General features: G+C 58.3%; 4 protein-coding genes across 4 annotated transcripts; 3 read left to right on the top strand and 1 right to left on the bottom strand.

The window, feature by feature from the left end:
- Nucleotides 1-386: 386 nt before the first annotated feature.
- On the top strand, nt 387-11,443 carry PLCD3 (phospholipase C delta 3). The gene is given in 17 exon segments (XM_062508028.1): nt 387-460; nt 462-724; nt 2,725-2,886; nt 4,089-4,317; nt 4,404-4,533; nt 5,040-5,265; nt 6,073-6,274; nt 6,361-6,505; nt 6,633-6,785; nt 6,861-7,016; nt 7,187-7,222; nt 7,761-7,920; nt 8,751-8,867; nt 8,950-9,098; nt 9,991-10,126; nt 11,125-11,274; nt 11,355-11,443. Coding segments are annotated over 17 exon segments (2,577 nt in total).
- Nucleotides 11,444-11,916: 473 nt separating this feature from the next.
- NMT1 (N-myristoyltransferase 1) lies at nt 11,917-29,642 on the bottom strand. The gene is made up of 12 exons (XM_062507953.1): nt 29,510-29,642; nt 23,445-23,559; nt 22,089-22,233; nt 19,856-19,974; nt 19,290-19,381; nt 18,572-18,688; nt 17,677-17,847; nt 17,210-17,318; nt 16,033-16,203; nt 15,617-15,784; nt 15,072-15,209; nt 11,917-13,447 (listed from the first exon to the last, which is right to left on the bottom strand). Exons 1-12 carry the CDS (start codon nt 29,635-29,637, stop codon nt 13,427-13,429), a joined length of 1,494 nt encoding a protein of 497 aa, XP_062363937.1. The 5' UTR covers nt 29,638-29,642; the 3' UTR covers nt 11,917-13,426.
- Nucleotides 29,643-33,214: 3,572 nt separating this feature from the next.
- DCAKD (dephospho-CoA kinase domain containing) lies at nt 33,215-38,188 on the top strand. The gene is made up of 4 exons (XM_062508160.1): nt 33,215-33,332; nt 35,357-35,560; nt 37,365-37,452; nt 37,903-38,188. Exons 1-4 carry the CDS (start codon nt 33,221-33,223, stop codon nt 38,186-38,188), a joined length of 690 nt encoding a protein of 229 aa, XP_062364144.1. The 5' UTR covers nt 33,215-33,220.
- A 7,495-nt stretch (nt 38,189-45,683) lies between these two features.
- On the top strand, nt 45,684-51,327 carry C1QL1 (complement C1q like 1). The gene is made up of 2 exons (XM_062508145.1): nt 45,684-46,244; nt 51,148-51,327. The coding sequence occupies exons 1-2, from the start codon at nt 45,684-45,686 to the stop codon at nt 51,325-51,327; spliced, it is 741 nt and encodes a 246-aa protein (XP_062364129.1).
- Nucleotides 51,328-52,012: the final 685 nt, after the last annotated feature.

The raw sequence follows: 52,012 nt of genomic DNA on the forward strand, positions 1-52,012 counted from the left end.
GGGCTGGCACGGCAGGACTGGTTCCCCCAGGCATGATGACAAAGGGGTCCCCACTGGGGACCCACAGGGTGGCCCCGGCAACCGTGGCCCCCGGGCATACTGGGGTTCCCTGGTGGTGACCAGTGTGTCCCTCGGGCCGGTCCCCGGCGCGGACGGACCCACGGGGGGCAGTGCGGACTCCCGGTCTGTCCCGGGACGGGCCGGCCCTTCGGACAGAGCGGGACCCAGTGCACAGAACGAACACCTGGCTGCACTCGGGATCCTCGGTGCTGAAGTAGCCCCGGTGCAGCAGGAGCCCCCTGCAGCCCTGGCCCGGGGCGGTCCCATCCCGAGCAGCCCCGCTCGCCCCGGGCCGGCACAAACAGTTAAACAGCGCTGGGGCTGCGATGTGGCTCCTCCCGGTCCCTCCCCGCGGCCGGCCCCGGTCACGGCCCGGCCGCCCAGCCCCAGTCCAGCCCCAGCACCGACCTCCGCCACCGCCCAGCCCGGTTACACCGGCCGGGGGCACCGGGAGCAACAGAACTACCCGGGGCACCGGGAGCCCCAAGAGCCCCGGAGTCCCGGCAACACCGGCAACACCGGCAACACCAGGGGTACCGGGGGTACCGGGGATCCCGCGTCATGATCTGCGGCAGGAAGGCGCGTCCCGCCGCCGAGCAGCTCCGCGCCCCGTCTGACGGTGCCGGTGGCTCCCGCCGGCCCGGCAGAGCCCTGAAGAAAATGGGTGAGTTCTGGGGCAACCGAGCAGAAACTGTCAGGGCTGCGCCAAAGGGGTCCGGGAGGGATCTCTGTGGCTGGGAGGGCCCCCGAAATGGGTAGGGACCCCCGTGTCAGGAATAGGTCCCCATGGCAGGGTGGGGGCCCCCGTGGCAGAGGCGGGTCCTCAGGGACAGAAGAGTCCCCGTGGGAGGGAGGGGTCCCCAAGGCCACCCCAAAATAGCTGTGCATCACCCCAGCCATTGGGGGACAGCAGGTTAGGGTTTAGCCATGCCACAGGTGATAGGAGCCCCCTTGCTAAGGGTATTTGTTGTCCCCAGGCCTCAGGTCCCACTCCCTGGGACCTCCCCAACACCCTGCCTCAGTTTCCCCACCCAGGGTGCTGCCCATGGCACAGTGGGCACACGGGGTTCACTAGTCCAGGCAGGGGCAGTGGGTGTCTGGCAAGGTCAAGGTGTGTCCCTGGGAGTGGCCAGGCTGGTCTGGAGTTGGAGCAGTGGGAAGGGCCAGGTCTGGCCTTATGGCCCACGGCTTTGGACACAGGGCCATGTGCCTGGAGCTGCTGCAGCTCCATGTGTCCATGTCCATGTGTCTGCGTGTCTTTGCATCCATCTGTCCTTGTACCTCTCTATCCACACATTCATGAGTCCACCTGTCCCTGCCTCCTGGCACCTGTCTGTCCATACATCCCCTTGGCTGTGTCTTGGAGAACCCACCCTTACCCCCATGCACCAGCATGTGTCTGACTGTCCATGCATCCTGATGCTTGTGCATCCATGTGCCCACACGTCTGTTTGTCCTGGCAGCAGTGCATCCATGCACCTTTGTACCCATGCATCCCTGCACCCATGTCTCCATGCATCCATGTATCAGTGCATCCCTGTGTCCACATGCACCTGCGACTCCACGTGAGCATCTGTGTCCATGCATCCATGTGTGCCTGTATCCATGCATCCATGCACCTGTGCATGGATCTACCTGAATATCTGTGTGTTTGTCTCTCCTTGCATCAGTGGATCCATGAATCCACACATCCCTGCATCTCTCTATCCATGCATCCAAGTTCCCTGTGCAACCACGTGCACAATGCACCCAGGCGTCCATGCATCCACACACCTGTGCCCATGGATCTGACAATCCATGAGCCCAAGGACTTGTATCCATGTGTCCATGTATCCATATGTCCGTACATCCCTGCATCCCTATGCTCCTGCAGCCATGTGTCCATGCCTGCCCTCCATCCTGCACCTTGGGCAGGATGTGACCATGCAGGAGGTGCTGGCAGCTGGTGGCTGTATCCCCAAGGCCATGGCTGGCTCACGATGTCCCTGGGAGGCCCAAAACTGCCCTTTCCCAGCCCAGGAGTGAAATCTCCATCCAGAGCAGGACATGGCCACTGGGGATTTTAGGAATGGCTGCCAAAACAAAAAAGGGAGGAAATAACCACTCCGTGAATAGATGGAAAAGTCCTGGCTGAGGCGTGGGCCCACAAGTCCCCCGAGTCCACCCCATCATTGTTCCCAGCCTGAGCTCCACTGCTGGCATTGTCCTGGCACTCTCCACGCAGGATCCAGACAGCTTTGCTGGGATTTAGCAGCTGGGCTGTGTCACTGCTGTGGGCTGTGTCCTGTCCTGCTTGAACCGCCATGCTGTGCTCCAAAGGGGCCCAAGGGCAGTGGCTTGTCCTGTCTGTCTTCTGCCTGTCCTGTCCCATTCCAACCCATTCCTGTCCTATCCTGCCCTGTCTGCCCTGTCCTATGTTGTTCTATCCCATCCCATCCCATCCCATCCCATCCCATCCCATCCCATCCCATCCCATCCCATCCCATCCCATCCCATCCCATCCCATCCCGTCTGTCCTGTCCCATTTGTCCCATGCCATCCCATCAGATACAGATGTGCACACAGATGTGCACCAGCCCTCCCACTCCCAGCCCATACACCCAGCACACCCATAGAACCTCCAGTGCCCCCAGACCCCCGACAGCCCAGGGCTGGTCCCCGCAGGCCTGACAGAGGATGAGGATGTCCAGCGGATGCTCCAGGGGTCCCTGCTCTGGAAGGTGAAGGCCAAGGGGGGCTGCAGGGAGCGGCTGTTCTGCCTGCAGGAGGATGGGGTCACCGTCTGCTTCGAGGGACGCTTTGGACGTGCCCGCTCCCCCCAGAGCTGTGAGTGCTGGGACTGTCACCTGGGGGCTTGGGGACACCGAGACATCCTGCACTGCCATGAGCTGCAGGGAGGGCCAGGACCTGGGCAGTGCCCCAACCCCACCCCTAGACCCCCACCAAGGACCTAGACCTTTACTCAGACCCCCACCTGGGACCCCCGATCCCAATCCAAGACCTAGTCCACAGCCTTGGACCTGGACTTCCACACAGAATCCAGCTACCATATGAGACCCAGATCCCAGTCCAGGACCCCCACCTGGGACACAGACCCTAGGACCTAGACTCCACCCAGGACCCAGATCCATTCCCAGCATCCAAAACCGCACCTGGAGGCCCACCTTGAACCCCAACCACAACCCAGTTCTCAGACCCCTTCCCAAGACCTGGATCCCCACTCAGAACCCAGACCCCACCTGAGTTCCAGACCCCAACCCAGGACCCAGATTGCAGCCCAGGACCCAAATCCCCCAGTGAGAACCAGACCCATTCCTGGGACATGGAACTCCACAATCCAGACCCCATCCAGACCTCCACCTGTGACCCAGCTGCCCCCTGGGACCCAGGTCCACACCTGTGACCTGGACCCCTGATCCCCACGCAGGACCCAGGCAATCCCCTCACTCAGACCCCAGTCCAGGACCGGCACCTCAAACCTGGAATTCAGACCCTCACCCGAGATACTAATCCATCCTGAGTATGGACCCCCAGCCATTACCTGAACTCCAACCCACTTCACGCAGCGGCTCCCAGAGCCTTCCAACACTTCCCAGCGCCTCCCAGTATACCTCATGCAGAGCTGTAAGAGCCCCCACCCTTCCCCATCCCCCCTGGGGTCAGCACAAGGTCCTGTCTCCATCCCAGCCAGACTCTGTCCCCTTCCCCGGCGTCACCCGTCTCTTTCCATCCTCTCGTCTGGGATGGGTGCCTGGAGCTGGCACCGCTGCAAGGCGGCTCCATCCCCTGCCAGCATCCCCGTCCCCATCGCCGCAGGGACAGCGGCCACGGCTCCTGTCTCGCCTGGGATTAACGGGCTAAACCCGGCTGCGGCACCGACGGGAGCCGAGCCCTGTCCCTGGGGCGCCGCGGGGACGCGCGGGGTGTCCTGCAGCAGCCAGGGTGTCTTGCAGGATGCTCACGGGTGGGTGACCCGCCGCGGAACCGCGTCCATCGTCCCTCCCCCACCCCCGCGCGTGTCCCCGCAGTCTCGGTGACGCTCATCGAGGGGGTGCGCGAGGGTCGCCAGTCGGAGGGGCTGCGCAAGCACGGAGCCGCCTTCCCCGAGCGCCACTGCTTCACCCTCGCCTTCAAGGGCCGCCGCAAGAACCTCGACCTGGCTGCCCGCGGCGAGGAGGACGCCCGGCACTGGGTGCAGGGGCTCACTAAGCTGATGGGGAGGCTGCAAGCCATGAGCCAGATGGAGAAGCTTGACCAGTATCCTTTGAGAGAGTTCTGGGGGCCTCGGGACGGGGTGGGGATGGCTGCGGGTGACGCCGGGTGGTTTCCTTACCTTGGTGCAGTTGGATCCATGGGGTCCTGCAGCGAGCAGACAGGAACAAGGACAACAAGATGTCCTTCCGGGAGGTGAAGAGCATGCTGAGGATGCTCAACATTGACATGGATGATATCTACGCCTCCAAGCTCTTCAAGGTACCTGTCCTTCAAGGTACCTGTCCTGTGCTCCACTGCCTGCTGTGCTTGCTGCTGTCTCCGGGAGGGAATTGCTGGCTCTTTTTCTGCCTTCCCCAGCACAGAGAACTGATAAACTTCTCACATCAAAGCCACCCACTGCCACCAGCTGTTGGATCCCACCAGGAGCACTTGGTGGAGATGGATGAGGTGGGGTGAGCTGTCCCAGCCACTGTTCTGTGTGTCCCCAGGGTGGGACATTTCTCCCCTGTGGAGACCTCGCCCTCTGGGTATCTCCCAAGATCCCTTTCCACCTAGGGAAACTGAGGTACAAAGCTCTGCTCCATCCCAGAGCGGAGGGTCAGACGGTTGTGGATGAGGGAACAGAGGGGACAGTAGCTGAGCCCCCCAAACTCATCCCATGCACACTGCCAACTCCAGGGGACAGGCAGAACAAGGCAGAGGGTGGCTGTACCCCATCCACACAGGGAGGGGACAATCCCTGAGGTTGGGCTGTGTCCCATCAGGAGTGTGACCACTCGGGCAATGAGCGGCTGGAGGGCCGGGAGCTGGAGGAGTTTTGTCGGCGGCTGCTGCGGCGGCCAGAGCTGGAGGAGCTTTTTGGGCGCTACTCAGGTGAGGACCGGGTTCTGTCGGCCGAGGAGCTGCAGGATTTCCTGAGGGATCAGGGCGAGGACTCCAGCCTGCACCAGGCCCGCACCATCATCCGCACCTATGAGCTCAATGAGAAGGGTAGGGCTGGGGGTGTGGGATAATGGGATGGGCGCTGCCACGGGAGGTCATGGATATAGGGATGGGGCTCTGATTGGTGCCATCACCCCCCCAAATGGGCATGGGGTCCTCCAAGGTTTCTTTTACTGTCCTGGTGTCCATTTCCAGAGTGCCCCCAGTGTCAGCCATCCAGCACATGGCCTGGCTGGTACCTGGTGGAATGTGACACTGTGGGGACAGAGGATGCGAAGGTGGGGATGGACAGCAGGTGGGTTCCACATCTCATGGGTGATGTGATACCAGCTCTGGTATGAATGTGACACTACTGAGAGACTTCTGTCTTCCTCAGGTCCCACCATGGCAGGTCCAGGGTGAACATAGCGCTAGGAGGACAGGGGACATCATGTTGTTTATGAAGGACACCTCCATGTCACAATAGTACCCTTAAGGCAGATGTGGCACTAGGAGGATGAGGGACATCACATGGGAGATGGAACACAAAGGGGACTTTCCCTGGGTGCCACAGTGCCAGGTGTCGGGTGACATGGCACGGGGGAGGACAGAGGGCATCAGAGTGGGCACAGGGAACCTCTATGCCTCATGGGTGTCACCATGCCACATTCAGAGTGAATGTGGCACCAGCAGGATGAGTGACATCGGGATGGAGATGGGACACTTGAGGGAACCTACATGTCCCCTGGATGCCACAGTGCCAGGTCAAGGGGTGACCATGGCACCGCTGGGACCTCCAAATGGGGAAAGTCCCCAGGATGCCACCCTGCCAGCACCATGCCAGCCCTCTGTGACACCTGCCACCATGTCCCACAGCCAAACAGCAGGACCTGATGATGCTGGATGGCTTCATGATGTACCTGCTCTCAGCTGCTGGTGACATCCTCAACCAGGAGCACACCAAGGTGCACCAAGACATGAGCCAGCCGCTGAGCCACTACTTCATCTCCTCCTCCCACAACACCTACCTGACCCGCAACCAGATTGGCGGCACCAGCAGCACCGAAGCCTACGTCAGGTGTGTGTCCCTGGGCCCCGTGGAGGCTCAGAAGGTCCTGTGGCTCAGAGGTGACAGGGACACACCTGGTGCCGATGTGGTGGCAGGGCGCTGAGGGCAGGGTGCCGCTGTGTGGAGCTGGACTGCTGGGAGGGCTCGGACGGGGAACCTGTGGTGTACCACGGCCACACACTCACCTCCAAAATCCTCTTCCGTGACGTCATCGAGAGCATCCGCGACTCTGCCTTCGAGGTGAGGCTGGGGATGGCAGCCCTGGGGGATGTGGGGTGTGGGGTTCCAGGTGTGGGGTGCCGGGTGCTGAGTGCCTCTGCCCAGTGCTGGGTGCTAGGTGCTGAGTGCTGCCTGTCCCCATGCCCAGAAATCCCCCTACCCTGTCATCCTGTCCCTGGAAAACCACTGCGGGCTGGAGCAGCAGTCCACCATGGCCCGGCACATGAAGGCCATCCTGGGGGACAGGCTGCTGACACAGCCCCTGCAGGAGCAGGACCCCCACCATCTCCCCTCACCAGAGGTAAGACCACCTATGCACCCACCATAGTGTCCCCATGTCCCCTCCGAGCTCTGAGCTCGGATCTGCCTCCTGTAGCAGCTGAAGGAAAAGATCCTGGTGAAGGGCAAGAAGCTGCCAGAGCTCTGGCAGGAGCCCCGGCGTGTCACCTCCCTTCTGGACCCTGAGGAGGAGGAAGAGGAAGAGGAGGAAGATGAAGAGGAGGAGAAGGTGCAAGAGAGAAGCCCCCGGCGGGTAAGAGACTTCCCTAGGACTCTGGTTCTGGGGGACCCCAGCATCCTGGTGGTCCTGATGGATCAGAGCATCCTGGTGGTGCCCGGGGACCATGGCATGCTGGCACTGTCCCAGCTAAGCACTGCCAGCTCTGCCATCCCCCTCTGCAGCCCTGTTCTCTCCTCTTTCAGTCGCTGCAGTCACTGCAGGAGATCAAACCTCTGCAGGTGGGTCATGGAATGGAGCTGGGGTGGCTGAAAGGGCAGGCGCTGTGGGGGCAGTGAGTGGCTGCCACTGCCTGGAAGAGGGGTCCGAACTTGGGGACCCCTCAGCTGTTCTTCCCTTTTCCTCTTGGGTGGCCTCTTTCTGGGGTTTGGGGCTTTGATTTCTTTGTCACCTCACGTTCTCCCTCATGTTGGGCCTCCATCACATCCAGGGTGACCTGTTGGAGTCTGTATCACTTGGGGATCTCTGTCACCTCAAGTATTCCATCATCGTGGGCTGTCCATTCCCTTGGGCTCTCCATGACTTCAGGTTCTCAACCTGCTTGGGTTCCCCATGAACCCCTGGTCCATCATTCCATTGTCTCAGGTTCTGCACCACTTTGGGGTCTCCACTACATCAGGGTCTCCACTGCTTTGAGGGTCTCCATGGCCTTGGGGGTCTCAGCACTCAGCACTGGCAGGGGAGGGGATCTGTACACCCTTTGGCTGGAAGGTGGCCCCCAGGGCCAGGTTGTCCCTGACACCACGGTGGCTCCCACAGGCCAAGGACGCGTCGCAGGTGTCCCCAGAGCTGTCGGCATTGGTGGTTTACTGCCAGGCTGTCCCCTTCCCCGGGCTGGCCCAGGCCCTGCGCCACCCCCAGCCCTGCCAGATGTCCTCCTTCAGCGAGAGGAAGGCACGGAAGCTCATCAAGGAGGCAGGTGAGGGCCACCAGACAGGGACAGGCATGGGGACAGGGATGGGAACAGGGTGGGTCCATACTCTTGAGTCACTGGGATGCAGGATGGGCTGAGAATGATGGGCTCTGTCTCTAGGGCTCCATGGGTGGTGGTCAGGGTCACACTGGCCTCACCCAGGCTGCCCTGGATGGGTGAGACTGGAGTCTGCTGGCAGGGCCTGGGGCCAGAGGCCAGGGTTGGGGTCGCACGATCAGGATCAAGGGCTGGGATCAGGGTTGAGGATGTGGCATCTGGGTCCAGGGCCTGAGGCTGGCAATAAGGTCTGGGTCACAGTCCAGGGACTGAGGTCTGGGGTCAAGAGCTGTGACTGGGGATCAGTGTCAGAATCTGAGGTCAGGGCCTGAGATTAAGATCCAAGTCAGTCTTCAAGATCTGGGGTCCAGGGTCAGTGTCTGGGGCCCGGGTCAATGTCTGGAATCAAGGATTAGGATCTGGGTCAGGGCATATGCTTGGGGGTTTTGGTTTCGAATCTGAGGTCCAGGGATCAGGGTCAATATCTGGGGTCAGGGTCTGGGTTCCATGGTCAAGGTCCAGGGTCAGGGGTCCAAAGTCCAAGTGTGAGGTCAAGATCAGGATCCAGGGTCAGAGGTTTGGGGTCTGGGGTCCGAGGTCAAAGTCTAGGGTTGGGGTCTGAACTTCAGGGTCTGGTTTCAGGGCCTGGGTCACATTTCAGGCTCAGGCCCACCCAGCTGGGTAGGCTCTGTCCACATCCCTGGGCCCATCACCCAGTGTTGGGGCCCCCCAGCAGCCTTGGAGGCTGCAGTGGCCCCGCTGAGCCGTGTCCCCCCCAGGCCCAGCGCTGGTCCGGTACAACGCCTGCCAGCTCAGCCGCGTGTACCCGCTGGGGCTCAAGATGAACTCTGCCAACTACAACCCTCAGGAGATGTGGAATGCTGGCTGCCAGCTGGGTGAGACCCCCAGCCCCCCCTGACCTGGCACCCTCCCCTGGAGCCATCACCCACCCTGACACCCATCCCACTGTCCCCACAGTGGCCCTCAACTTCCAGACGCCGGGGTACGAGATGGACCTGAACGCCGGGCGCTTCCTGCCCAACGGGCGCTGTGGTTACGTCCTGAAGCCCCTGTGCCTGCGCAGCCCCCCCGGGGAGGGGGCCCGGCGCCTGGCGCTGCACATCAGGGTGAGGACACCCCATGAGCCTGTCCCCAGGCCCTCGAGGATGACACCCCGTCCCTGCTGAGTCACACCAGTGACATTCCAATGCCTGGCCAGGTGCCACCCGCCATCTTTTCCCAGATGACACCAACCCTGCTCCCAACCAGGTGCCACCTAACTTCTGGGTGCCACCAACCAGGTGGTTCAGTCAGGTGCCACCCATGTCCCCTCAGGGTGATGCCAACCCCATGTCCTGCCCTGTGCCACTCTCACACCTTCTCCTGGGTGCCACGAACCTCTCTTTTGCTGGGGACACTGACCCACCCCTCACATCTGTTTGGGTACCACCCATGTCTCTACTTCTGGGTGACACCAACCCTTCCCCCAAATCCAGCTGGTATCAGCCATGTCCCTTCTCTAAGATGGCATCAGCCACCTCCCTCCTCCCCAGCCCGTTCCCAGTCCCAGCCAGGTGTCACCCACGTCCCTTCTCCTGAGGACCCAGCTGTATGTCACTCATGTTCCTTCTCCTGGGTGGTACCAGCCCCTCCCTCCTCTTCACCCCATCCCCACTCCTGGCTGGGTGCTATCTGCTTCCTTCTGGAGACACCAACCCTGTCCCCAGCCGTGTGCCACCTACGTCCCTTCTCCTGGATGGCACCAGCCACCTCCCTCCTCCTCATCCCTTGCAGACTACTGACTGACACTTCTGGGTGACACCAACCCTGTCCCCAAATGCAACTGGTGTCAGCCACTGGGTGGCATCAGCCACCTCCCTCCCTTTCACCGTGCCCCCAGCCCCAGCCAAGTGCCATCCACATCCCTTCTCCTGGGGGCAGCAGTCCTTTCCCCATACCCACGCTCCCCCAGGCTCCTCGTGGTCCCTGTACTCTGGTCCCCAGCTCCCTGTGCCACAGGTGATCACAGCACAGCAGCTGCCCAAGCTGAACAGGGACAAGGGCAGCTCCATCGTGGATCCCTTTGTGCGTGTGGAGATCCATGGGATCCCGGCCGACTGTGCCAAACAACAAACCCACCACAAGCTCAACAACGGTGAGTGCTGGCACCTGGGCACCCCCGGGTACACTCCAGCCCCCAGGGACATCCATTACCTCTCACAGCCCTTAAATACCAGGAATGCCCGAAGACAACCTTGTCACCAGGGCCCCTTGGAGAACCCTGATCCCTGCAGACACCCCAGGGAACCTGATCTTCGGGGTGTTCCAGGACACCCTGACCCCAGGGTCCCTCAGGACACCTGGTTCCCAGGGACACCCCAGGGCACCTTGATCCAAGGGACACCTTGATGTCAGGGGTACCCTGATCCCTGTGAGGGACATTGGGTACCTACACCCCAGCACTCACTGCCAGTTGAACCAGCCAGTGCCCAGGACATCCCAGTCCCCTCTGTGCACCACAGTGCCCCCTCCCCAGCACAGCCAGATCCCCACCAGTGGCAGGGTCCATCATGTCCCAGTTCTTCCCAGTGCTGCTCCCTTACGGCCTCCAGTACACCCAGCCCAAGCCCAGTGTGATGCCTATTCTCCCCAGTATCCACAGCCCCAGTATGACCCCCATTCCCCCAGTATACCCCACCACAGCCCCAGTGTTACCCTCATTCTCCCAGTATGGCCCAGCCCAGCTCCAATATAACTTCCATTCCCTCCAGTACACCCCATTGGAGTCCCAGTATGATCCCATCTCTCCAGTATTCTCCACCACAGTCACTGTACAACCCCCGTTCTCCCAGTATAGCCCAGTCCAGTACCAGTATGACGCCCTTTTCCCCAGTATATCCCATCATGGCTCCAGTATGACCCCCATTCCCCCAGTATACTCCACCACAGCCCAAGTATGACCCCCTTTTTCCCAGTACACCCCACTGTGGCCCCAGCATCACCCCCACTGCCCCAGCCTCCTCATCCCCCAGGGCAGGACGGCAGCTCAGCCAAGGCAGGGGCAGTGCACGGGGGCCCTGACGGTCCCTGCGGGGCACTGGGTGGCCCCGGTGGCCCCAGTGGCCACACCCACCGCCCACGCCGGTGCCGCAGGTTTCAACCCGCGCTGGGAGGAGACGCTGCGGTTCCAGGTGCGGGTGCCCGAGCTGGCCCTGGTGCGCTTTGTGGTGGAGGACTATGACAGCACCTCCTGCAACGACTTTGTGGGGCAGTTCACGCTGCCCCTGCCCAGCATGCGCCAAGGTGGGTGCAGGTGCCACCCCACTGCCCTCCGGGGATGGGGACAGCCCCCTGCCACCCGCTGAGCCCCCGTCTGTCCCCAGGGTACCGCCACATCCACCTGCTCTCCAAGGACGGGGCGTCCCTGTCCCCTGCCACGCTTTTCGTGCATGTTCGATGCAAGAGCCTGTGAGGCATCCTCAGGAGGGACATCCTTGTGTCCCCGAGGTGCCCATGGGAGGGACATCGTGTCTCCGTCTGGGGGACAACAGACTCCTCCGTGGGTGGGGACCCTGTGTGGGGACAGTCCGAGGACACTGCTCACCTGTCTGTGGTGACAGCAGGGCTGAGAGTACCCCAAGGGGTCCCTGTTCCTCAGTGCCACCCAACCTGCTCCTCCCCACCTTGAGGGGACAGAGATGCTGTACCAACCCCCCCAACAACAGCCTAGCACAGCCCCACAGGGGTGACAGCAAACAACAAATCTCACCAGTCCTGGCCACACTTGATCCCAGCCCCTCTCTTGGGATGCAAGGACGGTGCCATCACCCTGGAGTCCCTAAGGGGACCCTGCAACCACACACTCCACTGTGCCCAGGTGGGGACACATTCCCAATCTCTGATCTGGCACCAGTGACAGTTACAGATTTACACCCTGGGATCAAGCCAGTCGAATAAAGGTTTTATTTTAACAGATCCTGTCTCAGTGTCCCTGTCACCCCCCGGGGCCCATTGTGGGTGGATCAGGGCTGAGCCCATCCCCAAATCAGCAGTGCCCTCGGGAGCTGCCAAGCACCCATGGGTACTGCACCCATGAAGCTGGGGGAATTCATTGGAGCAGCCCTCAAACCTGCCAGAGGGAGGGTCCCACGGGGTGTCCCCCACCCACACCCAGCCTCCCCTAGCCCAGGACAGCAGGGACACAGGAGGGGACACAGAGGTACTTGCATAGGTGACACAGGACCCCGAGCAGGGGGGATGTGATGGTGCTGCCAGGGGGGATGTGATGGGCTCCTGGTTCCCACTGAGGCCCCACAGGTCCAGGCTGGGATGGACACAGGTTCTCAGGGTCCGTGGTGCCATGGGGTGTGACAGGGACACACAGGGACAGGGAGGCATGAGAGTGCATAGACGGGGTCTTGGCCTTGGTGTGCAGCTTTGGAAACCTTTGGCTGGGCGGGCAGGAGCAACTTTGAGCTCTGGGTGGACAAGGTTCATGGCATGGCAGGAGGCTGTCTGGGCACTCCTTTCCCAAAATATCTCGATGGGATGAAGGCTTTCCATGAAAACGTTTCCTTTCCCTCGGCGGATCCCACAGCACGAGGTGACACCAGAAGCTGGTGCTGGAGGCATCAGGGGGCTGGGGAGGCCGAAGCCCCGGGGTGATGCAAATGGCATGTGTCCATATTTCCATGCTTCCAGAGAAAAGCAGCTGAGCAGAGAGGCTGGAGGTGTGGCAGTGGAGCATCCCCAGGTGCCCGCAGCGCCGTGGGGAACGAGCCCCAGGAGTCTGAGCAGAGCGGGGTGCGCAGGACACGTTCTGAATCCCCCTGGATCTTCGGGCGCTGCTGTCCCTCAGTTCAGCGTCCAGCAGGAAGGGTTGGAGTCTCCGTGGCCAGGCAGGAGGTGGGACAAGGCATCGCTTGCACAAATAGCCCTTTGAAAGGAATCTCGACGTGCTCCCGAGCCCGCGGGGAGGGACCCTGCTTAATGGAGTCAGGAGCAAACCGGGGGCAAAGAGCCGAGCAGGGGAGAGCCTGATGCACCCTCGGGGCAGGCAGGAGGGTTTGGCCAGCAGCCACCACGTCGCCATAGCATCAACCTCAGCTGTCCCCATGGAGAAAAGTCCTGGTCCAGGAGCCCAGTGGTGACCTTCAGCAGCCGAATGCAACTCGTGGCAGTTGGGAACAGGAAAGATTTAAAATATATATAATATATACTTTTATTATTCACCCGTTAAATCCATTATATGCCAATCATGATCTAGTTTCAGCAGTTACATTCCCTTGATCATGTCTTTATGAGATGCAGTTAAATCAAACAAGGAGACGGCTGATGGCAGTGGGGGCGGTGGCTCCAGTCCCCCTCTCCCAGCGTGGGTCTGGCTTTGGCAGAAAGGATGAGGGCAGCACCTCCGCAGGCCTGGCTCCTCCACGCTCTCCTGGCAAGGGCTCCCTTACTGCAGCACCAATCCAACCTGGGAGCAATGGAAATAGAGGTCAGGACGTGTTCTCTGCTCCGTTCCCAGCTCTGCGTGGACACAGCTAGGAGGGCTTGGTGTTGTCTCTGTGGGTTTCCCCACTGGTTTTGGGAATTTGAGCAGCAAAGCCCTGAGTTTGTGGCTGAACTGGCACACAGGCCCTGCCCAGTTCTGATCTGGGGAGGTGACCAATGTTTGGGGTGTGACAAGCTTTATAAAATTATGAGATAGCCTTGATTCATGAGCCAAGGATGTTTTTCAGCTCACAATGACTAGAGGGGGTGGAATACCTCTTCTGTGAGTTGGGGTTGTTCAGCCTGGAGAAGGCTGCAGGGAGGCCTTAGAGCCCCTTCCAGTGCCAAAAGGGGCGCCAAGAGGGACTTTGGACAAGGGCCTGGAGTGACAGGACAAGGGGAAATGGCTTCCCACTGCCTGGAAGTGTCTAAGGCCAGGTGGAACTCCAGGATAGTAGAAGGTGTCCCTGCCTGTGACAGGGTTGTGCTCTTTTAAGGTCCCTTCCAACCCAGACCATTCCATGATTCTGTGACTTAGGAGAAGCTGCTTCCCAAGAGCCTGGTCCCTGGACATGTCCCTCTGCAGGCAGCTGGCACTGCTGGGGACTCTCCAGGGCATGCTGGTGGCTGGTCATGCACTCTGACCCAGTGGACCCAGAGGCAGCCCCACTACAGGAAACACTCCCAGCATCAGGCTCTCCCACACCCCAGCTCTCCCAGCAAAAGAAGGGATTGCTGACACCTCCTGGGTCTTCCTAGGAGGCTCAGCAGGCAAGTGAGGCTGGTTTACGGCACAGGGTTTGTGCTCAGAAACAGACCTGGCTTCACACCAGGGAATCAAAGCCCTGTGACTGCCATCAAGGCACTAATTAGGTGTTAAGGCATTAATTAGCTGTGACTTAGCTGGGCAGATTCTGGTTCTCAAGCACTATCCTCTGCAAGGTGGCTGTGGACTGGCCAGGTGCTGAATCACATCTCTGGTGTGGAGGGTCAGCAGCAACCAGGTGCCTCAGAATGGCCCAGGGCAGGCAGATGGGGCTGCAGCACAGCTCTGGGAGCAGCTCAGTGGGAACAGGCTGCTGGGCCTTGGGACAAATGACATCCTGGGATCCTGTGGCTCAGGCGCCTGCATGTGGTAGCAGAGCTCCTTTGTCACAGGTCCTGCTCCAGCCTGTCTGTTCTCTCCAGCGAGGTGGCTGTTCCTCCCACCCCAGCAGGACATGTTGACACCCAGGGCTGTGCAGTGACACCTAGGTCCTGTGCAGGACCACAGACGACTGTCATAACCCCAATGTCACATCTGTGACCCTGCAGCCCTCTGCTGTCTCTTCTGTGCTTGGTCTCCTTCCTCAGAGGGAAGAGGGTGGTGAGAGGGGAAGGACTGAACCTGAGCTAGTCCAGGAATAAAATTAGCTTTGGAAGATGAGTATGGAGGGGTTTTCCCCAAGGACACGCTCTGTGCAGGCATGGGAGATGGCACAGGGATTCACCCATCACCCTGGGTGACACTGCAAGGACACCAGCTGGACTGGAATGCTGAGGTGTAGCTGATAGCAAACCCATGTCCCCAGGGCTGTGGGGATGAGACCCCTCCTCACACCACTGACCTTCTCTGGTGCCATGCTGGGACACTTCCAATTGTACAGGTAATACTGCAGGTTCCCATCCCCGATCCCAAACTTCAGCTTCTCCAGGAAGGTTTTGTTTTCCATGAGATCCAGTGCATTAAAGACGTCAAATCCTTTCTGCACAGGGAGACACGAAGCCATCAGTTCCTGCTTTTGTGCTGGGGAGTTCCTCCCACCTGTGAGCAGCCTAGCCCCTTTTCCTGCCCTGCTTTGAATCCCAGAAAAAGGGAAGAGCTCAGCCTTGGTGTCCTCACCCTCAATCCAACTGCTACAGGACTGTTTGCTGTAGGACACGAGTAACACCCTGAGCTCAGCTCACAAGCTGGAAGGTTCAAGGTACCCCTGCATCCCTCTCCTGGGTGGCAGATCCTTTCTGATTTGGATTTCTGTCATCCTGGGAACAAGCCCTTTCCACAAACCCAAGGGTGGCCAGCCTGCAGCGAGCTGCCCAATGAGTTTCCTGGTGAGCTCCTGTGAGCTGCCCAGCCTCAGGATGGGTGCCAGCCCACCCCTGCCTCCCTCACCGACTTGGCGAGGATGAGCGCGTCGCTCATGAGGTCGATGAGAGGCGTCTTGGTGTGAACGTTGTAGAAGGAATAAGCAGCTTTCAGGCTCTTGTGAGTCGGGTGGTTCATGATGGTGGAGGGCAGCGTGTAAAAGCTCAGGAAGTCTGTCACCTCTCCCGGAGCACTCTGGAAGGCAGGAGTGACATCACAACATGTCAGGCTGGGATAAAGCCTGACCAGAGCCTTAGAGGGGCTCTCCCAGTTGGAGTGATGGCTGCAGGGAGACTCCAGGTTCCAGGATGCGGGCACCATCCTCCAACAAGTTCTCATCCCGGAGGAGCATGGAGCTCTTCCCTGATCGCTCCCACAGCTCCAGTAGAGGCAAAAGCCCAGGAAAACACCCCTCCCATCCTTCTCCTGCTCCTGCCCCTCACCTCCACCACAAAGGTGTCGATGATGTTCTCCTGAGGTACGAACCAGTGCTCCACCTCCTCTCGGCTCATCACGGGTGTCAGGTGGAACTGCTTCAGGTACTCAGTCAAGAGCTTGTGCACAGCAGGGATGTCCTTGTGCTCCATGGGCCGCAAGCCTGGAGTCTTAGGAGTCTGCAGAAAGTGGGACAAGTTGTTTTGTTGCTTGCACAGTGGTTTTCATCACCCAAGGGCTCTCCAACAAGCAGCACAGAGACGCTCTCTGCTTAGATCAGCCCATTTTCAGCCCCCCAGCCCTACGTGCCCAGCAAAGATGGATGTGATCAGCCATGACACCGCTGGCAAAGATCACAGAGAGCACAGCATGTCCCAAATCCCCAAGTGACAGGTCAGGTCAGGTCCCACTGGAAGTGATCTCCTACCCACTAACAACGTAAACTCTGCTTCCCTCCAGGTTCCTGTTCCCACTCACAGCAAGCACGGGCTGGGAGGCATGTCCCAGGCTCCACAAGAAGTTATTCCCAGTTGGCCTCAATTACTAATCTAGGGTTGGGATGGCTCAGCAAGCCCTGATCTGCTCTGGGGCTGAGTTTCTGTGCAAAAACCAGTAGCTCCAGCCCAGCAACTGCTGTCTGTGTGGCTGTGGGAGGCAGGAGCTGGAAGCATGAAAGCAGCACTTTCCACCCCAAAGGGGCAGCTCTGGCTGACAGAAAGGAGCCAACAGGGTTGGGGAAGGTGGTGGCAATTTTAATGCAGTTTGTTTCTTTCTCTTCCACCTCCAGCTGAGGAACTTCCCCAGCAGGACAACTGCAGTGTCAGAACTGATCAGTGTGACTGAAGAGTGAGGGACTAACCCCATCCAAGGTCATGAGGCTGTGTTTGGACAGATGAAGGCTGTCACATCTGCCTGCTCGTTTTACCAGAACAACAAGGCTATGACTCACCAGCAAACAAAAGCTCACAGGGTCCTCCAACTGCAAGAATTTTCCCTTAAAATGCAGGTACCCAGGCAAAAATACATAAAGATTAAATAAAGCACAACTGCTTGACAGAGTAATTTACTACATGGAACAAACCCTGGGTCTCCAGGCAGAGGACTTGACCTCAATCAGGACACTTGTGCCTCTCCCCTCGCCCAGTGAGGAGTGACTCCTGAGCTCTGCTCCCAGCTCACACCCACCTCGGGCAGCCGGTAAAGCTTCGTGGTCCGTTGCATAGTCATGTTCCTGCTCAGGTGGGAAAATTTCACCTCGATGAGTTTCCGAGGATTCAGGGAGCGGTGCCAATACCTGTGGAGACACACTGGCAGTGGGAGCCTCGTTCTGGGGCAGCAGGGCAGCTGAAGGGGCACGAGGTTCCTGTGGCTGCCATGAGGGCAAGTGAGAACATCAGGCCAGCAGCTCCCCACAGCGAGAAACAAGGTTCTGAAGTATTTGTGCTGCCGAAGCCTCCCCTCCTGTGTTATATGAGCAGCTTTAGCAAAGCCATGCACTTAATCCTGGAAGGACAGTGTGGGAGGAGAAGCCTGGGCTGGGATCATCACTCTCTTCTGTCCTGGAGAATCCCATACTCTCTACTGGCAACAGAGGGGACCACAGGAAGGGAAGGTCTGCAGACAGAAATCTTGGGAGAGCCACAGACACTCACCTACAAGTCCCCACAGGCTTTGGCAGCACCACTCCTGCAGTGTAAACAGCCTGGAAGATTCCCTCCAGATGCACCCTCCGTGTGATCTCACGGATCAGAACCGGAGCCACCCGTTTGGAGCGAAGCTTTTTGTGGACACACAGGAAGTTTATCTCCACCATCTTCTTCTCTCTTGGGGAAGAAACAATGCAGAGCATGAGGCTTGACTGTCCTGACCTGGGAGGATCAGACCAACGCCCCAAGCAATCTACCTCCAAGTTCCCTCAAGGGAACGAGGAGTCAACACCACAGGGAAGGGGCACAGGCTGGGTTTGGAGAACCCTCCCTTAAGCTGTTACCCAGGGAAAACAGTCCGAATCTGTGTCAGGGGAGGGTCAGATTGCATATTAGGAAAGGTTCTTGCCCCAGAGGGTGGCTAGGCGCTGCCCAGGCAATCTCCTGCCCAGGGAATGGTCACAGCCTCAAGGCTGCCAGAGCTCCAGGAGAGTTTGGACAATGCTCTCAGGCACAAAGTGCATTGTTGGGCTCCTCTGTGCAGGGATAGGACCTGGACTGGATGATCCTTGGAGATCCCTTCCAGCTCAGGATATTCTATGGATTCTACATCTCCATCTAGCCCTGGATGACTTCTGTAAGCCAGACCTCTAAGTTAACCTACCTTGTTGAGGAAAACAACCTTCTTAGTGGTTAACTACAAGATGTCCCTGCCCAGAACCTCCCTGCCAGCTCTCAAATATCCCCCATCCGCCCTTCCAAGCAGCAAAACATCTCCAAAGCTGAAGGGTGCAGGTCTGGCTGTGGGCTGGGGAGGACAATGTAGCCAGACTCCCCTCAACATCCCTACAGAGCCCCAGGCGTCAGCAAGGGGCAGGATGAGAAATACAGCAGCACTCACGTGTCATAGATGTGGATGGTGGCTGGAATTGCGCTGATAAATCCTACCAGCTTCTTGCTGGAGACCACTCGGACCCCACAATGCCACTGGGGCAGCCAGCCTGGAGGACGCAGTGCCCTGGGGAGGGGACACACCTTAGCAGTCACCTCCCACCCAAAGTCCCTGGTGTACCTGCTCCTGCTAGCCACCCTGCCCTGGGACACCCTGAGTCCTGCTCACTGGCAAGAGGATGTGAGAGTCACAGTGATGTGACAAGGGCTGCTGGGATGCAGGGCAATTCCTGCACCCCACAGCCAGTCCTCACTTGGGACACAGGAGGAAATCGCTGCTCCTCGATTCAGGAACACCCTGAGGAAACAGCAGCTCTGCTGCAATAGGACTCCAAGGGTAATTGCTGGCAGCTGCCTTCACCCCACAGCTCCAGGGCACTGAGGAATTCCTCAGCTACTGGTACTTTCACAAACACTTGAGGGATCAAACCAAAGGGGAAAAAAAGTCCACTTTTAAGCTCATGTATCTGGAAGGAGCCAGAGGCAGGCAGGGCTGGGTGACAGCCCCTCTCACCATGTCCCTGAGACACTGTACACAGTGACAGATGGAGAAGGGACATTTCAGGAAGAAGGGAGATGGGATAAGCAAAGGCAGCTGCAGCCCTGTCACCGAGATCAGGTTTGTCAGCATCCCACACCCCCTGCTCTGCACTCCTGGTGCTACTCACCACAGCAGGAACTCAGGCGAGTAATCGAACCGGAACATGTTGTCATCATCCTCCACATAGTTCTCGTTGAGCAGTGTGTAGAGCTCCTTCAGCTGCAGCAGAACAGAGCATGGAGGTTAAGGAGGTTACTCAGCCTTCAACTGCCCCCAGGACCTTGAACACTTCATGTGGGGCCACATCACTAGGGCACTGTTTGCAGCCATGTCCCTGCACTGGGGTCCAGTGCTGCACAGAGCAGGGGGAGCAGCAGGACACAGGTAAAACCTGTGTCACCTCCCAGGGAGGTGGGTCATGCTCAAAGGGGTCTTCCTACAGGAGAACTCCAGGCTTCAGATATCCTTATATCCCCTTGAAAAAGCCAGGCCAACCTGCCCAATCTGGGATGGGTAAAAAGGAACTGCAGTGTCAGACCCATCCAAGCCCAAGGAGATGGTGTGAGAGAGCCAGAGAGTCACTTACTGTGGTGAAGGACATGTTTCCATCCCCAAAACCATCTCCAACAGCCCGAGCATTGAACTGCCAACCAAGATGCTCCAACACACGCGTGTTGGACTGCCTGTACTCACCACACCTCTATCCCCCAGGTCCAGGGCATCCCAGGTGAAGCCCTGGGGCAGGGTGTACGGCTCCTGGCGGATATTGTCCTTGTCCGGCTCCACCGGACCGTGGGTGTTCACCACTTCTCCTGTAAGACAGAGCAGGGAGCCATGAAAAAGTTCTCTATTGTGTGAGGCCAAGCCTCCACAACACCTCAGTCTGGTGTCCAATGTTTCTCATGTCTTCCTGCCCTGCAATGGCAGACGGGGATTGTCATTTTACCCAGCCAGTTTGGGATATGACAATAGACAGGGAAACAAAACTCCTTCCAGGGAAAGTCACCTTCAGGTGACCAAACATAGTCACAGCTACATCCTCCAGCTCCACATGTGATTCCTGACCTTTCCCCGTCCCCACAATCCCAGCCCGGGCCAGAACTTTGCTGTGAGCCCCTCTATGGGATGGTGACCTCCTGCCAGCTCTGGCCACTGCCACTTGGCAAGTGTCAGGGTTTCCTGCCCAGTGTGCCTAAAGAAGAACTGCAGTGAACAACACAACTTTTGTTGTAAAACCACTGACTCCTAAAGGCCCTGATTCAGCCAGGCGATGTCAGCTCGAGTGCCGGCTTTCTCAAGGATGTTGGTCCAGCAGCATCACTTCATTGCTGCCAAGAAAATCAAGTTGTGCTAATTAGGAATTCCCTTAAAAAGGCATTGGAAAGGTTTCCAATCAATGAGGAGGTGATGAAAGCCTGGAGCAAAAACTTCCCCCATCACACCCACCCCAGGCAGCTTCCAGAAATGCTCACCCCTGGCCGCCCTCTCTGTTTTGAACAGGTGCTGAACTGTTTTGAGATCTGCCCCCAAAAATCCCACAGCACTTCTGTTATCCAGCCCTAAATAGCCCTGTGCCCATAATGCCATGTGCCAGAGCATGCCAGCACCACGAGGAGTGCTGGGACAAGGCAAGTGGCCAGCAGCCAGGGCACAGCCACCACTGTGGTGTTGAGAAGAACGAGCTGTTTTGTGCCTCCCACTCCCCAGGAGACACCTTCCACCCTTTCCCCAGGGTTTTCCCAAGCAGAAATTATATATTCCATGTCAAGCATCCTTGGAAAAAAGGGCAAATGCAAGATCAGGCTCTGCTGTCTCACATGACCACGTGCCACTTCACTGTGACTTTCCCTACTTAAAGCTGAGATTGTTGCTGCTAGGAAAGTTTTTGAGACCTAAAAAGGCCTCAGAGTAGTGTGGACAACATGGAATGGGAATGAAACACTGGATCTGAAGCAAAAGGGATACAAACCTATGAAGGGAAATACTGAAGAGCAGCAAATTTGAAGCCATGACAAGTTTTGGATAAATCTGTGAACTGTGGGGTTGGACTTACTCTCTAGTTCCCCTGAGCTCTGAGGGAGGCAGATGAGGAGAGACTAAAGTTATCCCAGGCACCCCAGTCAGCCCAGGAATGAGTGCCTTCGAGCCAGGCACCTCTCCTGGCACACCTGCTCTGAGAGCTCCTGCCATGGAGCAGATCATTGCCATAGGCTGCCAGGAGCAAGAGGAAGGGCTGGAGCAAGGACCAGAGCTGGGAAGTACCACTGGGATGTTCATAAGGAGAAAAGAAGACCAAGAAATTGGGCTCCTCATCCTTAAATGCTCATGGCAGCCTGGGTTGGAGATGCTTTGATGTTTGTGTTTTCCCTCTCCTGGCTCAGCTTAGGCTCCTGCCTGTGCCAGAGAGGGATGTGAGCCCAGCAGACCAAGGATGTGGCAGCTCAGCACTGGACTTGCTTCCCAGAGCTGCTCCCAGCACCATCCAGCCCCAACTCACCTTCCCCACCAAGGATCCCTGTCTGGGAAGCTTCAGCCTCCAAGAAGGGGAGAGCTGGACAGCTCCAAGTCCATAGGATGTGGCAGCACCACACATAAAACTTGGATACAGAAGGCTGGGGAAACCCAACTGCAGGGCTAAGGACTTGGATTAAGGGATGCACAAATGCAGAAAGCATCAGGTCAGATGTCAGATTGTCCCTCTGTATCACCTGAGGTGCTTGCACAGCTCTTCAGAACCCCCCCATCCACTTAGCCCATGCTGCTGAATGGTGGTGAAGCGGTTTTGGTGCCTTTGAATCCCAGGCCAGGCAAGGACTCACTTGGCCACAGATCAGCTTCTCCAGGCTTCTCTGAGGGCTTCCTGGAGCAGCCTGGGGACCACAAGGCCTCCCCCAGGGTCCACAGGATGTCGAGGAGCTGCACATACCTAACTTGGGCACTGGCTGTGTGTCCCAGAACTGGTAGCTCCTCTTGCTGGCTTCCTCCATGGTTTTGGCAGGGCCCTGACCCACAGAGAAGAGCTCAATGGCTTTTTGAATCTCCTGGATCCGCTCAGCAGGTAAAGAGTTCACCTAAGGGCAGAAGATGAAAGCAGAAAGACAAAATGAGCAAGCTGAGCCACCAGGTCTGTATGTGTGGGGTGCTGCCAGAAAAGGGAGAGCAGGCAGGAATCTCCCTTCCCATCCTCAATCCTTGACAGGATGGAGGAACCCTTTCACCAGCCACCTGCCACTCACCTACATCTGGTTTTTAGGTACTCCTAGGACAAAGGGAATGGAAGAATTTTCTGAAAATGCTTCAAGGTTGAGTTAAGGGGGTGCTGTAAGCCCCAGGAGCAAACCACCCCACCTGACATCCTGCAGACAAATGGATCAACCCACACCTAGCATTCAGGATTCCTTCAGTGGTTTTTCTCTCTCACTGTTCAGCCTCCTCCCTCTAAGTTGGATCTGCATCCACAAACTGCAGCTTCCAGAGGAGTCCCTGGACACCAGGGACTGGGACAAGGCAGAGAGGTTGAGTCAAGATGAAAGACACTTTCATCCTCCTCTTCCTCAGGGAGGAATTCTGCACTGAATTCCCAGCCCCAGCTCCTCTCTGATCCCCAAGGAATTTAGTTTGAAAAGCATAAAGCCCCAATTTAAAGCTCTGCACAGTCAGATGGACAAAATATTCAAAATATTTGGATGGGAACTGGGCATCAGACAGAAAGGAGCCTCTGCTGAAGTATGTCCTTTGCCACAGCACCAGAGGGGATAAGAGGGCCAGGAGGATCAAACTCTATGTATCCCATACTGCTTCCTGAATCATTGGCTGCTGGAGAGATCAGGCAAAGCCCAGAGGGGTAAGATAGACCCTGCTCTCCCCAGCTGCTGCTCTTGTGATCATCAAGCAAAAAATCAACACCACCAGATGTCACCCCCGTGTTGCTGCAGGCAGGACTCAGAGCTGGCAGGTGGCAGCTCCTGCCTGTGACAGGCAGCTGGTGTCTGGGAAGAATAACTTGGAGGTGCCACTCTGACCCTGGAACTGGCTGGGATATCCAGCCAAGGACTGCATTATCCCCAGACTGCTCTGCAAACACCTTCTGCACCAACAGGAATTCCCACACATGGAGCTAGGCTAGGAAATCACTCTAAATATGAAGGGTTTTTTAGCAACCAAGTGCTTAAAACCAGGGCTGGGAACTCTTTCCTTGGCCTAAGTAACACTGGAGAGGTTTGGGATGGGGTTGGCTGTTGGGGGGGGGGAGGGAGCAGGATTCTGAGAAGAGGTTGGTCACCTTCACTGGCTGGTCCTGAGCCTGGTCGGGTTGGTCTCCTCCTCCCTTTTCTTTCTTCCGTTTGGGTTTCTTTTTCTTCTTTTTGGCTCCGCTGTCATTTGCTGGACTCAAGCCCCTGGGGAACACAAGAAACATCACTGGAGCCTTGGGATTTTCCTTTGGGAGAACATTTGTTTGGGTTCTGAGGCACTCTAAAGAAAATGCAGGCTCCCTGCTGAGTCCAAGTCTCCAGGAAGGGGAAGGAGAAGGGGAATACTCCATGCATGGAGGGTGCAGCCAAGTGCCCACCACAGAGCACAGAACTCCCTGTGAGCTCCAAAAAGGGACCAGCACCAACACCTCCCATCCCACAGGCTTGCTGGGCAGTGGGGACTGTACCCTATGCTGCAGGTGACCACATCCCCACTGTCACATCACCCACTCTGCCACCCATGCCCAATCCACCCTGTGGAGTGGTGGGATGCACAGTTTTGGCACTTCCCTCTTCTCCAAGCGTGAGGATAGATGCCGCAGCAGCAAACACTGGCTCAGCCCCAGAGATAAGGCCCCACAACCAGTTCAGGCACCACAGAGAGGTCACTGGCCAAGGACACGGTGCCAAATGTCACCCCACCTGCAGAGGTGATACTCTAGGGAGATGAGGCTGTTTATTGGGAAATTATTATATTGTTATGCTGGAACTGGAAAATTGAGAGTGAGGAGCAAATCTCCAGTGGGAGTACAGGGCGGGAAGTGCCTATACCAGGGCACAGCTCCTCCTTCCACAGATGTGGGGCAGCCCTGGACATCCAAATCATGATGATCCTGAACAACTGCTGGTGTGAAGCCCCTCACTGAGCCTGGCCTTTGTTCCAGCAGCATCCTGATGCCAAAACACAGGAGAGGTGCCTGCTCCCAGCACAGCACATGGGATCTTGTGACAATGATCTCGTGATCCTGCATGGGATGACCTGACACAGGACAGGCAACAGCCACAGGACAGGGAGAACTGGCTACAGCCTCTGAGACAGTCATGGTTCAGGGGGAAATTCAATCCTGTAGAGGCTGGAGCAAGTCTGAGTGGAGGGATGAGAAGGGAAAAGGAGGACAGGGCCAGGAGAGCTTTGCCAGCTGACAGCACATGAGGAGTCTCCTGCAAAGAAAGCTAGGGGGACAGAGGGTGCCAGCACATGGCTCAGCTCTGTCCTGTCCCTCAGTGCTGCCCAGCAGGGTCAGGATACATTTGTACCCTGCAACAGAGCTGTGCCCATCCTTGCACTCCAAAACAACTCCCACAGCAGGGACAACTCCACAGATCTGACCTGCCCAGAGGCACCAGCCTGGAATCTCCCCACAAAAGCACTGCTCATTTCTGTAGCAGTTTAATGTCTTTACCAAACACAAGATAGTGGTGAAGAGGGTGGAGCAGGAAAAAAAGAAGAAACGTGCTGGAAAATATGTTGGAGCAGCATCCAACTATTTATTTCAGCAAGGCCAGAATGAGGAGGAGCTGGGAAGAGAACAAAGCTTGAAGAAATGCAAGTGGAAGGTGTCCCTGCCCAAGGAGAGGGGGTGGAACTGGATGACCTTCAAGGTACCTTCCAACCCAAGCATTCTATGCAATCCCTCAGCTGAGCACTAAGAAGGTTATGCAACTAGGGAAAAGTGAATGGAAAAATGTTTTCTGAGGGATGAAGCTGGGAGATGCCTGGGGATGTAGAAAGCCAATGTGATAAGCTGCATTGCCCTGGAGAGCAGAGAAGAATGATTTGCAGGACATGGAGCTGCTGGGCTGGGGAAGCTTGTCCTCTGGATAAAACCTGAACAGCAGCAGAGATTCTGCAGACAGCACATGCCAGGGAAAAGGATTCCCATCTATCAGCAGAGCCTGTGTGGAACACTAGGAGATGGGAAGCATTCCTGGCATGGGAACAAGCAGTGGTTCAGGGCAAGCTGCTCCACAAAAGGGGGTGAAGAGAAGCCCCCGCCGTCTCCAGAACAGAATGAAGGGGAGCAGGAGCAAAGCCACAGCTCTGACAACCAGCAGCTCCAAGGACCACAGGGATGGTTCAGCATGGTGCTGCTGAACCATCCCTGTGGGGAATCTCACCTTCCCTCCCACTGCCAGGAGATGCTGCTTGGCCATGACAGCAGCAGCAATCCCAGCATAGCGCTGCTGACACTACTATCGATTTTGGTGACAAATGTGTGATGGCTTTTTTAACTCTCTGGGGAGGAGCACAGGCAGATCATGGGCACACTGAAATCCTGGGATGAGCAAAGCCACCTTGGAGCTGCAATAAACACATCCAAACTGTTTCCATAAATTTTAACACCGCAAACTGACAGCACCAGAATTCTTGAGCACACACCAAGGGCTGACACTGGAAGTTGTCCCTTCCAAAGGGAATGGGCATGTGTTCCCAGCTGACCTGCACATTGGGATGCTGTAGGTGTCAGTTGTGACAGACAAAATGCTCCCCTCATACTCTGTCGGCATCACTTTGCTTCATAAATCAGAGCTGCCAACTCCCAGCTTGGTGCTAATGAGCTTGGCCCAACCATGCCAGGCTCGCAGGTGAATGTGCTGAGAAAATTCCTCCCTGATTTATGAGTAAAGCTGTCGTGACCTGGAAGAAATCAGGGTAGCAGAAGGTGGGATGTGGTTTTGCATTCCAGGTGGCATGGCCTGGGGAAGGGCCCTGCTCCAGCCAGGAGATGAAAACCAACCTGGCAGAGAAGTCACCAGCAAGTAGGAAAATGCTGGAAAACCTGAATGTCCCGCTCACTGCACCCAGAGAAACAACAATTACAGGTATTTTCTATTTTAAATCTATTTAGGAAAGCAAATATATTCTGTTTGCAGGGTAGCAGCACCCCCCAGATACTCCCCAAATTAATGGCAATGCCCCAACAGTGTCCTGGGACCATCCAAAATCTCAGCTACTGCAGCTGGCCTGACCCACGAAGCCGAGACGGCTGGAGCAGTTTCACCCCCAAGAAGGGTGAGCTGCCAGCCCAGCTCAACTCCATCAGCCCACAGCCTTCCCAGCTGCACTTAAGGCCTTTTCCCACCCATACCCCTTCGCACTGACTTGCACTGAGAAATTAAGTAGCTGGACAAAGGCACCTTGGCTGCACTGTGCAGACCATCTCACAGTTCCCTGAGGGATCACCACGGTTTCTTTTCTGGCTAAGGAAAACACTTTTCCCTTCTGCTGGGAAGGGCATCCCCACCATCATGATCATTACTTAGCACTCCAATTCCTCCTTTCCTGTTACCACGTGGCTCCTTGAGTTGAAGGCAAAGTCTCCAGCACCAACCACTGCCCAGAAAACAACCCCCGTAACCTGAGTGTCTTGAAAACAGATTTTTGGAAGTACTGAAAGACACCAGCCAGGCTCGTTCAGGGTGAGACCTGCTCAGACTGGCTGTGCTCCACCAACTCAGCCCCTCTAGAGGCAGGAAAACACCAGACCAGCACCCACTCATGGGTGTTCCCACTGTATTCCCAAAGCTGAGGGAGGAAGCACCAGGGGAACAACTCCAGCTGTGGGCGGCTCCCTCAGCCTGGTGGGAGGCTGAAAGCATCAGATGAGAAGATCCGGGCTCCATATCTAGGTGCTGGAAAATCCTTCTGCCATCCCAGGGGCTAATCAGGCATGGCACTTAGGCTGTAATCTCTGTAATCTCATTAGGGGCTGTGGCAGGGAGGAAGGGAGGACCTCCAGATGGCAGAGCTCAGCTCCCAGAGCTCACCGTGCCACCAGCATGCTCCCTACACCTACGACTGAATCCCACGTGGTGGAGCTCAGTGCTTGTCCCAGGAACCTCCTCTCATGGCTAAGTGCAAGCAGGGATTGCCAAACCCACAGCTATCCCTTTGGAAAAGCCCCTCTGCCCCCTCACACCCCACCCAGAGACAACCCAGCTGTTCCACAGGGTGCTCCCGAACTCTTCCTGCCTGGAACAGCTTCCCCAGGTGGTTCTGACAACAATAAAAGAGTTTCACAGGTCTGGGACACTCCAATCCTTGTTGTCACCACTGCTCTCGCTGCCTGTGAGGTGACAAATGCCACCAGGCTGAGACCATGTAATGCTCCTGCCTTTCCAGAACTAGGGAATGAATACTCCACAGCCACCAGGGACACAGCAGAAGCTCTCTCCACACAAAGAGAAATAAGAAAAAGAATAAAATGCGATTATTTTCTTTAGAAAATCAGCTTGGATAGCCACAGCAGAGAGCAGTGTAGCCACTTCCCAGTGCTGACACAGGATTGAGGCTGAGGAAACTCAATTCCTCTTTCCTGTCCTTAAAAGGAAAGGAAGTATTGCTTTCACTAAGGAATACTTTCATGTTTTGAACCTCAGCGCCAAGATCCAGTGACTCCCAGCACAAACTGGCACGGGCAGGGCTCCAAGTCTGGTTCTACAAACCCTGGCAGCTCAAAGCCCTTCCCCTGCCCTGTTTTTGGGGACAGTGTCACTGGGGTGAACCAGAAACACTCCCACACCCCGGTGTAATGGGATGGTATGGAATCAACAGAATTAATGACTGTGCAGCCAGTAAGAAAACCATCCTCCTTCCCACCACTTGGTCTCTCCTTGGTGGGTTTTGGGGGTACAGGAGATTTGCCAGAGAGCTCAAAAGCCTCCCTGCCTCATGTTCCTTATGGCTGTGCCCACCAGCCACACTTTTGGTGCTATTTCCCAAGCTATCCAAACTATTTCCTACTGAATATTCCCCAGGCTGCTTGTGGTATTCCAGCTCCTCGAGGTGGCCAGAGTGATGCCCATGCCAGGACCCAAGGAGAGCTCCAGAACACACCTTTTCCTGGTAAAGGGCAGGAGGAACTGCTGGGCTGGGGAGCAGCGGTGATTGAGCACTGCGTCTCCTCTGCTCAGCTCTGGCTTCCACAAACCTAATCATGTCAGAGGCAAAGAAAATAAAAATCTCCCCAAGCACGGCTAAACCGATTAAACTGAGACATGGTGCCACACCCGGGAGGCAAATGAAATATAAATGGGCAGCTGTGCTGTCATAAAAAAAAGCCTCTGTGATATTTCTTGTGTGACCTTTTATTCGCTTTGGTTCCTGGGCAGGCGATATTGCCCATGGAAAGCTGCTGATGGAGGTAGAAAGGCTCTCCAAGCCCATGGTCTCTGCTCTGCAGGGCCAGGAAAACAGCACGAGGTGAGCAGGAAGAGCCCAGTGAAGTTCAGGTGCAGGAAGAACAAAGTGCAAAACCGCCAGAAACCTCTGAAAAGCCAAACATTGATGTTCCCATTCCCAGCAGGAATGAGGACGAAGTTTCTCCCGCAAATGCCAGGCATAGTGAGGCAGCTCTGCACCGTATTAATTAAGGCAATGAGTAATGAAGGTGCTACGTTAAGCATTCCAGCTCTTCCCTACTAAGATAAGGACCTGTCTCGCTGCCTGTGCTCGCTCCCTGCCTTGTTGTTATTCCACCATTACATACCCCTGGAGGCTGCTGTCCTCCAACCATGAGACAATGTAGGCAAAGCTTTGCAAAACCCTGGGCTGTGTTTAGGGTAACGACGGGATGACTGTGCAGAAGCCCGGGATTATTCCAGGGCACGGCGATGCCACATGCTCCGGAAAGCAGGATCACGCATCCAATCGTGCCACCACCCTGGGTGGCACCGCAGGGATGGAGATGCCACGAATGGGCTGAGGCTTGTGCGGGAGGGCAGAGAGAATGTGGGGAGACACACCCTAATGCAAGGCCAGGAGAAGCTGCTCATTGGGCTCATTTCTGCCCGAAAAAGGCACTCGCGGCCCCGTCCCGACCGCCCCACAGCCACCGCAGCCGTCACCCATCCACGCCGCGGCCGCGCCCGACCCTGCTGAGCTTCGGACACGCTCCTGCAGCGGGCGTGAATAGGCGCCTGCGGCGACGCCCCCCCCCGCCAAACTGACCGGCGCCTCGACCAATCGCTGCCCGGGATGCTGCTCAGCGACCAATCAGCGCCCCGGAGGGGCGGAGGGCCTCTCACTTCCCGGCCGCTCCTCGCTCAATGGGCCCGGCCGCCGCCGTAGCACGCGGTCCCGGTCGCCGCTCACCCCCGGTTGGAGCCATGCTCCGCCTCGTTCTCGCAGTCGCTGCAATGCTCGTGGTCGTTCTCCTCCGCCGCCGGCCGCGGAGGCCTCGCCGGTGGCCGCCTCACTGCTGTCTCACTGTCGTCCGCCATCTTGAACGGGGCCTCCGCGCGTGCCGCACCTCCTCAACAAAGCGCGGCGCGATTGGGCGGTGGGCCGCGAGGCATGCCGGGAGTGGTAGTCTGTGTGGGCATGCGAGGGCCGGGCTGTGCCGGAGCCAGGACTACATTTCCCGTCAGTCTCTGGGGGGTGTCCAGGGGCGGGGAACTGGTGGCGGGAGGGCTCCCTCACATCGGTCAGCCGCGTGGATACCCCGCCGGACGGAGAGCCGCGGCGCGGCCCGTTCCCCGCCGAGGCCGCGGTGCTCTCGTCTCCGCCCGCTTCCTGCTTGAGGGGGTGGATTGAGTCTAATGAGGGTGGCGCCGATTGGCTTGGGGAGACGCCCCTTCTTCCCGACAGCCAATAGGCGCGCGGGACACTGTGGCGGGTGTGAAGCCGGGCTGAGGGTGAGTGGTGAGGGCGGCGAGCGGGGGCCGTGCTGGACCCGGCATCCCGCGGGGTGGGTCGAGGTGCTTGTGGCGGTCGCTCTTTCCCTGCCAATCAATGTTGTATTTGGTGGCTCTTCCCTTTAACTGCAGCCTTCTCGAGCCAAACACCAGCTCTCTCAGCCCCAGCCAGAGACGAGGATGGGCTCAAGAGGAGGGCCGGGTGTAGGATGGTGCTGAAGGACACGGTCCAGCTTCATCCCAAATCCCTGTGCTTACTGGATGGATGGATTGAGGCTGGCAGCTTGTGTTGTACTCAAAACCCACAGGAGTTGGGACACGGGAATTTTTGGGCACTTAATTCTTTGGAAAACATTTCTCCGGTGCCCTGGGTGCATCTCCCCGTTTCTCACTGTAGGAACAGCTCACCGAGTTTTGCAGCCTGACCAGCTTCTGTGGCTCGTGTTCTGTTTTTTCCCATGTCTGGTTTAGTTGGAACAGTCCAAATATATCCCCCCAAAATGGTGTATTTGGGGGAAAACTGGTTCTCGCTCCTGCCGGTAACATCTGCAGGAGTGGGCTGGCCTCTCCCCTCGTGTGCAGTTCAAACTCGAGCTTATTAAATATTGATGCCTAAGATCTGTGCAGGCTCTTGGACAGCACAAGGCTGTCAGATCCCCAGCTGGCCCTGATTTCCAAGATAACCCTTCCAAGGGCTGCTTTCCCCCTGCAGTAATTCCTGTGATGGAGGCGTGCGACGGAGGGACAGAAATAGCAGGGTTTTGGAAGCAAGTCCCAGCTGAGGCTGGAGGCCAGAACGCTGGGGTTGCTGCAGTTAAAGCCCTGTGATTACAAGGGCAGGGCAGTTTTTCGTGTATTTTTACAAAACGGGCACATGGAGGCTCCACTGCCGTGATCTGGATCCTCCTGGTGCAGTGTTGACCCTCCCAGACTGCAGTAGCAGGCATGTAAAGTCCTGGTAGGAGGGCAGGATTTTAACCTGTTGAGATGAATTAACAGCCCCTCTCACTCCAAGCCCCCTGTAAGACCGGAGAGGCTCCCCGTGGAGTTCAGGTCCTGCTTGGGATGTACATGAGCCTCCCAAATCACTGCTGTTTGCTATTATTATTTTGGCTCTCTTCGATTCCTGTTGGATTCCCCCTTGTTGCTGCTGGAGCTATCCCCATCTGTTGTCCTGGTGTCTGGGAAAGAAGGAGCACGTGGTGCTGCTGCAGGCTGGGTCAAAGCTCGGTGGAGCTGCTGCCTGAGCTGCCAGCAGGGGCTGCTGCTTCTGCTCCAGTTCTGCTGCTTCCCTCTGCTGAGCTGCCACAGGATTTGCCCACCCCCTTCTTCCCGCCAAACTGTGGGTTTGGGTCCTGTTTGTAGGACTGAATTATGACTAAAGTATCTCTTTTTGTTGTTTTCTAGCCAAAGGGTCACAGTGCTGTGTTTTCACCCATCCTCAGCCCTCCGGCAGCCCTGTGTTCTTGCCTGCTGTCCTTGGGTGCCACTCGTGGGGGACGGTGTGGGCAGTAGGTACCTGGTTCCTTTATGTGCAGAGTGTTTTGGGGGCTGGTGATGTCTGGAGGGAGGGGAGAGACCGGAGTCAGGTTAGGCAGAGCGATGGTGACTGAGATTATTGGGGTTGGGCTACCAGGAGGGAGCAGCATCTGGGCAAGGGGAAGCCAAAGAGTGACTACCAGGAGTCTGTGGCTCCTGGCCAAAGGTGATGGAGTCAATTCCTTCTCAGATGCAACAGCCACAGGCTGGGCTGTGGGCAGTTCAGCCCCTCACCTATGGTGTCGCCCTGGATGAGGTGACAGAAAAATCAGAGCTGCTGTCCTTGGGGATTTGCACAACTTGGCTGCACAAAGACCTGAACAGTCTGGGCTGGGGCTGCAGGAGGGACACTGCAGTCTGTACCCAGCCTGCAGAGTATTTTTGGGATGCAGATACTCACAGTACTCCCCTCAGCTCTCCAGAGCACCCTCTGTGTGCCTGAACCTTTTGTTTTTGAGAGCACACAAGCAGGATTTAGAGGGTTGCAGGGTCTGGGTTGAGCAGGGAAATGTCTGTGCAGGAGCTGTGGGAGCAGCATTACCAACCCCCTCCCAGCCTCGAGGCCAAGGGCAAACACGGATCTGTGCTTAGGGCCATGTTTGGCATACCAGATACTAGTTTGCTGCTCAGAGCTGTGATTTCCCTGTCCTTAGGACTGCCAGTGGTGTAGGAATGGAATTCACTGAGTGCCTTGTGGGCTCTAATGGTGTCAGAGGTGGCTGAGCTCTGATACCCAGCTTCAGGGAATGAGCAGGGCTCTCTTCTCAGGTTTGTGTGTCCCAGTCCTGGCTGAGATATTGTCTGAATTCTGCCCTTTTTCTGAAGAAAAAGTTGTTCCTGGGTCACCCTTGACAAACCTGCCAGAAATTTCCTGATTGCTCTGAGCAAGTCCAGAGGAGGCCACAGAGCTGCTCCAGGGCTGCAGCCCCTCTGCTCTGGATCCAGGCTGGGAGAGCTGGGGGTGTTCACCTGGAGAAGGATCCAGGGAGACATCAGAGCCAGAGACATCAGAGTGACAGGACAAGGGGAAATGGCTTCCCTGCCAGATGGGATATCGAGAAGGAATTCCTCCCTGTGAGGATGGTGAGGCACTGGCCCAGGCTGCCCAAAGAAGCTGTGGCTGCCCCATCCCTGAAAGTGTTCCAGGCTAGGTTGGACAGGGCTTGGAGCACCCTGGGATAGTGGAAGGTGTCCCTGCCCATACCAGGTGGAATTGGACGGGCTTTAAGATCTCTTCCAACCCAAACAATTCCATGATTCCATGACTCAGGGTGCTGTAGATGGGATTCTGGTTTAATGAGTGGAGATGCTAAAGGAGAACGAGTTGCTGGAGCTGCAGATAAACCAGCTGCAGGAACTTAGGGCTGGCTCAAGTGGCACATCCAGAGTTAGGGGGGGTCCAGAGAAGCCTTGTTTAATCCAATACTGTCCTCCTGCCTGTGGAACAGGGATACCCAGCTCAGAGGGTGCCAAAATACTGCTGATGTCTCAGTGACACCCTGAGAACGTAAGAAAATGGGCTTTGAATGAAGTTGCCTATTTGGGACTAAATATTTGATGTGCTCAGCGTGAACAAAATGGCTTTGTTCTGGCACGTTTTCCAGCTCTTCTCTTTCCCTTCCAGAGCACGATGTTCCTGGTGGGACTGTCGGGTGGGATCGCATCGGGGAAAAGCACGGTGGTGGCCATGCTGCGGGAGCTGGGCTGTGTCGTGATCGATGCCGATGTTATAGCCAGGCAGGGTGAGTTTTCCAGAGCTGGTCCTGCTCCCTGAGGTTCCCCTGACAACCGGGATCGCTGCGGGGAAGCGCTGACGGCAGAGGGTGCTCTGGGTACATCAGAGAAGGGTTTCCCTCCTGCTTCGAAGTCTGCGGGGCTGCAGAGCAGCTGCCCCGGGGGGGATTGGAAGTAGGATATATTTTTAATAAAGAAAAAAAGAAGATCGTGACCTAATAAACACTGTGGGGAGATTGTGCTCTGAGTTTCCATCCCCTGGTGTGTGATGCTTCCCAGCTTTGAAAGCCAACCTTGGGCAAAAATAAATGTGGTTCCCTGTAAAGTGGGATCCCCTGGCTAGTCTGATATGCCCCCTGAGCCCCAGGACACCTATCCTGTCACTCAGATACATTGGTGGCTGAAAGACAATGTCCCTCTGTGCTGGATGTTGTTTTTCTGGTTATACTGAGAAATCGGACCATAAAATTAATGTGCTCAAAAAACCCAAAAACAAACAAAAAAAAAACAAAAAGAAAACCTCCAGAGATCCCAGGTCAGGGGGAGTTTGGTCTGTGCTCCTGCACTGCACACCTGCCTCTTGCTGCTGTCCAAAGGTGCTGCTTAGGCTGGAGAAAAGACCTAGAGTCCCAGATCTGTTGACTCAGTAAGACCAGAGCAGACCTTGTTTTCCCTGATAACCTGTGAGATGTTAATCCTTTCACCCCACCAGGAAAACAAGGAGAGCAGAGGTTGCCCGGAGCAGCTGTGGCTGCCCCATCCCGGGAAGTGTCCCAGGCCAGGCTGGACAAGGCTTGGAGCAACCTGGGATAGTGGAAGGTGTCCCTGCCCATGGCAGGGGGTGGCACTGGATGAGCTTTTCCTCCAAACCACTCTGGGATTCTGAGGGCTGTGGATCCTGCATGCAGCAGGTTTGGGGTCTGCTGCTGAGCCATGGTGCAATGGTGTCATTTGGAAGTGCCTGAGCTTTTCTGTTTGGTGAAGAACTTACTGTGTAGCCACTCAAAGCTGTGATGCTTTAACATTTTATTGCACTGTAATTCCCCTGAAGGTGCAGGAAATTTGCTGGAGGTGCTAAAAGCCCTCAGAGACGGTAGGAAAACACTACAGATAGCCTGTGAAAGTTTTCTGCCAATCACTTTATTTTGTACCAATTCCTTTTTTATATGTGTTTGTTTACTATATGGATTTAACCCGTCCTGAAACTGCCTCCATGTGATATTCCATGGGAGGAAAGAATTGGTCTTAAAGACTTTTATGAGGTTGGCCTGAGGTTACAACCTGTGGCAATGTTCCTGGATTTGGGAGAGATGATTATCTGCGGTCTGTCCTTCACTGTGGTTACCCTCAGCTGGAGCTTAATTATGGTTTTATTGCTTCATCCCTTTTGTTGGTGATTTTTTTTTTGGTGGCTTTAAAGTTATACACTCCTGTAACGTCAGAGCCCCTGCAAGAGTTGATTTGGGATTGAGCTTTTAGAAGGTTTCTGTGTTCATTTTCCTGAAGAATTTAGTGATTGGTGTGAAAGACAGTAAAAAAACAAAACAACCATCTCAGCAGCATCCAGAGCCAAGTTGCAGCAGTGAGTATCCACATAGTGCTGAAGTTTTCAGCTGGTCCTTGTCCCTTTAGGATCTCCCTGCTCGATCCCTGGTGGGAATTGGCTCAGCCCAGCTCCTGCCCCAGCCTTGGCATGTGGCCATGTCCGTGTCTTCCTGCCTGCCCTGCTGACTTGTCATGATGAGCAGCAGCACGTGCCAGGAGGGTCGTGGTGCTGAATTAATGTCTGCAGGACTTTGATCTCCCGGGTGTCAGCCCTCAAAGGGACCTTGGGATGGCAGGGCTGTTCTGGCAGGAGCTGGTGGGCTGTGCAGATGTGGTGCCAGGACAGATGTGCTGGAAGCAGATGTGCTGCCAAGGGAGCATCAGCTCTGTTAGTTAATGAGCAAACCCCATCTGAGGGTGATTGCTGATGCAAACACCGACTGTGCTGTAAAACCAGCTCTCACCCCCGGCTGTTTGATGTTCTCAGTGGTACAGCCCCACTCCAAGGCCCATCAGCAGATCCTGCAGCACTTTGGCACCGAGATCCTCCTGGAGAACGGCGAGATAAATCGTGAGGCTCTCGGAAACATTATCTTCTCCCAGCCAGAGAAACGGCGGCTGCTGAACTCCATCACCCACCCTGAGATCCTGAAGGAGATGCTGAAGCAGGTCCTGAAGTACTTTATACTTGGTAAGAGGCCATGTCCAGCCTGTCAGGACTCCTGCTTGGGCAGGAGCCATCCCTGCTCCCTCTGCCTTTGGTTTGGATGTGGGGAGAGGGACACGGATAACAGAGAAAGGGAAGGGATGCTGAATGACAGCCTTTGTGCTCTGCCTTCGGTGGCCTTTGGTGTCAGTGTTTGGAGGATTCATTCCTGATTCACTCCTGCCTTTCACTGCTGCCCTTCACCGCTTTCCTCTGTGGTTTAAAGTGTATCTGTAGGGCCTCAGAGCAGCTTTGCTGAGATTACCCTCCGGATAATGTCACATTCCCAAAATGGCCAAATATCCCTCCCTGCCCCCAGCCTGCTCCAGCTTCAGTGCAAGCTGTGGAGCCCTTTGAGTGTCGATAAGGTGAGGAATGAGCTGACAGCTGTGGCTTCCAAAGTCCCGCGTTCCCCCGATAAATGGAACAAATGCAGCTGTCAGGCTGGGCTGGGGAAATGCCAGATAAGATCACCAGCTGTTCCGGAGGTCTCCGTGTAGACAGACGGATGCTTTAATAGAGTCAGTCTGGATTCGTGGTGCTTATCAGAGCTGAGCCCTGCGCGAGCTGAGCAGGCCAGGGTACCACGGGGCCAAGCTCTGCTGCAGGGTGAGGAGGAGGAAGTACAAAGGAAGCAACAGGCAGGAATGCCAGGAGCCAGAGATGGAGTCTTGAACTTGGGGCTGCAGGCTCAGGAGGCGGATGCTGTCCTGGCCCTCGGCGAGAGCGCTGCATGGCTTCAGCAGGCTGCTTTGTCCTCATTAGTCAGGATTTAATGATTTGGGATAGCTGGATGCTGTCTCTGAGGATCGCTGTGTAAGGAAAGCTCTGATCGATCAAATCAGAGGGCAGAGAGAAACCTCTCAGGGCAGAGATGCTGGTGGAATGGTGGCTCCTTGGATGACGATGTCTTTGTCAAGACTTTACTTGCTGTGGGCAGCTTGATTTTAGGGGGCTTATAAAGAGGGAACACCAACAAAACCTGAGGTGTCCCCATGACTGGGAGACACACAGGGGAGTGAAGTCCTGACTCAGAGCTTTCCCCTCACCTTCTCCCCCAGACTCAGCAGGGCATCTCCCACCTCCCCAAACACTGGCCAAGGGCAGAGGCACGGGGAGAACCAGGGGTACAATGATTGACTGTGACAAGCTCTGTTCCCTGTGGTGACAGAGGTTTTAAACCAAACTCAGCCAGTTTTGGTGAGGGTTCAACCCTTGGGCTGTTCCTGGAGGCTCCCCCCATGTTTCAATGTCACAGCTGCAGGAGGTCTGCAGTGATTTCCTTGCTCCCCTTGGAAAAATGGAGGTGTTTAGGCAAAGTTTTTCATAAAGGGAGGAAAGCTGAGCTGGGAAATGTTGGCTCAGATGGCTGCAGCCTGGTGAAGTCTTGGACAAGAAAGGAGTGGAGAGCAGATCCTGCTGTGGGTACTGCTTCCCAGGAGAGGCCAGCACAGTACATGGCTGCTGCTCTTGCCAGCCAGGCACTGCTGCTCTCATTTCAGCTCCTCATTTCAGCTCCTCATTATATTTCTGCAGTTTCACCTTTGGTCTGGAGCAGCCAGGTTAGGGTTGTTTTATTTTTTATTTCCTCTGGAAACTTGGACTGGAACCATTTCCTCCCTGTGAGGGAGGAGAGCCAGGAGGCTCTGCTCTGCTCTGCTGTAATCATGGAGCTGTAGAGCTCCTGCTTGTTTTGTGTTTCCTGGCCATGGCGTGTGTGCAGCATGAGGGATTTGTGAATGATGGTTAACGCTGTTCCCTTTTTTGGGGAATATTGCCATTTCCACAGGCTACCACTACGTGATCCTTGACATCCCTTTGCTCTTCGAGACACACGGATTGACCAGGTTTATGAAATACACAGTGTTGGTTTATTGGTAAGTTCTCTGGTAACCATGAGGACAGGGACAATGCCACATCTCTTGGAGGGGACCATTGTGTGCCTCCTTCATGTCTGGTGAAGGTTCAGATTCAGCTCTTGTGCAAAGCCCCTTGAGAGAAGTGACACCTCCCTTTATAGTGCATGAGAGCCTTTTTGAGCTTTCCCTGGAACCTGGCACCATCACAGAAGGGAAATCACTGCCTTTGAGCCTTCCACAACCCATGGTCTATCGGCCGGATTTGGGGCACTGTTACAGGCTGTGTAAATGCTTAGAACAGCCCAGGCAGTGGTGGCTCTGCTGATCCAAGTGAAGGCTAATTGTGTGAAATGACAGGGGGCACCTCTCTCATTCCCATTTTATCCCAGTGATTTCCCCTGGTGCCCGAGGAAGGCAGATCCCCCGTTCCCTCCCAACCCCAGCTCAGCCCCGTGCTCCACCCGACAGTGATCCCCCAACGCAGCTGGTGCGGCTGATGAAGAGGAACGGGTTGGGCGTGGCCGAGGCCGAAGCCCGGATCAGCTCCCAGCTGCCCCTGGACGAGAAGCGCAAGTGGGCGACGCACGTCATCGACAACTGCGGGGACCGGGAGAGCACCCGCCGGCAGGTGCTGCGCCTGCACGTCCACCTCGAGGATTCCCTGCATTTCCTCTGGGCACGGCTGGCGGTGGGCACGGCTGTGGCTGGGCTCGGAGGGCTGGTGTTCCTCCTCATCAGGCATTTCATCTCTTAATTCACCTTTTTTCTTAGTCAGGGAAGGGGCCTGAATTTCCCTGTTTGAAAAGGGCAGTGAAAGGCCACCTCTGTTAATGAGCTTTGCCAGCTGAATGCAGACAGCGGTATGAGGTGTCTCCTTGCACACTTCCCAAGGTGAACACAGCCAGAGGTTTTTTTCAGGCACATTCTCCCTGCTCAGGTTCTCGCCCACCAGCCGTGCCTGTGGGATGAGGCCCTTGTCCCCATGTACGTCTCTGTTGTGGGTCTTCAGTGAGCTGAGGCACTTTAATCTGGGACAATCTCACTTCAGTCGGGTACAATCTCACTTCATTGTCTTCCAGGACAATCCTTAGGGCTGGGTGCCTTCTCAGGACCTGTTACAGCCTCCAGTGTCCCCTGGGTGATTCCTCATAGTTCAGCCCTCCTAATCCAAATTTAGACTCGGGATTTCCCCTCTTTCACATTTATATAATGGAAACTTGTTAAATCAGCGAGGGCAAGGACAGCACCTCGTTCACATGGATCGGGTGTTCAGCTGGCTGCTCCTCCCCCCTGCCCTCTGTTTCTGTGGCCATCACTTGTGGGTCACCCTTGGCTTTGGATCCAAGGCTCTGATCCACCCTGTAGCAAGATGGACACCTGGGCTCTACCTCGTTCAAACTCATTTCCTGCTGTTTGAGCTTCCTTCTGCAGCAGTTCCCGGTGGGAGAGCTGAGCCTGGGCGAGGCGGGTGCTGGGTCTTCACTTTTGTTATAATAAAACACTGAACAGCAGCTGCTCCACATCCTGCGGCTGCTCCTGCGGCTCTCCCAGGTTGTTCCTATGCCGGGGCACGGCTGCACTCTGTAAAGTTCAGCACACGCAGGAAGAGCTGCCGGCCGCTCCTGCTTTTCCCAGTAAACATCCCTGAGCTGCTCCAGGAGCTGTTTGGAGCAGCAGCCCTGCCGTGACCTTCCTTGGGGGGGCGGGCCGTGGCTCAGTGTTGGCTCTGGGCACCCCACGGGGTGGGGCTGGCTTGCTGGGATTGATCCTGGAACTGCTGTGGTTCTCTGTGGCAAGCAAATTACCCCATTTCCTCTGGGGTACCCCTGTCCCCACTGCCACTGCTTGTCCCCACAGTTTGAGCCTGCCAGCCCCTGACAACTTCCCTGAACAGGGTGGTCCCTGGGATCCTCCAACATGCTCCCACCCTCCTGGCTGGCCTCGGTCCTGTGAGACACTGTCCTGCATGTCCCCCGTGCCATCCTTCAGGCACGGAGATCTTCCAAGGGTGTCCCCAGCCAGCTCGTGCCCTTTTTTGGGGCCAGGCACTCTTCCACCTCCATCCTCTCCATGCAGGTCCCATGTCTCACCCACCTGGAGAGAGAGACCTGGTGGTCCCTGTGCAGCCCCAGGGAGCATCCCCGAGCTGGAGCACCCACCTGGCTACCCTGATTCTTCCAGCTGTGCTGGGGTAGCCGTACTCGAGCGCTGACCCTTCCGTGCTCTAAACGCTCCGTAATTGCGCAGTGCCGCTGGAGTCCCTCGCAGCCAGCCATAAATCACGGCCGGAGCGGCATTTCTTGGCCGAGATAAGTGCCAGTTCCGTCTTCCTCCCGCCCGCCTCCGCGATAAATGGGGCCGGGGGTGGAAGGAGGGAGCGAGACGGGGCCGTAATCGCATTTGGCTCTTCGCTCCCGCCCGGCTGACGTTCGGCCGCCGCTAACGAGTTTAGCGGGGCCGAGGGAGCGAGCGGATATGGGGGCATGGTGAGGCACAGGGCTGCTGCCACGGCTGGGGGGATTGTGGTGTGGGGGCCCTGGGCCAAACTGAGGGCTGAGCCCGAGGGCTGTGGGCCCAGGTGTTGGCACACACGGGGGAAGGGCTCTGGAGCTTGGCTATGGAGCTGTGTCCGTGGTAGCTGTGTGGTGGCCATCCGTGGGAGCTGCCCCCGTACCTCCAGTCCCACTCCTGCCCATCCCACGCCCCAGCCAAACCCCCTCGGGGACAAGCCCATGGCCACCTGTAGCAGCGGCCGTGTGGCCGAGCCTCAGCCGTCCCCTGCCGGTGACAGATGGCTCAGCTCCCTGGGCTGGGTGGTATCGGCGATCAGCGGCCATGGAGGGGCCTGAAGGACACCCTGGCTGAGCCCCTGCGCTCGTGGCACAGGTGCTGCCCCTAGAGCCGTCTCCACATGGGCTCCCAAGGCCCCTGGAAGCTGATGGAGGATCGTGGGTGCTGCAGCACGGTCCCAGCCCCGGCACAGCCCCAGCCCCGGCCCCAGCTCGCCGCACGTCCCGCCATCGATCGCGGAGCAGCCGCCACCGTCACCGCGGGCCCGCGCCCACCGGGGCGGCTCGAGCAGAGCCGGGCCCGCGCCGCGAAGCCAAATATTTGACTGTGCAAATTGGCGGCCGGATCGATTCTGCTGCGGCTGGAGGGGCTCGTGACAGAGGGACACTCCTCCTGCTGCACCCCCTGCTCCTGCACCCCCTTACGAACCGGAGCAGCCCTGCATGGAGCACTTCCTTCCCCAGTGCACCCCCTTGCTGGGGCACTACCTCGCTGCAGCACCCCTTCCTCAGGGCATCCCCTTCCCCAGGCACCCCATTCCTGAAACCTCCCTTTCTTGGAGCTCTATCTCTGGAGCATCCCCTCCATAGTGTCCCCCCCTCCACAGTGCACCCCCTCCCTGGGTTAGTCCCTTCCTCAGAGCACCCCTTCCCTGGTGTACCCCATTCCTGGAGCGCACTCCTCCCGCTGGGGCAGGGTGTGGAGGCAGATGTCTCCCCACGAGGCTGCAGGTACAGCATGATGTCCCCCCATGGGGCATGTCCCCAGGTGTGAACTGGGTGGGCACCTCAATACCCACAAAGGGGAACAGGCCGGGGGAACCTAGTGTGGTGTTGCTACATGGCACTGGTGTCACCAGTGTCACTGCATGGCATCTCTTGTCACAGGTGTCACTATCATTGCATGGCCCCCGGGGTGTGGCACAGTGTCCGTGTTACTGCACACCTCCCTGGGGTGTCACACAGTGTCACCATGGCTGCACAGCCCCACTCGTGTCACACGGAGCTGCTGCACAGCCCTGCGGTGTTGCACAGCTCCTCTGTTGCTCCCTGCAGTGTCACATGGTGTCACTGTCACCGCGCAGTGCACAGGGTGTCACTGTCACTGTGGGGCCGCCGGGTGCCACGCAGTGTCACTGCAGCTCCCGTGGATTGTCACACAGAGTCACCATCAGTGCCTGGTGCTGGGGCTGTCACACAATGCTATGTCACTACGTGGCCCAGGGGGTGTCATCCACTGTCACCGTCACTGCCGGACCACAGTGTATCACCCAGTGTCACTGTCACTGCATGGCTCACGAGGTGTCACCCACTGTCACCGTCACTGCACTGCCTGGGGTGCCACACACCGTCACCATGCAGGATCCTCCCCAGTGGCACCCCCTGCACACACCATCGCTGGCACCCACTTGTCACTGCGGACCCTCTCCGGGTCACACCCCGTCCCCACCAGCCGTGGGGCACCCCGCGACAGCACTGCTGACCCCAGCAGCCCAAATCCCAGCTACTCTCACTCCATGTCCCCCTAGGGGGACGCGTCCCCGATCCCGTCCCCTCCGTCAGCCAAGCGGCCGTCACCTCCCGGCACTCACCGCTGCCGCTAATTAACTGCCGGTGTTGGCAGCCCTTAATTGCCGCGCGGTAGGAGGGTGACGGGCCCCGCCGTGTCCGTAATGAGAGGCGGCGTGACGGGGACAGGGACTGGGGATGTGCCACCCACACCTCACCCTCCCCCCTGCTTGCGGCCGGGCTCCCCCCGCTGGGCAAGGGACGCTGCCTGGTGCTGGGCTGGGACATACGAGGATATTGTTGGCCCCGGGGCCAGGGCTGACCTGGCCAGCTAGCCAGCCCCTGGGTCAGCTGGCTGACCACCAGCCAACTGCACAGCTAACAAGTAGACAGAGACCTGGGCAGGCAGCCTGACTGGTGGTCTACTGGCCAGCCAGGCAACCAACCCCCCAGCCAGCCAGCCAGCCAGGCCACCCCCCAGCCATCTACCTATCCAGCCAACCGGCTGGGTGTCCAGCCAGCTCGCTCACTGCCTGTGAGCCATTTGGCTACCAACCACCCAGCTCACCAACCAGCCATCCAGTTGTCCTTCAAGGCCACCAGTTGGCCCTCCCTGCCCACACCACAGCTGAATGTCCCCCTCTCACGGCCCCTTCCAGAGTCCATCCTGAGGACACAGTTGGGATTTGGGGGACAGCATCCAAACTCATTGGGACAGCCTGCAAATGGCCACTCCCTCCCCAGGTTCGTCATCATGGGTCGACACTGGGCTCATCAGTTGTGTCCAGCTCTGTCTTAATTCCAGCTGAGCCACTCCTGGGATGAGCAAGTGTGGGGGGCACAATGTACCTGTCCCCTTGGCCAAGCGTGGTCCTCTATGGGCAGTGTCTGCCACAATGCCAGGTGGGGAAACTGAGGCATGGCACAGTGCCAGCTCCACAAGCCCCCTGCCCTGGCCCGGCTATCCTCGCCCTTCCCCAAATCCTGCTCCATGAGTTCCGCAGCGAGCGGAAGGTGGGGGAGCACAGCCACCCCCTGGCCAAACCTGTGCCCCTGGAGCATTGATTGTCCCCCTCCCTGCTGCCGGCGTCCCCAGCATGGCCCACCCACCCCCTCACCGCACTGCCAAAGCAAACAGCCCAGGGCTCGGCCGCCATCGATTCTGCGGGAGCTGCTGTTTGCTTAACCTTTGCAGAGGAGCGGCGGGCGTCGAGCAGAGCCGCAGCCACCGCCACAACAACTGCAGCCACCGCTGCCACTGGTGTCACCACAACCACTGCAGCCACTGCCACAACAACTGCAGCCACCATTGCTACCGCAGCCACTGCAGCCCTGCAACCACTGCAGCCACCACAGCCACTACTGCCACCAACATCACTACAGCTACCACTGCCACCACAGCCACTACTGCCACTGCAGCCAGTGCAGCCACCACAGCTGCTACTGCCACCACCATCACCACAGCTACCACTGCTACCACAGCCACTGCAGCCACCACAGCCACTGCAGCCCTGCAATCACTGCAGCCACTACAGCTGCTACTGCCACCAGCATCACTGCAGCCACCATTGCTACCACAACCACCACAGCCACTGTAGCCACTGCAGCCACCACAGCCACTGTTGTCACCACCATCACTGCAGTCACCACCACAACCACTGCAGCTGTGACAGCCACTTTTGTCACCACTGCGGCCACCACTGCAACAGCCACAGCCACTGCTGCCACCACTGCCACCACAGCCACTGTGGCTGCCACCACTGCCACCACAGCCACTGTGGCTGCCACCACTAACACTGGAGTCACTGCTGTCACTGGAATCACTGCTGCCATTGCTGTTATCACAACCACCACAACCACGGCAGCCACCGCTGCTGCCACCTCCCACCTTTGTGCCTTTCCCAACTCCTGCACTCCCAAATGTGGCCCTTTGGAGCTTTGCCGATCCATTCCCTGTGCCCAGGTGGATGGAGCTGGTTTGAGGGGCTGCACTGCACCCCCTCCCCATGCAGGGCTTGGGGACAGGGAGAACCTCAGGGGCTCCATCCAATGTCACCTAAGGTGTTGTACCCTGCCATACAGTGTTGCTGTTCCACAGCAGTGTTGAGACTTTCCTGGCTCTGCACCTGGCTGTAGGGCCAAAGCGTGGGGACATGGTAGCTGAGGGTGGCAGCCTTGCCATGGGGACAGGGTGGCTCAGAGTAATGCAGTGGCCTGGGGTGGTGGCTATCCAAGGGGACACAATGTCCTGTGGAAACAAGGTGACCTGGGGCTGTGTACCCACCACGAGGATGCAGTAGCCAGGACCAGGGATGTCCCCTTACCCTCCAGGTGAGATGATGCAAGCAGTGTGGGCCTGTCCTCCCTCTGTGTCCCTGCCATGGCCACCCTGTCCCCACGCAAAGCCCCCTGCCCACCCGGGCCATCCCTGTGCTGATGGTGACTCACTCAGCCCGTGACCTCGTGAGGCGTATTTTTAGGCGCTTGTTAAAACAGAAAGATAATGAGGAATAGGGGGCTGTGGAGGGCGGGGGGGGGGGGGGGGGGGGGCGGGAATGGTGACAAAAATGATGGAGGAAAGAACCAGGGAAACAGCTGGTGACATAATGGTGGCAACCTTGACGGGGGGATATGGTGCTGGCAGCACCCCCACCCCAAAATACTCTCCCCCTCCCAGCCTTGTAAAGCCCCCAGGAATAATTGCCTCCTTAAAGGCAGCTAATTGATTTATGCTCACTGATTAAAACCTCTGCAGGAGCTGGGGGACATGCGGGGGCGATCGATGGCTGTCAAACGTCCCCTTGGTCCCCCCTCTTTTGGGGCGGGGGTGGGGCTTGTCCCCCGCGTGTCCCCTGGGGTTTGGGGCCATTGCACAGCCTTGAAGGGGATGAGGGGTTGACCCTATGTACCTCACAGGTGCCGCCGAGGTTGATGCCACCCCGGTGTTGTCACCCGGGGCCACTGAACGGCTGTGGCGGGCGGCACTGGGAGCGGCCCCGGGCCCCTCTACTGTGTGTCCGTGTCCCCCTCCCCCGTCCCCGCGTCCTTCGCTCACCCCCGGCGCTGGCGGCGCCTGTCACTTGCCATCGCGTCCTGCTGTCCCCGCCGAGGCTGATGGAGATGGCAGGCGACGGAGCGGGCGCAGCCGCGTGTCCCCATGTCATGAGCCCGCCGGTGCTCAGCCCGCGGGGATGGCTCTTGCGCGTAGCCCGGCCATGCCCGCGGCGGCACCTGCGGCTGCCCCGTTGTCACTGTGGCCTTTGCCACCAGCGGTGACTTCCCATCCCACGGACCCACGGTTGACCGCGATGAATGCTTGGACACGAGGGTGCCACCTGGGCTGTCCCGAAGTGTGGTCCCTCGTGGGAGGGGAAACTGAGGCAGGGAGTAGGGGCGGGCCCTGGGGACCAACCCCCGTGGGTGTTCTTCTGTGGGGACACAGGTGACGGGTTCTAGGGGTGTCCCCAGCTCCACGGGGTCGCTAGGAGTGCTCGGGATCTGGCGTGGGGACAGGGCGCGGCTCGGGTGACCACGCGGGGCCGGGGTCACTGAGGGATGCCGTGCGCTTGGAGCAGGGGGGGGGTCAGCGGGGCCGATCCCACCTCCCTGCCTCAGTTTCCCTCCCTCGGATAGGAGGGGTGGGGCGGGGGGCGTTCTCATAGGCGTGGTTAACATAGACAGAGGCGTGTCGGGGGTGGATGGGCGTGGTTAATGGGCGTGTCCGGCGGGGTGGGCGTGGCCCGTGCGGCGCGGGGCGCACCGGAGCCAGTGGAGCGCAGCGGAGCCGCCGCTGCCGCCAGCCCGAGCCCCCCCGCCGCTGCCGCCGCCGCCGCCGCCGCCCTGCTCCCCCCCGCCGGCACCATTCCTTCCCCCGGGCGCCAGCGCGCCCCGGCCGGGCGGCGGCTCAGCCTGGGCCGGAAAACTTTGCTGGCGGCCGCGGCGGGGGTGGTGATGGTGCTGGTGCTGGTGGTGCTCATCCCGGTGCTGGTGAGCTCCGCCGGTACCGACGGCCGGTACGAGATGCTGGGCACTTGCCGGATGGTCTGCGAGCCCTACGGCCCCGCCGCCCCCCCGCAACCGGCCGAGCGCGGCCCCCTCCCGCCGCCCTCCACCCTGGTGCAAGGTCCCCAAGGCAAACCGGGGAGACCGGGAAAACCGGGACCACCGGGACCGCCCGGAGAACCGGGACCGCCGGGGCCGGTGGGGGCGAGGGGTGAAGCAGGAAGACCGGGACCCCCGGGATTACCGGGACCGGGAGCTACGGGTGCGGTGAGCGCGGCCACCTACAGCACGGTGCCGCGGGTCGCCTTCTACGCCGGCCTCAAGAACCCCCACGAGGGCTACGAGGTCCTCAAGTTCGACGACGTGGTCACTAACCTGGGCAACAGCTACGACGCCGCCTCAGGCAAGTTCACCTGCGCCATCCCCGGCACCTACTTCTTCACCTACCACGTCCTCATGCGCGGCGGCGACGGCACCAGCATGTGGGCCGACCTCTGCAAGAACGGGCAGGTAAGGGCTGCCCATCCCGGCTCCCTCTGCGGGAACGGGAGCTCTGCTGTCCCCAGGCACGGGAGAAGGGCTATGGGTGCTTTATGGGGGTACCCCGGCCTTTTCCTGGCCTCAGCGATGCACCCTCTGGGTGTTCCATCCTTCTCCTGGCCCCAGGAATGCACCTCCAGGTTGCCACATCCTCTCCGTGTTGATGATGGACTGCGGGTGCTTTCCCAGGGGCCCCGTCCTTTTCCCGGCCCCAGCGATGCAATCCCTGGGTGCTCCACCCTTCTCCTGGCCCCAGGGATGCACCCCCAGGGTGCCACATCCTTCTTCCATTGCTGATGACGGGCTCTGGGTGCTTCCCCAGAGTCCTCATCCTTTTCCCACCCCCAGAGATGCATCCCCAGGGTGTCATATCCTTCTCCCAGTGGCAATGATGGGCTCTGGGTTCATCCCTGGCATGCCACATCCTTCTCCCAGACACTGACATGCACCCCCGGAGTGCTTTATTCTTCTCCCAGTGCTGAAGATAGGCTCTGAGTGCACCCTCAGAATGCCCTATCCTTTTCCTATCCCCAGAGATGTACCCCCAGGATGCTCTGCCCCTCTCTCCGTGACAATGATGGGATTTGGGTGCATTTCCAGGGTGCCACATCCTTCTCCTGAGCACAGAGGTGTAACCCCAGGGTGTCCTGTTCTCCTCTCAGTGACATGATGGATGCTGGGTGCACCCCCAAGAGGCTCTGTCCTGCTCCCATCTCTGGAGCTGCATCCTCAGCATCCCCCATCCTTCTCTCAGTGCTGGAGATACTCCCCCAGGATGCTCCATCCTTCTCCCAGTGGCAATGATGGGCTCTGGATGCGCCCCCGGGGTGCCCCCTGCCCTGAAGGAGCACCCCTGGAGTTCCTTGTCCTTCTTCCACGGACACTACAGGGCTCCGGGTGCACCCCTGGGGTGTCCCATCCTCCTCCTCCTCCTCCCATTCCCAGACGATGCACTGTGTGCCCTGTCCCTCTCCCAGTGGAGAGACTGTCCCTCTCCCAGTCACCATCCACCCTGACGTGTCCCCAGGGGCTCCCTCATCTCTTTGCTTAGCCACGGAGATGTTCCTTGGGGTGCCATGTGGTGCCTTGGGGCACCCCAACAGCGTCCCCGGGGTGCCCCCTTCGCTCCCCCCTCCCCGGCCATGCCATTGTCCCCGGGGGGACAGTTCTCCTCCGCAGGGACAGGGGCCACGGTGGCCTCGAGGGGGGCAGTGCCTCCCCCGCTTTTGGGGGACTGCGCCCGCAGCCCGGAGCCAGCTCTGCTGCTGCTGCTGGGTCAGGACGGGCTGCATGGGAGCACCGCGGGGAACACACGCCCCGAGGGTGGCTCCATCCTTCCCCCTCCCCGCTCCCGCATCTCCCCGACCCCATCCCGCTGGAAACCCCAGTGCCAGGACTCAGCCTCGCCATTCACAAGCTTTTCGGGTGCCCCTTTTCCACGCCGTGTCCTCCTCCCGGCCACGACTCGAGGGACCAGATGTGGCTGTGACCCCCGGGATGTCACCGAGCTCAGTTCCCCTGGATGTCACCTCAGCCGGCATTCCCGCGGGATCCATCCGTTCTGCTCCTGCTTCCCATCCTTATCTCGCGCATCACAACCCGCGGTGCATCCTTGTCCTCAGGATGCAGGACCTCGAATTAACCCAAAACTGAGTTATCACCCCAGAAACTGCCGGGCTGTGAGGCAGGGAATGGGAGCCTTGTCGCGGCCCCCGCGTTTCACCCCTCGGCTCAGAGCCCTTCGGAGCGGGAGCGCAGCAGGAGCCATTCGGCAGCTTTTCCCCATCCAAACAGTTCAATTTTCTTTCATTTGGATTATTTTTAACCACCCCTGTCGTCCAGCCCTAAATTTTGGGGGTCTCCAGCACCACTGGCTCTTTCTCCCAAGCAGCATCCATGTAACTCTGGACTGAGCACCCCAAAAACTCACTTCAACCCTTTTACCTCCCCCTAAATATTTTTAGGGACCACCCCAAACCTTCCTACCCCCCCAGCTCTGCAGGGCATCGACATTTCTGGATGAATTTCCAGAAGCTATGGAGCCCTTGTCAAGAGGAGCTGCGCTTGGGTGGGCGATGCAACTTAATTAACTGCTTGTTAATTACTATCAAGGCATTGCTGCATCGATATCTATAAAGAAGTTCCCCCCCCCCCCCAAATGCCCCAAATAATTAAAAAATGGGGTTATTTAGGGAGTTGCTGCCAAAAATCTCTCGTCCCTGGCATGTTGTGGGGTTCCCAGCAGATAAAGGTCGATCCTGGCATCTTCAGAGCTAGTCAGAACTTGGGGGGGCCCCCTCTGACTCCAAAAATCCCCTGGGTGCTGCCGGTTTGGGGGCCGCACATCACCGTCGGGTCGGGGCTGGAGATAATGAGAGCCAGGGGAGCTGCTGCTAGTGGTTAATTAGCATTAATTATTATTTGTATATTTTATTAGCGGGTAGCTGAGGCAGGGGCAGCGGGAGGGGCGAGGACGGGGGTGGATGGACTGATTGACTGATTGATTGATTGATGGATGGACGGACAGACAGACGGATGGCCAGGGCTGGTACCAGGTGGCTTTGGGGGTCCCTATGCTGTAGGAGGGCCACCCACAGCTCAGGGAGGGTCACAGCGCCAGGGGATTGTTGGGGACAGTCCCCAGGGGTACGCAAAGACCTGCTGGGGGTTCTGGGGACACCCACTGCCCTGCCTGAGGGTCGGGGGGGAGATCTGCTGCTGTGCCCAGGGGGAGTCTGTGGGGGGGGCACCCACGGCTGCACCCAGGGGTGCTGGGAGGGCACCCAGGGCTGTGCCTGAGGATCCTGAGGAGCGCCTGCCACTGTGTTTGGGCGTCTCGAGAGACAGCTGCTGCCACAACTCGGGGGTGCTGGGCCATGGTGGTACGTGGGACACATGGTGTCCCCGAGGCCCCAAGTGTCACTGCACATGGCACCACCCCACTGTCCCCTGTCTGCCTGAAAGCTCTTGGGTATAGCCACCTTGGGGACCACTCTAGAGTGTCCCCAGAACCGGGGACACCCCCGTATTGTCACTGGGGTCAGGGACAGCAACTGTAGCAGAATCCAGGCTGGGGCCATACCACCCCCATGGCTCCCACCTCCCGGCTGTACCAGGGGGAAACTGAGGCACAGAGCAGGACAGAGGAGTGAGGCCATCGCAGGGGGCCGTGGTGGCAGCCCCCCTCCTGTGCCACTGCGGTGCCGGGAGCGGCTCAGCCCGGGCCCAGCGCTACCATTTATCTTCCCTGGTTAGCGAGGGCTGGCGGGCCCGCGGTGACGAGGCGGCTCCCTAACGAGGGAAGACGGATGGCACCGGGCAGCTCCAGCTGTGGCGGGGGGGAAGATGGTGAGAGCCCCGCGCCAAATGGCTTTTCCTGGTTCTCCTTCCTCACAGTTTCTTCTTTCGCTCCTCTTCCTCAGCAAAACCCCAGGAGAGGCAGCGTCCCCTGGAGATTGGGGCGCTGTGACTGACCGGGATTCAGGGTTCCCCCACCGGGAATGGGGACCCTCGATGTTGCAGGGTAGACACAGGGTGACTTTTAACAGGGTGAGTGTTGCTGGTGGCATGAGGGACGCGGCTGCGTGGGCGCGAGCAAGTCCTAAGGGATCACCAGCCTGGCCGTCAGTAGGTTCTAGAGTTAGCAGCATCTGACCCCCGTATCGCAGGCTGCCGGTGGGCTCGGGGAGGTGCAGCTGGGGGGGGGAGTGGTCCCCTGGGACTCCTGTCCTGGGAGCAAAGAACAGCACTGCATGGGGACAGCCGTGCTTCTTCCACCGCTCCGGGACACCGCAGCCGCTCTCCGGTGCCTGCCCGCCCTGCGCGAGCTAATTAAGAGCCGATTCTCGTCGATTGTAATTAGTGGCACCTTCTCCCGGCGCAGCGCTTCTGCATTTCACTTGGGATTTCACCAGCCGCCTTGTCACTGTCACCCAGCGCCGCGATCTCCCCGCGAGGCGTCGGCGGAGATTTGATTACCCGAAGAATTCTGCAGCGGCAGCGGGTTCCAGCCACGGAACCGCTTCTCCGGGCAGTGACGGCTCCTCTGGCTTTGCCGGCACTCAGGAAACCTTTATGGGGGGAGCATCCTGCCCGCAGTGGGTGCGGGTCCGTGTGACGACGGATTTGAATTCAGCCCTCTCCACACGCTGACGGTCCCTATGCAGCTCCTGGGAAGGGCTGCGGGATGCACTGGGTTCAGTGGTTTGGTTTGCGGCTGGGCTGGGAGATGGTGTCCTGTGTCCCAGGCATTGTCCTGTACCCAAACCCAGAGACGAGGTCCTGTGTCTGAGCTGGGGTCCCATGACGAAGCTGTGGTCCCACATCCGAGCTGGGAGCTGGGGTCCTGTATCTGAGACAGGGTCCCACATGGGACTCTGGAGCTGGGGTCCTGTATCCAAATCCAGAGTCAAGGTCCTGTGTGGGAGCCGTAGTCCCACGTCTGAATGTGGAGCTGCGGTCCCTTGTTGGAGCCGTGGTCCCCATGGTCCTGTATCCAAACCTGGATTTGGGGTTCCGTGTCAGAGCTGCGGTCCTGTATCAGAACAGGGTCCTGTGTCTGGGCTGCAGTTCTGCATGTGAATCTAGCCCCGCAGTCACATGTCTGTGCCATGGTCCCCCACCCAAACCCAGAGCCGTAGTCCCGTGTCTGTGCGCGCCGGGTCATGGAGAGGCTCTGGGCGGTGCTCGGAGAAGCCGCCTCCACCCGAGACCCTCCACCCGAGACCCACTCACCCGCGGTGGGGGATCCAGTGCACCCCACGCTACACCGGGGCGGGGGGATCTGATGTGTGTGAGGCGAGACTCTGCGTGTCCAGTGGGATCCGCGGGCCGAGGCGTGCCCTGAGCCGGTCCCGCGGTGTCTCCTGGGCAGGTCCGGGCCAGCGCCATCGCGCAAGACGCCGACCAGAACTACGACTACGCCAGCAACAGCGTCATCCTGCACCTGGACGCGGGGGACGAGGTCTTCATCAAGCTGGACGGGGGCAAAGCCCACGGCGGCAACAACAACAAGTACAGCACCTTCTCCGGCTTCATCATCTACTCGGACTGAGCCCGGAGCCGCGGCACTGCCCCCGGCACCCCCCGCACCCGCCCAGCCCCACGGCACCGCCCCGGCGTCCCCCGCAGTGACCCCCCAGCCCCACGGCATCCCCGTGACGTGGTTTGGTTCCCTGCTGTCCCCCAGCTCCCCTCGCTCCTGCCCAGCTCCACGGCAACCCCGCCACAGTCCGGCCCGCGGATTCCCCCCTCCCCGCGCTCCCGGCTGCCTTCGGTGCCCAGAATCCCCCTTTTCCCGTGAGCTCACACCAAGGCTGCCATTCGAGGGCTTGGGGCTGTGAAGGGTTGGGATGGCAAGAGGCTGGGGGTGCCCTCAGGGCTGCCCCACGGCACCCCCATCCCCGGCTGTGCCCTCCTTGTCCCGTCCCTGCTCTGTGCCCGCCCCGGGGCAATGCCGGGGGTCTCGGGGGGTTCCGGCTGTACAGACGCGCAGTGTCCGCACGGCCCTGCACCGGGGGGCTGTTCTGGGGCGGGGGGAGCCGCCGTCCTGCCCCCCCCCACCGGGGTGACAACATGGTAAAGCAGAGCTGTGATCTCTCCCCGTTTGCTGTGTGTGTGCCCTATGTCCCCCACCCTGGGGACAAGGTCTTTCTGCCACGACCACCACCCCCCCACCCCAACCGCCCTTGGTTTATCAAATCAGCCCGGCCATGAGAGGCTCCCTGTCCCTCCACCAC

The sequence above is a fragment of the Cinclus cinclus genome, chromosome 24, assembly GCF_963662255.1.
Source record: "Cinclus cinclus chromosome 24, bCinCin1.1, whole genome shotgun sequence".
In the NCBI taxonomy this organism is placed as follows: domain Eukaryota; kingdom Metazoa; phylum Chordata; class Aves; order Passeriformes; family Cinclidae; genus Cinclus; species Cinclus cinclus.

What these genes read in the sequence shown, in the direction of transcription:
- NMT1 (XM_062507953.1), bottom strand. Translation starts at nt 29,637, where the DNA reads ATGGCGGACGACAGTGAGACAGCAGTGAGGCGGCCACCGGCGAGGCCT. An exon ending in CTCAGGACCAGCCAGTGAAG is followed by an intron (nt 22,234 to 23,444) that starts GTGACCAACCTC and finishes TTCTGCCCTTAG; the next exon opens with GTGAACTCTTTACCTGCTGA. An exon ending in AGCTTTACCGGCTGCCCGAG is followed by an intron (nt 16,204 to 17,209) that starts GTGGGTGTGAGC and finishes CACTTTCTGCAG; the next exon opens with ACTCCTAAGACTCCAGGCTT.
- DCAKD (XM_062508160.1), top strand. Translation starts at nt 33,221, where the DNA reads ATGTTCCTGGTGGGACTGTCGGGTGGGATCGCATCGGGGAAAAGCACG. An exon ending in CGATGTTATAGCCAGGCAGG is followed by an intron (nt 33,333 to 35,356) that starts GTGAGTTTTCCA and finishes TGATGTTCTCAG; the next exon opens with TGGTACAGCCCCACTCCAAG. An exon ending in CCTGAAGTACTTTATACTTG is followed by an intron (nt 35,561 to 37,364) that starts GTAAGAGGCCAT and finishes CCATTTCCACAG; the next exon opens with GCTACCACTACGTGATCCTT.
- C1QL1 (XM_062508145.1), top strand. Translation starts at nt 45,684, where the DNA reads ATGGTGCTGGTGCTGGTGGTGCTCATCCCGGTGCTGGTGAGCTCCGCC. An exon ending in ACCTCTGCAAGAACGGGCAG is followed by an intron (nt 46,245 to 51,147) that starts GTAAGGGCTGCC and finishes TCTCCTGGGCAG; the next exon opens with GTCCGGGCCAGCGCCATCGC.